Below are 70,888 nucleotides of genomic sequence, written 5' to 3' on the forward strand. Positions count from 1 at the left end.
AACTTCGTGTCTGTATTGATTTCAGGAATCTCAACAAAGCCACACCGATGGATGGCTATCCAATGCCGATTGCTGATTTGTTGATTGATGCTGCGGCTGGACATCAAATTATCAGCTTCATGGATGGTAATGCAGGTTACAATCAAATATTCATGGCTGAGGAAGATATTCCCAAGACTGCTTTCAGATGTCCAGGTCATGTGGGGTTGTTCGAGTGGATAGTCATGACGTTTGGTTTGAAAAATGCCGGTGCTACTTATCAAAGAGCTATGAACTTTATTTTTCATGAATACATCGGCACATTAGTGGAGATCTACATTGATGATGTAGTGATTAAGTCTGGAGATATCACAGCACATTTAGCCGATCTGCGAAAGATACTGGAGTGCACAAGGAAGCATGGATTGAAGATGAATCCTAATAAATGTGCATTTGGTGTATCGGCAGGACAATTCTTGGGTTTTATGGTGCATCAGCGGGGCATTGAAATCAGTAGGAAGTCTATTGATGCAATTAACAAGGTGATTGCTCCTGCCAATAAGACTGAATTGCAATCTTTGATCGGTAAGATTAATTTCATTAGAAGATTCATATCTAATCTGTCGGGTAAGATCAAGGCTTTCAGCCCACTACTTAAATTGAAAGCTGATCAGGAATTTGTATGGGGAGTTGAACAGCAATTAGCCCTTGATGAAATTAAGAAATATTTATCAAATCCTCCAGTGCTAGTTCCACCTCAACATGGGAAGCCTTTCAGGTTATATTTGTCAACTGATGATACAGTTATCGGTTCAGCTCTTATTCAAGAATTTGAAGGGAAAGAACGTGTTATTTATTATTTGAGCAGAAGATTAGTGGATGCTGAGACGAGGTATTCGGCCATCGAAAAATTGTGTCTGTGTTTATACTTTTCTTGTGTCAAATTAAGGCATTATTTGTTATCTGCCGAATGTACGGTCATATGCAAAGACGATGTGGTCAAGTATATGCTGTCGATGCCGATATTAAGTGGTAGAATCGGCAAATGGATTTTAGCATTATCAGAATTTGAACTACGTTACAAATCAACTAAGGCAGTTAAAGGGCAAGTGATGGCTGATTTTGTCACTCAGCATTGTAATACAGTGGACTCTCTGGGGATTGCTCCCTGGACACTTTTCTTCGATGGGTCCACATGTGGTGAAGGAGCAGGTATCGGCATTGTGTTAATTTCACCTCAAGGAAGGAAGTATGAGTTTTCATTGCCGATTGTTGCTACAGCGACAAACAATCAAGCTGAATACCAAGCCTTGATAAAAGGGTTAGAATTGCTGAAGGAGATACGTGCCGATGTTGTTGAAATCTTTGGTGATTCTATGCTAGTTATAAATCAATTGGCTGGAATTTATGAATGCCGAAGTGAAGCTTTGATTTCGTATTATGAAAGATGTTTGCAATTGTTGAAAGGATTTAGAGGTTTTCGTCTTGAACATATCTCTCGATTGCATAATGAGGAAGCTAATCGACTAGCTCAGCATGCTTCAGGGTATCAGCCTATTCAGGAAGTGCTAACATCGGCAGTTGATACCGATGACTGGAGGAAAGAGATTGTCGATTATTTAAAGGATCCATATAGAAAGGTTGAGAGACGTATAAGGTTCCAAGCTACCAAATATGTGCTCCTCGATGATGAATTATATTATCGAACTATAGATGGAGTTTTACTTAGATGTGTTAGCAATGATGAATCGAAAAGCTTGATGGGTGAAATTCATGAAGGAGTATGTGGGGCACACCAATCGGCTTTCAAGATGAAATGGATGATCAGAAGGAATGGGTACTATTGGCCGACTATTCTTGAAGATTGTTTTAAATATTTTAAAGGATGCCAGGGGTGTCAAAAGTTTGGTAATATTCAAAGAGCGCCTGCATCGGCTATGAACCCTATAATCAAACCGTGGCCGTTCCGGGGATGGGCTATTGATCTCATTGGTCAGATTTATCCGCCATCGAGTAAAGGACATAAATTTATTCTGGTTGCTACCGATTATTTCACAAAGTGGGTTGAGGCAATTCCTTTAAAAAAGGTGACATCGGTCAATATGATTGATTTTGTGAAAGAGCATATTGTTTACCGATTTGGTATTCCTCAGACTATCACTACCGATCAGGGCACTATGTTTACATCAGGAGAATTTGATGAGTTTGCTGTAGGTATGGGAATTAAAATTTTAAATTCTTCTCCATATTATGCTCAAGCTAATGGTCAAGCTGAGGCTTCTAACAAAGGGATCATCAAACTCATTAAGCGCAAAATTGAAGAAAATCCTAGGAGGTGGCATACAGTATTAAATGAAGCCTTGTGGTCATATCGGATGTCATGTCATGGTGCAACCAAAGTAACGCCTTATCAGTTAGTATATGGACACGATGCAGTATTGCCTTGGGAAATTAAGGTTGGCTCTAGACGAATACGTTCTCAAAATCAGCTGACAGCCGATGATTATAATACTCTTATGAAGGATGAGTTGGAAGATGTGGCGGGTCATCGGTTAAGGGCTTTAGTTAGTATCGAAGAAAATAAGAAAAGAGTAGCTAGATGGTATGACAAGAAGGTGAAAGTAAAAGAGTTTGCCGATGGAGATCTGGTCTGGAAATTGATTTTACCGATTGGGACTAAAAGTTCAAAGTTTGGAAAGTGGTCTCCTAATTGGGAAGGTCCATATCGGATAAATCAGTCTGTTCCTGGTAATGCATATATTTTAGAAACCCTCGAAGGGGTTGTGTTTCCCAGAGCGTTAAATGGAAAATATTTAAAGAAATATTACCCTAGTATCTGGATAGATGCATAAAAGTATAAGTGCCGATAACAGTACTATCGGCTAGAATTATGCAAGGATGTCAATGTCTCATAAAGTGCCGATACAATAAATAAGATTACAAGTTCAACAAGGATTGGATAGCTAATATCGCACGCAGGCGAATCTGGTCGGCTTCCTCCATTTCTTTGATATCGTCATCGGCAGCACCCTCCACAGGCTTGAGTTTTTTCTTCATGGCTAAAGCTTTGCGAGCCTGGATATCTCTTTCTTGCTGAAGGGCTTTGACGGCATTGGGTAGCTGGCTTTCTTCTTGTTGAGCATGAGTTAAGGCTGCATCGACTTCTTTCAATTCAGCCAATAGAGCTATCTTCCTTGCTGATAAATCCAAGATTTTCTGCTTAAGTGCAGCACCCGAAGTCTGCAAGTTGACGATGCCCTTGTGCTTCTCATCAGCAATTTGTTTCAGTTGTAGCATCTCTTCTTTGAGTTGAGCTTGAGCTGCTCTATCGGCAATGCGCTGAGCAGCCCGTTGATATTGCAGTTGGCGGCTTTCTAAATGAGCTGCTGGGAAGAGTACTTCTTCAACATCGGCAGGGACCTGGCCACGAATTGTTTTGAAAATTGCCTTTGCGGGGTCCGAGTCATCTACCAGTTGGGCGGTACCTTGCTGTAGCAAGTTCAGGAGGGTTTCCAACTTGGATTTAGTCTCTGCCGATATTGTTCCCAGTGCAAGGGAAGAACTTGTCTCCTCTCCATCGTCGTCAGAAATGTCAATGGCAAAGGAAAATAGGCTGTTCGGGGAATCTTGTTCCTGAGAGAGAGAAAAGGAGATCAGTTAAGGGTAAGTATGAGTATTGTAAATCAGCTAGGTTGATCGGTTTACCTGTTTCAAGGCAATTTCCTGTGCTTGACTGGAGGAAGCAACCTGGAGTATGTCGTGTGGGGGATCGGCTGAGCTTGCCGATGGGATATCCTCTGTGACTTCATCGGTGGTGGGCTCTTGAGGTATGATGACCAATGACATTGGGGCAGATGTAGGGATCGGCATAGACCTTTGTCGTTTTGGCTGTGCTTCAGTATCTGTTAAAGCTTTGCGCTTTGCTTGGGCATCGGCAACGATTGGCTGGGGGGCATCGACACTTGTTGGTTGTGAAGCTTGGACATCTGGTACGTTTGCCGATGTACCCAATTGTTGCTGCAAAACAAGTGTAAGATATGATATTTAACAGATAAAATGTAAAGTCAAGAAGCTACCTCTGAAGGTTCATCGAAAGAAGTGGTGCTTGATATCGGCGGAATTGCCGATGACGATCCAGTAGCAGCTCTTACCCCCTGATGATTAAGGTTAATACAGTTTGTGATCGGCATAAGTAAAAATAAACAAGGTTGTTACCTTGAATGCTTTGACCAAGGTTGTAGCAGCAGCCGATGGAGTAGCCCTGGATGTAGCCAATTTGGACTTGGAAGTGATGGTCTTGGTACGAATCTTCTGGTGGGTCAAAGCGGCTAAGGTGGGAGCGTTGTAGCCGATCGGCGATGTTGGGGAAACAGGCCGAAGATTGAAGGGTTTCCCACTTTTGCTCACCGATGGTGCTGGGTTGTTAACCTGTTACAAGAGAATCAGTTACTGATATATGAAGGGAAAAGCAGAAGGGAGTTAAAAGAAACTTACCGCGTCGTCAGGGATGGCATATTCAGGGTCGATCATGTGCCGATATGTGTGAGCAGAAGTTGCGAACAGTTGTTCTTTCCACTCTCGCCACCATTGCTTATATGACTCGGTGATGAAAGATATTGGTGTCCAGGTGGATATATCAACATCTGTAGTATCGGCATCGGGGGAGAGTTGTACTACCTTGTTCCAATCTGTTCCGCAGGTGATTGTTTCCCTGGGTTTGATCACATCGGCAAAGCAGAGTTTGATTGGCAGTTGCCCAAAAGCCAATTGGCGGGATACTGCCGATGGGTTGTAAAATTCATACGTAATGTTGGTGTTTTTCCCGCTGCCGAATGTGTTTACTGGAATTGCCCTGGGAGTGATGATAGCCATCATGAGCTCATTATCTTGATTCAGAGTGTCATCGGCAAAGTTGAAAAGAAGGGGGAATCTGTTTTCTTCGTCAATATAAGGCACCCAGGCCCTATGATCACGAGAAAGACCATTGTAGAAGCTTTGAAAGAATCTGCCGATTTGGTCTTCGTTGGCTTCTGTTCCAGGAAGGACAATTATGGCTTCACCAAAATTGAGGGGTGAGCGTGTTGCCGATTCATCATCCCCAAGCACATAGTCTTCAGCAATTTCTCGTGGGAATTGTTGAGCAAAAAAGTCCCATTGCAAACGTTTGTGCATATGGGCATTCAGCCACATGTTGATAAACCACCACGGGCCTCCCAGGTTGCCGATGGGTTCGCCAAGCAAAAGTTTCTGAGACACTTGATGAAGAAGATGATAAGTGGAGCTCAGAAGGTATCGGCCAAGAGGAAACCTTACGCCATTAGCCAAAAGTTCAGCTGCAGGGAGGAAGGCGTTGGTTGGTCCTACTGATCGACCACAGAAGATAAATTTTTCTAACCACATATTCAGGAATGTGGCATGTTCCCTCTGGTTAAGTGTCCCGGTCTTCTGGTATTCTTGAATGTATCCTGTCCAACCGCCGATGTTGCGGGTATTCACCCTATATTCAGACTTTCTACCATAGATGGAGCCTTCATCGGCAGTTGAGATGTCCAAGCCAGTAAGCATGTGGATATCGGCAAGGGTAGGAGTAGCTGGGCCATGTCCAAACATAAAAGTGTTGGTCGTGTCTGACCAGAAATAAGCAGCTGCAATTATCATTGATTCATTTTTCTGCATATCGGCAATAGATAGCCTAATGCATTGGTCTAACCTTCGTTCTGCCCTAGTATACTTGCATCGATCTATTAACCCTCAAGTACCAATCTTTCCACCCTTTGGTGGTTTTGGGCCAAGATCGGAATGTGTCTTTCCACAAATTCAGAGAGAAATTTTGGGCTCTAAAGGGGATTCTGTTAACCTCTGCATTGATCAGATCGGTTGGATCTGGGTTGCCCATTGGTCCAAGGCATTGGACGTGCGGCTGATCGGTTGGGATAACTAATTTGTTGCGCAGTTCCTAAGGTTATAGAATCCATAGAACAGAAGAAAGGAAAAATCACCAACTGAATGAATTTGCAAAAGAGATCAAAGTAAAAGGTAATGGAAGTGGAGCGAACCGCGGGGACGTCGAAGTTGATGGCCATTGTCTTGAGGAAGGTGGAGGTACGAGCCGGAAACTTGAAGTTAGCGCCGGAGAAGGGTTCTTGTTGGTTGAGGTCGCGCGGTTGTTCGTCGGAGTCGTCGCCGGAGAGAGAGAATGCCAAGGATTGGAGGCTGAAGGTAGAAAATGAGGGTTCCGGAGAAATCTATTTATAAGCCGCCCGGAATAAGGGTATTTTGGACTTATCTCTATGTCGCGCGCATATAGGTCAAGGCGGTTTCAGATGGATATGGTAACTGTTCGCGCGATAATCAGGGGATTGTACAGATGAGTTGATGACAAGTAATCATGACTTGGAAGGGATATCGATACAGGATATTTTAATTCTGAAAATGGCAGCATTATCATGTTAAGATCTTGCCGATGGGTTATTGTTTCGGTATCTTAACCATAATCAAGGCAAGAGTGGTTGGCGATTGTGCGATATTTACTGAAGTGCGTGAATCAAGATTAGATTTGATTGGATTTGATAACAAATCAAGTTTTGGCTTGGAGAATGAGTTACGGTAATCGGGCAAAGGCAAGCAGTTATCTGGAGTAAATTTCGGAGCATTAATGGTTTTATACTCCGAAATTGGGGGGCATGTGTTGACACCGTTTTTTTGTACGTGATAATGATCGGAGTGGACTAATCGGCGAGGGGAAGGTTACTGTGTACTTTGATAGCCGATGAAAGCCAGCTTGTAAAGATGGTTGCCGATAGCTGGTGATGGTCGATGGAAAGGTTGGTTTAGACTCGGGCGTTGCCGATGAGGTTGGAGGTGTTATTGTTCGATGCCGATGAAGGGAGGTTTGAAGACTACTGCCGATGCAACAGTGAGTATGACGATGAAGGAAGGCTTGAAGATTACTACCGATGCAGCAGTGAGTATGCCGATGAAGGAAGACTTGAAGACTACTACCGATGAAACAGGGGATATGCCGATGGGAAGGAAGATGGCGAGATTTTCATCGTAATTAAGGCGGACAGGGAAATAGATAGGAGTTGATTTCCTTTTCTATATTTGTTAGAGTATGGTTCATGTAAGAGTCACGTGTTTCCTTAGATATGGGCTTGGTGTCCTAGTTGTGTTCGGTTGTGTCTCTTTAGATCAGGGTATAAATATGGAGTGAGGGAGCAATGTAAAAGATCAATCAATCAATATCAAAAACCAATTTTTACTCCTATTTGCATCTACTTACTTTTCGGCGACTTCGTCAATTTGCATATTTTTCCTTTTTTACGAGTTCTCATTGATTCGGCGAGCTGCATCGTTTCAGTGCGACCTTCGGCGATTCTCGAGTTCCGCGTGAGCACCTCTTGGCCGTGACTTCCGGGCGTATCGCTGTTGTTAGGACCAAAGTGTTCGTATCTTCATCCTTGTCGATTAGCAGGTCAAATCGACTGGCACGCTTTGGATATCGATTCGGGTATTAGCCCTTTGTGTTTGCAGATCCACTTTTGCATCAACATGACCAAACCACCCACGCGTCCACCTTCTTCTTATTAACCGCGCACAGTAACATCCCATCCGCAGACGTCGTGTCGCATTCGACCATAGCAACAGTAGGCATCGTTCCATCTCCTCGAGGAACTGCCTCAAAAGGTGCACCCACCGTCATCTGCCGATGGGAAGGGAATATCCCCCACCCAATTCCTTTCAGACTAAGGAACTGGGCATCGAGCCCATTACGGTCCAGGGGTTCGAAGGCTGGGCCCCCGAGGGTCTCGACAACCGCCCTAGGACAAACAGAGTCAGGGATGACTATGGGTGAGCCCATATATGGCCGAGGCCCAAGCAAGCAATTGCTTGGGATGCCCTAAGTCGTGTCCAAGACCGGTAGGGAGGTCTCTGATTGGGATCCCACCGTAGAGAGGCACCGAGCCCCTAGGGCCAATCGAACGGCCCTAGGACCCACTAGAGAAGCCCTCTGGTACTTTTGGAGTGCGTCCCTAGACTGCTAGCCGACCCCTATCGAATGGGGCACGGGCCTCCACTCGGACTTACCCGGTAATAGCTCACCGAAGGTGTCATTGTTCACCCACCGTGGGTAGCCTGGCATACTCCACCCCTCCTTCTGAACAAAAAGGATGCATGAGGGCTACACAAAAAAGACAGGGAAACTCCTGATCGCCCTCTTGCTCTGAGCAGAGGCTCGGGGGCCCTTCCTGCAACCAAGCCGAGGCCCAACGACCCGAACTCGCACTCGGGGGCTCGGCAAACACGATAAACACCCCTCCTTCTGAACGAAAAGGATGCGCGAGGGCCACACAAAAAAGACAGGGAAACTCCTGATCGCCCTCTTGCTCCGAGCAGAGGCTTAGGGGCACTTCCTACAACCAAGCCGAGGTCCAGTGACCCAAACTCGCACTCGCGGGCTTGGCAAACGTGATAAAACCCCTCACTCAATATAAGAAAAGCCCCTAGAGGAATAAATCCACTCATCTAGGGCCTCGAGGGCTACACCCGACGGGTGCGCTCGCGCGCACCCACCGAAGCCTCAAGTACGAAACACCAATCCCGATGGGAGCTGCTGCGAGCCAAGTCTCGTCAAAACCTCAGGGAGAGTGCTCGCACTCCCCCCGAGGCTCAGGGGCTACTGTCGGATACCATAAAAAGGGGTACCCTAAGCAAGAACCAAAAAAATTGCTTAGACCTTATGAATAACGAAACCAAAAAATAACTGCAGGCAAACCCGCCACATCCGAGGCTCGGCTGGACCACCCGGCCCACCTCGAACAAATATCCGGGCTCGCTCGAAGCGGGCTTGGCCCAGAACCATATCACGAGGCCTCGGATGAGGTACCAATTCTCCGACTCACCCGAGGCCCTACACCGCAAGGCCTCAGACGAGGTACCGATTCTCTGACTTGCCCAAGGCCCCACACCGCAAGGCCTCGGACGAGGTATCGATTCTCCGACTTGCCCGAGGCCCCGCGCCACGAGACCTCGGATGAGGTACCAATTCTTCGACTCACCCGAGGCCCCGCGCCATGAGACCTCGGATGAGGTATCAATTCTCCGACTTGCCTAAGGCCCCGCGCCACGAGGCCTCAGACAAGGTACCGATTCTCCGAGTCGCTCGAGGCCCCACACCACGAGGCCTCAGATGAGCACCTAGTTACCGACTCACATGAGGCCGGTTCGGCATCAACCCCATCACTGCCACCTCGACCGACTTCTCTGATGGGACGTCACATCCAACTAATGCGTCCAACCACTCCCGCGACGTCAGACAAACGACGGCACGATACGGCGGAGTGGCCGACAAGACGGGAGTCACATCGACGCCATGCCATCCGGGACAGGACGGGGCAGGGGTTACCGGCTACTGTGCTCGGCACTGTGCCCATGGTTGACACCAGCGCTGCACTGTGCTGCCTAACCCCCTGCTCCAAGGACAGCGCGGCATGGAAAGTCAAGTCCGGGTCCCTGTAGCGTCGGAATCGATGTACAAGACCAACTGCTCGCTCCGAGCCTTGGCTATCCGCTTCCGGGCTCCTGTAGCCTCGGGACTCATGCCCGCCGAGCCCCCCACAATGGTCCAGTCTCTGCATCGACTGGGCCTCGGCTCTCTATGTTGTCAGTGCTCTAGGACCGGCACGTCGCCTGCACTACGCGCCATGCCCTGCGTCGGGCTACAGGTGCTCCCACATCGTGCACAGGGCCTAGCTCCTGTAGCCTCAGAATCAGCATACCCACGCCATCGCATCAACCCAGCCTCAGCACTCCATGCTGGTCAAACATACAGTAACCAGCACGCCTCCAACAGAAGAAGGCGCACATGCCACCATAGGAGCTCCCACGTCGCACAGGATCAGGCGTGATCGGTGCGTCGCTCCAGTGCACCGAGGACAAGGCCGCTCCACCGACCATGCCACCACAGTGACGAGCTACAGGGCTCGGACATACTGCCTCTGCTCACAAAACGCCACGTAGCAAATACATGTACCACCCCTATGCCTCCCTTCAACTATAAAAGGGAGTGACCAGGGCCACTTCTAGAGGGGAGACACACACGTGCAAGCAACGCACAACGCTCTGTAACACGCACGCTTCCTCACCGCAAGAGACCAACATCTCAAGCAACCCACGCCACTCTATGCAGAGACCTAGGACTAGTTCCCTCTCTCGCTCAGCTTGTAAGCCCCTACTACAAGCACCTCGGTGCAAGGAATACAAGATCGCTCTCTCGGACTGGACATAGGGCACCTATTGCCCGAACCAGTATAAACCTTGTGTCTCTTTGCATCACCATCCGGGATTAGGGGCACACAGTACACTTTCACTAGTCAGTTGAGGACCCGTCGGACCAAAACACCGACAGTATCCGAAAGAGATCTTGTCAAAAAGCCCAAAGCTTGGTCGAATTCACTCTCAAATTAGGATTTTATTAATTTTCCTTAACTGAATGATTTGAAGATGTTCGTGGGAAATCTATCAGAAGCAAAGCCTAGCCATATTTCCAAGACCTCATGAAACCTAAGAACCAACAAAGAGCACCTCAAAAACCTCACTCCAAAGATCTTTAAGAAATTCACACAAAGAGGCTTGAAAAGAGGAGTTTTGGAGATAGGTGCTAAGCTTCAAGCTACAATTTGAGCAAGCTCCAATACCAAAACACTACGAAAACAAGCCTACAATCCAGAAAAAAAAGTAGAACAAAAATCACAAAAAATTAGCTCCAAAAAAACCAAAAAAAGAGAAATTTCAGCTTTGGAGAGGAAGGAGAAACTTGAACACGAATTTCAGCAAACCAACTTTAGTTAAACCATGATGAATTCATATATACAAAGACTGCTAGCCGTCAACCTTCATCCTCCATCGAAAGATGAAAAATTAAAGCTAGAGGATCCCACTCACCCTACGTATAATCACCGTCTCTCTAAGCACATGGTCAACCTAGAGCAAATGAAACTAGTATTGCAAGTATACTCTCTAACACGAGCAGTCTACCATATTTATAGGCGGTTGGACATACCCAAAACTATCCTTAAGCTTATACTAAGTCTACTAACTCACTTTGGGACTATGGTCTTTTTTTTGCGACTACTTTGGGACTATGGTCCATACTACATAAAAGTACATCTGATACACATCTAGTGGCCACGATTCCTCCTCTCTTTCGCTTAGCCTTGATGCTAACTCAGATATGTCACTAGGTGCCACCTTGAATCCTCCCTCGAGTTTTGAGGTCCAAATCTAGTAAATATGTTGCCCGTGGTTTTGACGCCAAAATCGCCAAACCAACTGGAGTCGCGTAGCCGCTACTCTTCCACGATATCAATGTGTGTACCACTCATCCTTGATCGGCCGATCATCGGTGCTTGCACACCCGCCTTGACTTGGTCTAATTATCGTCTTGACTTTGATCAACATTATATCCATCACCATCCTCATATGTCCAGTTGCTTGTTGATGTGTCTAATTGCTAGCCGTCCACGGTCCATCCTCCGGCACTCTGTCCAAACCTTTATGTCCACCTTTCACTACTTCTAGTCTAACGCATACCCATTGTCGTTGACCGCCACGACACACATAACACCTACATATCAACAAGCCAAGAGACATGTTGCACACACTAACTCACGCTTTGGTTAGTTGCACACACACTTAACTAAAGCTCTTATTATCTTTTGTAGGAGCAACTCGATCAGCGCATACAAACAACTCAGTGGCAGTGAACTACATAGAAAAAAATAGACCTAATCAAATGTCAAGTCAAACAAGAAAAATGATATGTTCCGTGAGTGCTCCTATCTGTTGAGGAAGATGTCTGCCCTATCTGCCAGAGTGCCCCTGAGAATGAAGATGATATGTTCCACGACTGCTCCTTTGCTGCTATCTTTTGGAAAGGGATTGTCGAGGAAGATGTCTACCCTATCTGCCAGAGTGCCCCTGAGAATGAAGATGATATGTTCCGCGACTGCTCCTTTACTATTGTCTTTTGGATGAAGCTAGGTGTCGATGTTGCCTCCATCCTTGACACAACCTGGCTCTAGGAGATCAGCAGACCGGACACTGTCCCCCATCAGCTCTTCCCCACCCTCATCCTACTATGCTGTTGGCAACTCTGGAAGCACCGCCATGGTGTGGTATTCTATATTCTGAAGCGAAGTCCCAAACTTGGAACGTGTGCTCATCGCCTACAAAGAGGACTGCAGACTCTGGAGTCACCGCTGCCCACGTCGGCTGACCCACATCTCGAATAGCTGGTGTAATTTGTTCTCGATGAATTAAGCTCACTCCCCCTCTATATTATTTGCTACTCAGGCCACTGGCCATGTACTAAACTTTCTGGTGCCCCAGCACCGTCCATCACCAGCTAGCCGGAATCAATGGAGAAAAAATTCCTGTTGACGATAGTTACCATCCATCATAAATCGTCAACATAACATGAATAAATGCATAAACAAGATCACCAACATAGACTTAGGGGTTTTAACTGACAATTTCCATGAGTTTTGGTGAATCTATGTTTTCAGCAGGGTTATTTCAGAAAACCATCAAGGAGGATCAAATCATCAAATAAAATCACGTTTATCCACGACGAAACGGACACCAGAAGGTTCTAGAAGACTCGAGATGACTCCACACCGAAGCGGGAGCCAAGCCTCTGCTAGGTGGGGCCGACCGGCCCCACCTAGAGGCCACCCGACCCTTGGGGGACCCACCTGTCAGCCACCTTTGTACGTCGGTTCCCCACCGCCTCCTAGGATGCATCTACGTTGGTCTTTAAGTCGGTTTGATCCAAGGGCTCATGTTGGATGCTCTGGCCTATATAACCAGCCCCTACCCACCCCTCCAGAGCATGCTGCCATAAGTTCAGAGTAGACCAGAAATTACAGTTTCCAGAGAGAAGAGAATAGAGCTCCAATTCTTTAAGTTTCTAGTATAGGCTAGCTAGCAAGGTTTAAGTAGAGTTTGGGCTATCGCTCAGGATTCTAGATCTACCGTCTGGAGACTTGTATAATCATTGTATCTCTTTATTTATGACTTTGTGCTACTTCAATATTATGTTTCTAGTTTGGTCTAGCCATTGTATCTCTGGAATGCCATTATTACCTTACACTTGTCATTTATTTATCACTTGACTTACCCCTACCATAGCATGAGAGTGGTTTTATCATAAGTATACATATTTGTTAATATCTCTATGCCAACATAGCCCCATAGCTCCTCCCTATGGATAAAATAAAAATAACGATACTCGGTATACTCCCGGGTGAAATGCTACAATGGAATATTATCTGTGCACTTGCGGATACCTTATATATAGTTTACAAGTATTCTCATAATTACCAACAACGCATTTCTGGCATCATGCTAGGGATGACAACTTAGTTAAGAGTGATGCTAAGAAATGTCAACAAGTATTTCTGGCGTCGTTGCCGGGGAGGGGCACATGGCTAAGAGAATTGACCAAATAAATACTTATTGATAAAATCATAACCTTTGCTTTAGCAGGCTTACCCTTGTTTGTCTTTGTCCATATCTTATCTAGGGTATTGCAGGATTGGTTGCGATTTACCAATAATTTCCATCAATCAGAATCAACCAAATCAAGAGGAAGCTCAACACAAGTTTCTAAAGCTATGGCTGGCAAGACTCTGCGTGAGTTCTCTACCCCAAGCACTGAGGACGTTCGCACTAGACCAACACTCAAAATCGATAATCTTGAGTTTGAGCTCAAGCCAAGCCTCATCAACATGGTGCAAGCTACCCCATTCAACGGAAAGGCATATGAAGATGTTAGTGCTCATCTTCAGAATTTTCTGGAGATAAGTAGCATGGTCGTCATCAAGGACGTTGTTCAAGACATCATTCTGCTTCATTTGTTCCCATTCTCACTTATGGGAAGAGCGAAGCAGTGGTTCTACACCAACAAAGATCACATCAATACATGGGCAAAGTGTTCAAAGGCCTTCCTAGAAAAGTTTTTCCCTATAGGCAGATCAATGCCTGTAGAGGAAAGATTTCAAACTTCCAACAGCAGAAAGGAGAGACCATTACAGAAGCATGAGAACATTTTCAAGAATATGTTTCAGATTGCCCTCATCATGGAATGGAAGATTGGTTGTTCATGCAAAGTTTCTACCATGGATTAACTCAGAAAGCCCATGAACAACTCGATGCCACTGCTGGAGGCTCATTTATGTCACTCACCCTTGGAAAAGCTGAAACTCTTATGGAAAAGATAGCCTCTAATCAAGGCTAATCATCATGCAATATTCAATCATACAATAAGAGTGAAGAAGTACCAGAAGAGGTGTGTGCATTGTCAACCAAGATGGAAGTACTATTGAATTGACTCGAACAGCGAGACAATTACAAGAAAGATCATTAGGCCACTCAAGATGCATTCAATGCTCAAAATTTATGTGGGGAATTTTTGGGGATTGAATTCCCTGAATCGCAAGAGGATGAAAACATCATTGGCAACAATTTAAGTTCACAACAACAGAGACAAGGATGGAAACAACAACAACGGTCAACTTACCAAGGTAAGTACCTAGGTAATTATTATAATTCTTCCAATCCTAAGCAACCATCCTTAAGAGACATAATCTTATAACAAGCTAGGATTAATGAGAATATTTCTAAAAACCTTGCTTTTAATGATAAGGTCCTAGAAAATATAAATACTAAAATGGATAGTTTTTCTTCTGCCATACAAGACCAACTTAACTATAATAAAAAGATAGAATCTCAATTAGCCCAGTTAGCCGCTGCTCTGCCTTTTGCCACTAACCTTGAGAAGGTCAATGCCATAACCACAAGAGGTGGCAAGTCTACTCGTGATCTGCCATATCCGATAAGGACATTTAAGACACCAGTGGAGTGTAGGAAGAGGAGAAGGAGAATGACAAAGAAGTTGGGCCACAAGAGCAAGAGTTACAATGAGATTTTCATGACATGACCTTCCTACCATTTCCACGTAGAAATAGAAAAGCCAAAATGGATGAGCAGTTTGGTAAGTTTGTAGAGGTAATTCAAAAGTTATATATCAATATTCCGTTGCTAGATGCCATACACGTACCTACCTATGCGAAGTATCTCTAAGATATCCTCAACAATAAGAGGCCACTGCCCTCCACTGAGGTAATTAAGTTAATAGAGAAGTGTAGTGCGGCCATCCTAAATACTTCACCAGTCAAGAAGAAGGATCCAGGATGCCCCACTATCGACTGTTTGATCGGGAGCCAAAACTTTGAGAATGCGTTATGCGATCTTGGAGCAAGTGTCAGTGTCATGCCCAAGAAGGTCTTTGACAAGCTTAACCATTCAACATTCATCCTAAACACTTCACCAGTCAAGAAGAAGGATCCAGGATGCCCCACTATCGACTGTTTGATCGGGAGCCAAAACTTTGAGAATGCGTTATGCGATCTTAGAGCAAGTGTCAGTATCATGCCCAAGAAGGTCTTCGACAAGCTTAACCATTCAACACTCACACCAACATCAATGTGTTTGCAACTAGCCGACCAATCGGTCCGCTACCCTGTAGGAATCGCTGAGAATATTTGGGTAAAAATACAAAATTTCTTTATTCTTGTAGGTTTTGTAGTACTTGACATGCAGGAGGACATGAAGACACCACTTATTCTTGGGAGACACTTCCTGAGCACTACAAATGCGCACATTGATGTCAGAGCTGGAGAGATCAAATTCCATATTAACAGAAAGGAAGAGCGGTTCACTTTTAAGCCAAGACCAGAACAATGCTCCAATTTATTGTCTTGAATAGAGAAGTGTTGGAGTAAGAAAGAGTGTGGGAAAGTTTGAGTGTGAGAGTTGTGTTAAAATCTTGAGAAAGAGAGAAAGAGGTGCTATTGAAATTTGAGCAAGAAAAATAGAGTTTAAGAGTGGTAGTGCTGTCTAAATCAAGAGAGGAAATTAAAAAGAATTAGGGTGGAAGACATGCCAAAATCTTGATTAGAATATTCACTAGGCAATCTTAAAGACTAACCTCTGGACGATTGACGTTTGGACGGCTAACCACTAAAATTTTTTATTTTCCTAATCCCATTCCACGAGTTGTGTTATTTTTGTCTATTTTGCAGGAAAATGAGCAAGATCGCTGGCAAGCTCAAGCGGGCGATATCGTTCTGTTCAACAAGAAGTTCTTCGTCCCAAGCAAGCATCGACATGGAGGTTGATCCTCCGTCTCCCGCTGTTGGAGCACCCTCCCGATCAGCCCCTGTGGAGAGGAACATTCTTCTACAAGAAAAGCAGCTCAAGCTCTGAGATGATAGGAGAAGAACATCTACAAGAAGCTGAAGGATCGGGATTTCTTCCTCACCCCTACCTTTGATCTAGCCCTACTTCAGTCCACAAGTATGGACTTTGAATTTGAACTCATTTTCAAGGCCGTAGGATGGGAGGATGCATGGGAAATAGATGAGTCAGGGTGCAAGCTTTTGACTATTGAATTTTTATGCACTTTACAAACCACCGACTCAGAAGTCTCATTTAGATTCTTTGGGAAAGAATTTTCTTTTCCTTGGAAGAACTTTAGTGAGCTTCTAGGATTCCCTGCTCAGTGCACAATTGATGTAGACTCAGCTATACAAGACTTTGATAGGAATAAGTTTTAGAGGGAGATATCAAAAGAAATTGTTTGCTACCGCCCTCGCACCAATGACATTCACCACCCTACTTTGTGGTTCATGCACAAATGGCTAGGATTTTCTCTTTTTCCTAGAAATGATTTCTGCATAGTAAGGAATGATGAACTTAAACTGCTCTATGCTATGGCTAAAATAAAGAAGGTTTCACCTATAAAATTCATGATGGCACAATGGGTAGAAATTTCTGAACATAAGGGAGATGTTGGGTGCACTTCTTTGGTCAGCTGCATAGCTAGAAATTTGGGTTTACTAGCAAATGCTTCTATTACATACATTGACAGTCCCTGATGGATTATTGATTATGGCTATTTTAATAATGCCATATGTTAAAAAAGGGCAAGGATGGAAAAATAGGCATGATGTATATGGACTACATAAATGAGTTTTTGTTACCAGACCAAAACCTCAGTCTATATGTGGTAGATTCATTTGTTTTTTATTTGCAAAAAATAGAGCAAGCACCTCGCAGGAGTGCCTCTGCAAGGATCACTCGCAACCCGTAGCCTCAGTACCGTGGAGACGACCCCATTCCAGAAGGACCTACTGTTTGCACCAAAATTTGGGAAGAGAAACACGGGAACTCGAAGCTTCTAGGATTGTGTCATCAAGGAATCGATTAGATGTGAATCGGTATTAGCTGATTTAGATGTGATATCAGAATCGGCTATTTCATGGATGACGTCAGCAGACGACGTCAATGGGCTATGCTTGAGTGGCGCTAGGAAGATGCGTTGGACTTTATAAATAAGGAAAATTGGGGTCCAGATTATTATTAAGTTAGGAAGTTTTCTTTTATTTCAAGAATTGTAATGAGTCGTATTTGAGTAGGATTCATGTTTAGGTTCCCGTATAAATATTAGACCCTGGTTATTGTAAAGAAAATGAATATTCAATCAATACAATTTTTCTAGCTTTCGCCATCGCTTTAGGAGTAGGAGTACTATAGATCTCGACGAGTTCTTCAGCAAACAGGGCTGCATCGACTGATCGACCTCTAGCTTGCTTGTGAGTACCGTCATGACTTGTATTGTGCTTATAAAGCTGCATCAGCTGATTGATCTTTTATGAGCCATAATATAAGTTAGTTATCGATCTGTATCATAGTTTGTAAGGCTACATCAGCTGATTGATCTCTTACGAATCATAATATTGATAAAGTTATCGATCTTGTGTTAAATAACTTATTGTTTAATACAATATCACCAATTATCGAATCTACTAAGATTAGTAAGATTTTCTTTGTTATTTTTTGTTGATTCACCAGTTATCGATCTTGCTATAATTAATGTTTTATTAATTATAACAAAAGCATCCGATTGAGATAGAGATAGATCGACATCATATCATTTTAATTGGTCGTCCTTTGATCTGGTCATGCTTTAAATCTTATAATTAATGGCTTAATTCCACTAGATTGGCTGTTTTATCTCTATTCCAGTCAAATATAGTATGCATCCAAAGACATGTCTCAATCTTGAATAAACTCACTAGTTAATGAGATCTAATCTAATGACACTACCATAGTTGTATCGATCCGGTCGAACCTCACTAGTAAGACTTCAGATTAGAAATTATCGATTAGTGGTCTTGTTCATAATCAAGATATATACTATATTTGTTTGCTATGACTGCATCAGCTATTTTAGCCGATTTGCCTATACTCTCACGCATATAGCATATTTTCATGAATCTGTCAACATATAGATGGTTTTATAGATTCTTTGGTTTTAGTTTATTATTATTATCATAGCTGCATCGATCCGATCGAACCTCACTATTGATGATAATATATTAGACTCAAAACTGTTTGTAGAATCATTTATATTAGATAGTCGATTTGTTCACATGTTATACTCTTTTCATCAAACTTATCGGCTCGACGCTTTATATCAATCATGTTACATTTAGCCGATGATGCTTTCTGATGTTCCATGAGCATCGGTTATTTTGATTCGTATCATTATCATTTAATATTAGCCAATAATCCTTGATTTAAAGATCTTTGTTTCATAGATACGTTAGATATCGACTATTTAGTCGATAGCCTCATTGAATCGGCTATCTAGCCGTACATTTGGAACTGTTTGGTGCAACACCGATATGTTCCACCTTAAATTATTGATAAGATTTTCTCTCTTTGTCAAATACAGGTCAAATTGACTGGTACATCGTTGGGTTTTTAGAATTGACTGGTCCTGTATTGAAGCCAAGTAGATCTCTGGTTTTGTTTCACTCAGATCTTCTGGCTTGCTGTGTGTTGATCACATCGTCACATTTTTGTGTCAACACCTGCCCTCACCAGCTATGTAGGATTTGATCAAGTAGGACCTTCCCAGGTGCACCTTCCTTAGCATGTAGGCTGGGACCAACCGAGATGCTCCCACATGCACCAACCCGAGCATGCTGGTTGGGAGCAACCCACTCCTCAGCATGCTGAGAGATCTTGGCATCAAGGCTCAAGTGCACAATATGACTACTACCAGTAGCAGTATGAGGAAGTCTCCAGTGGCCACCAGGGAGGACGCATGTCCTTCTCTGCCCATGGCTACCACGACCACCCCATAGGTTATCATGAGCAGCAAATGGAGTATGCTCGTTTCAACACCAGGCTCACCACCATCGAGGAGAACTAGCAGGAGATCCGGAACACTCTTCACCAACATTCCCAATGGCAAGAAAAAGCAGGACAACGCCTCCTCGCCATCCAGCAACAGGAGAATGATAATTGGAACTACTTGTTTGTCCATCTCCACATTGACCACCCGCCTCGATGAAGGACCATAGCAACACTCAGCTTGGGCGAGGAGCCCCCATTTACCTAAGGTAAGTTTTCTTTCCCGTATTTTTTTTATTTTCTTTAGTTTATTTAATTTTCGAATTTCTAACCAAGAAAATAAAATAAAAAATTGCCTTTGTCTTTTATATATATATATATATTACTATGGTATGATCTAAAAAGAGAAAACCAAATAAAAAGAGTACGTATATAGTTTGCTTAAGGTGTGCTTTAGTTTGTTTTTAAGAGTCAATAAATAAATAGAACTTGAAGATGATCTCACATGATGGAAATGATGAATAGTTGCTCTGTTATAATTTCTTTCAAGTACCTAGTTTTGAGCCTTGAATTCTCCCGAGTTTTGGATGAGATTGATTTGACATAAGAATTTGCTCTTAACTTGAAACTCGTGGGTAGCATATGCTTAATCTAAGTCTAGGTAATTGACGGATATGATATGAAAAGGTCTAAGCTGCTATTTATCTTGTTCCAAGTGATACTAAATTCTGGAGATTTCTTTTGAAATACATAAAAATATCACATGATGAGATTCTGTATGACAAAGCTTGAATTCCTACCAGAGCCAAACATGTTTATCTAGGCTAGAAAAACTTCCACTTATATGCTACTTGTTTTTGCATTGAGTTTATTCAAGCTTTGTTGATGCCTTATGAGAGGTTTGTCATACTCTTAAAATCAAGATCACGTACACACCACCCACATATGCACTACTCCTACACTAGGGGTAGGCGTAAAAACATACCTTCCATCTAGATCCACCCAGAAATGTTTTACTCCTACATTAGGAGAAAACACCAAAAATATGCTTCATAGGTTTCCACCAAATAAATGCTTCAAGTTCTTATTGCTATCTCTCAAAAGTTTGTTGCAGAAAAGAGGCATGGGCTATGCAAAAGATATTTATAAAAAAAAGAAGAGAAGAAGAAAGAAGAATTGAAAAAAATGGACAAGTGTCCAAAGTATTAAAACAATGGGTACTTAGATGCCCGCCTGAAAAAAAAAGATGAATAAGATTGCCCATGTTTTCTTGCAATTGTTTCCAAGTTTAAAATGAGGGATATGTTTTCAAGGAGCATAGTAGAATTAGGCTAGCCACCATATATATCCACCATATTCCATACACATGCACATCTTGATTTGATTGTATGACTTAACTTTCTTTGGATCCGAGGTTTGACTTTACAATATATGTATTGCAAGTATGCTCCCTTCGTGCAATTACCACTACTATGAGCTACACATAATCATTAGTTATAGGAGAAGAAAAGGTATAACATCATTCATTACCTTGGTGAGGATCCATAAATGCCACATATATGAGAGACTTGAGAGTGTCATACAAAGGAATCTCTGAGTTTTTATTTTGAAAACTTATAAAACTCCAGAATAATGGTTGAACAAAAGAACCTGAGACATAGTGCTTGACTTAATCATTCTGTCTTTCAATTGCTCAAGAACCAAGTGAAAGCTAGAAAGCCCCATTGTTGAAGGTAATATGGGTAAGTTTGAAAGTTAGATGGATGAATTTTAATCCGTAGGAGAATTCTTGTTTGAACGCATGTGTACTTTTGAGGAGTTGTAAAAATTCTAAACTCATGATCCATTGCTAAGTTTGGCATTGCTCAGGGACGAGCAAAGGTTAAGCTTGGGGGAGTTTGTTGACGGTAGTTACCATCCATCATAAACCGTCAACATACCATGAATAAATGCATAAACAGGATCACCAACATAGACTTAGGGGTTTTAACTAACAATTTCCATGAGTTTTGGTGAATCTGTGTTTTCAGCAGGGTTATTTCATAAAATCGTCATGGAGGATCAAATCGTCAAATAAAATCACGTTTATCCACGGTGAAACGGACACCAGAAGGTTCCAGAAGACTCGAGAGGACTCCACACCAAACGGAGGCCAAGCCACTACCAGGTAGGGCTAGTCGGCCCCACCTAGAGGCTGCTCGACCCTTGGGGGACCCACCTATCAGCCTCCTTCGTATGTTGGTTTCCCACTGCCTCCTAGGATGCATCTACGCTGGCCTTTAAGTCAGTTTAATCCAAGGGCTCACGTTGGACGCTCCGGTCTATATAACCAGCCCCTGACCCCCCTCTAGAGCACGCTGCCACAATGAAAGGATCAAGATGCCCAAGAGGGGGCTGAATTTGGCTAATTCTAAATTTCTTTGCAATAATTAAGTCCTATGGTTAGCCCAATTAACCCCTTGTGTCTAGAAAGTGTTTCTATTGATCTACCGCACAAAAGTTTAGCAACCTATGTTCCAATCCTACTCTAGTATGGCAATTCTATGAATATAAATGACAAGAATTGAATTGCTCAAAGTAAAGATAGAAGGAGGAATGCGGCGATGTTTTGCTGAGGTATCGGAGAGTCGCCATTCCCCACTAGTCCTCATTGGAGCACCCGTGCAAGGGTGTAGCTCCCCCTTGTCCACGCAAGGATCAAGTGCTCTTTACGGGTTGATTCTTTGACACTCTGTCGCGGTGAATCACCCACAACCGCTCACAATTTGAGTTGGGTCATCCACAAGCTCTGTCGGATGATCACCAAGCTCTCAATCACCACCAAGCCATCTAGGTGATGGCGATCACCAAGAGTAACAAGCACAGACTCTCACTTGACCACGACAAGCCTAATGAGAAGGGTGAATGCACGCTTTGCTACTCTTGCTTTCACTAATAAGGGCTCTCTTTGGGATTCTCATATCTCAATCACCTCACTAGGACCTTGCTCTTCTTGGCACTCTCAAATATGTTTCTCAGCTGTTGGAATGAGCAAAAGTACCCCCACACATGAATGGAGAAAGTATTTATAACCATGGCTGAAAAACGAACCATTATGTGCCTCTGCGGGGTGACCGGATGCTCTGGTCATGTTGACCGGATGCTCTGGTCAATTCTCCCCGAACTCTAGTGTTTCAACACTGACCGGACACGTCCTGTCATGATTTTCCCTCTTTGGAACCTTACTGGAGTCGACCAGACACTGGGACTCAGTGTCCGGTCACTTCACCTCTCAGTGTCTGGTCGCACCAGACGATTTTACCTTAATCAAATGAACTGACCGGACTCTACGATAGCGTCTGGTCACTCTGGAGCCAATGTCCAGTCAGTATTTGACCCTCCAATCACTTCCAACTCTCGACCATATGTGAATGAAGTTTGCTCCAATGGATCTATGGGCTTTTTAGGAGCTACCTAGTGCTAGATTTAGCAAGTGTGCACCACACCTAACTCATTAGACTCACCTAGGTCAAGCTACCCGTCCATACCCCCTTAATAGTATGGCCAAAGGAAAAACAAAGTCCTAAACTACTCTAAGTGTCTCTTCCACTCCAATCGACACTTAGAATTAGTCCATCCTTAACCTTGTCGTCCATCCTTTGAAAACTGAAATGATTTTCATCATAGGGGCATGACCACAACGATAGCCCAATCGATCTCCATTACCATGACCTAACTTAATTGCCTCTGCAAAACATACGTTAGTCATAGTAATCATGTATTGTCATTAATCATTAAAACCCAACTAGGGGCCTAGATGCTTTCACATAAGTCAAGAGTAGACCAGAAATTAGGGTTTCTAGAGAGAAGAGAATAGAGCTCCAATTCTTCAAGTTTCTAGTATAGGCTAGCTAGCAAGGTTTAATTAGAGTTTGGACTATCGCTCAGGATCCCGGATCTATCGTCTGGAGACTTGTATAGCCATTGTATCTCTTTATTTATGACTTTATGCTACTTCAATATTATGTTTCTACTTTGCTCTAGTAATATGCTTGATATAGTTATGATTAATGATGAATATATGCATATGTTCACAGAGCTCTTAGCTTAGTTCTCGAGAGAGTTAAGTGGTCGGCATTATGTAAGCATGGTGCTTAGATATTGTTTGCCTACGGATGCCTTCCACACTCTAGGTCATGTGGTAGATCATAGATGTGACACTCCCATTGAGTCCTTTATAGTCCACTCCATGTTTGTAGAGCACATAGAACGTGATTGCGAAGGAAGGCAAGCTCTGTTCTTAATCTTCCTTAGTAATGTTCCTTATGCGTAGATCCAAAGTTAGTTATACTATAGATGAGAGTGTATATACTCGGGTGTACAAAAGACTTAGTAGATAAGTAACGACTTAGGAATCTTTTGCTCTTAACAAATCTCCTGCTTAGCCTTACTATATTTTATGAGTATCTATTTCTATCTCTGGAATACCATTATTATCTTACACTTATCATTTATTTATCACTTGACTTACCCCTGCCATAGCATGAGAGTGGTTTTATCATAAGTATACATATTTGTCAATATCTCTATGCCAACACAACCCCATAGCTCCTCCCTGTGGATAAAATATAAATAACGATACTCGGTATACTCCCGGGTGAAATGTGAAGGGACCATGACGCCTAAGAGGGGGGTGAATTAGGCAACTTAAAATTCTAACTCTAAACTATGGCCTCTTTTTCTAACCTTAGCAAAACCTATGCAAAAGATAAACTATCTAAATGTGCAACTACGGTTTTGCTAGTGTGTTGTTATCTCTACCGCAAAAGGAGTAATTCAATAAATGCAAATGCGGAAGCTAAAGAGCAAGGTAGAGATATGCAAACTCCCACCGACGACTCCGGTATTTTTACTGAGGTATCGAGAAGCGCGCAAGCTTCCCCCTAGTCCTCGTTGGAGCCCCTCGCAAGGGCCAAGCTCCCAGTCGGGTCACTCTGTGGATAGCCTCGGGCCTTCCCCACGCGCAAGTGGGTCTCCAATGTGCCTTCCGGCAAGCCTCTCCCGGATGCTCTCCGCCGTATTCACTATCAAGCTTCCGGCCAAAACGCCGCGGGCCTTGTTCCCTCTGGTACACGGTGGTGGCCACACCATAAATGTGGTTGGTGTGATCTCGCAAGACTAAAAGCCCCTACAATATACAATAATGGTGCTCACAGGCATCGAGTGGTAAGAGGTATGCAAACCTCACTAAACACTAGGCCTAAACCTAGAGCAAGCGCATAAGCAGTGGTCTAATCAACCTAAGCACTTTGCAAAGCACCTACGCTAATCACCTAATGAATCACTAAGCACTATGCAAGTGGAGATCACTAAAATGGTATATCAACACCCTTGGTATGTTTCCTCAGCTCCACACTACTCAAATGGCTGGTTGGGGGGTCTATTTATAAGCCCCACTGAGAAAGTAGCCATTGGGGACGAAATTCCGCTTTTCTGCTACTGACCGGACTCTGACTAGCGTCCGTTCAACACTGACCGGACACGTCCGATCATGAAAACGGCTCTCTAGAATCTTACTGATGTTGACCAGACTCTGGCACTCAGCGTCCTGTGTAGCGTCCGGTGCAATGTCCTGTGCATCGGAGCATCCGGTGCAGCATCCTGTGCAGCTTCCGGTCGCTGCTGTTGACTCTGTTGTTGCCGAGCCTCTTGATCAAAGCATCCGGTGCAACGTCCTGTGCATCAGAGCGTCTAGTGCAGCGTCCTATGTAGCGTCCTGTCACCTCTGTGAGCTCGTTTCTTCGCGATCTTGCGTCCGGCTTGGTTCCTATCTTCGTGCTTGGACTTTGCTTGATATCTTGGGTCTTCTCTTATGCTTCTAAGGTCTTGCTTATGGTGTTGATCATCGGATCATCATGTCACCTTTGTCCAAGTCACGTCTTGCATCCTATTGAACTACAAAATAATCACTTACAAATTCATTAGTCCAATTTGGTTGTGTTGGTCATCAAACACCAAAATCCAAAGTAAATGAGCCTAGGGTCCATTTTCCTTACAATCTCCCCCTTTTTGGTGATTGATGACAACACAACCAAAGCAAGCAAATAATAGAATTTTGAAATTTAAAAACTACCTACTTGCTAGGATGCAATGCAAGGGGCAAGATTATATGATGCTAAAAGATACTTCTTGTAAAACTAAGGAATAACACATAAAAACTTATCTTGCCCTTGCAAATGTCCCCATGTGGCATTATGGATTTAAGCCTTGCTTTCTATAAATTCTCCCCATTCCATAGGCAATCCATAATCCACTCTCCTCCCTTTCTCGGACCATTGCCACTTGTAGACCATTATAGTCTAGCTTTTGGTCCTACAAATTAATGCTTGCTTTTGGTTCTAAAAATTCTTCCCCTTTGGAATCAAACACCGAAAAGGAAGACATTAGTAGCACAAGGGAGGGTCAAACTTTATGATCATTTGTGTGTAGAGTGGAATAGGTCACAAAATTTGACTCTCACATTATATAGATTAAGCTCCCCCTAAATATATGCATACATATGGTAGAAGGCAAAGCATATGCATAATTGGCAAATTATTGCTCAAGGAAATTTAATCTATATAATGCATGGAGAAAGCATATAAATATCAAAATGAAATCAATATGATGATATTGGTTTAGAAATACCACATGTGGAACCTAATTTGATTTCTACCACTTGCAATAGGTGGTGGATATTTGAAGTATGATGCTTAACTCCAAGGACTCTATTTTCCTTGCAATGAGACTACTACACATATGATAAGCTTGAAAAGGTGTTAGTCTCAAGGCATCCAACTTGTAGAGTAACCTCCCCCTAAATTTGTGCACACAAGTGTGGAATACTTGTAAGAATCATGCACATTGATTTTAGAATCAAAATACCACTTGAAAGATGATATCACATGAATGTGAGAGTCATTTTCAAAGATGATATTCGGGAGAGATTATCTACAATTTGGACTTTAGCACATATTAGATGAACAATTGTAAGACAAGCTATGTGTCGTGCTCCTAAATAATTTAAAACCATGTAGGTTTGCTCCAAGGGTTAAGAATGAAACCGAACAAGCCTACCATAAGATATACCTAGTATATGCATGACAAAAGATATAAGCATGCAAATGCAAACCTAGGCATGAAAAACAACTAGATGCTTAAGGATACCAATTTGTAAGAAATACTACTTAAAGGAAGTACCAATTGAGAGTAATGACATCTAGTTACCTAACATGGGAAGGGGAATATGGGTCCATAGTATTCACTAACCCACTTGGCAATGATTTTGTCCATCATGATGCACACCATGAAATGCACCCATACTTTCCCAAGTCTCCAAATTTCCCGAAGTCCATTGGACTTCTCACTTCTCTTTCGGGATCCAAACCTTCTTGGTGCTCCTCATGTTGGAAATGATCTCCTTTGGCACCCAAAAGCGTTTGACCCCATTGTTGGCTTGCTTGTTCACCTTGATGGCCACCACCTTGTCATTTTTCTTCTTCTTCAAGAGATAAGGTGTGGAGGCCTTCTTGTCCACCTTGTTTGTGTAGGTGTTGGAGAGCTTGCTTGTTTGCTTCTTCTCTTTCTTCTTTGCTCCTCCCCCGTTCTTCACCTTGCACTCATAGGACTTGCGACCTTCCTTGTGGCACACGTAACAAACCACGGTTTGTCCTTCATCAAGCTTCTTCACTCCCTTTATGGTGTTATCTTGATGAAGTTGGGTTTGCTTCGCCTTGCCTTTCACTTGAGTCAAATCCTTGGCGAGGCGAGCTACTTCTTGCTTGAGTTGCTCATTCTCCCTTGCAACCTCTTGTGTGCATGTATCTACAACAACTTTCTCAACACAAAATTGGTTGCACAAAGGTGAGTCTAAACATAAATCATTACAAGAAGTAGAGGCATCCTTTTTAGACATGTTAAAGATAGAACTTTTCTTTTTAGATGCCTTGGTGGGGGTTGTACTAATGGCTTCAATATTAGCAACTTTATTAGTTAGCTCATCACAATGTTTGCACATGGTTTCCATTTTTGCAAGCAAACTTTTATAAGCATCTTGTGAGCTAGCTAACTTTTCTTTTAATTTTTTATTTTTCTTTACAAGTTGCTCATCATTGATTGTGCATTCATTTGTTGTTGCACTAGCCTTAAGTTGCTCAATTTTAATAGATAGTTCAACATTGAGATTTGCAAAGTTCTCATATTGTTCAAGCAAAGTTTTGTATGCTTCTTGTGAACTATCTAGCTTTTCTTTTAAACTTTTGAGCTTCTTTTGTTAACTAGTGCAAACTTTAGCATAATTAAGATTTTGTTGCACAATTTCATCATAAGAAGGCATATCATCATCACTATCACTCTCACTAGAGGATGAGCTTTCGTTACCTCGTGCCATAAGGCACACACGAGAAGAGCTTGAAGATGAGTGCTTGTGGTCATGTCTCTTGTGATGGTGTTCTTCTTCACTTGAAGAATCATCCCATGATCTTATTGATGTGAGGGCTTGGTTCTTGCATGCCTTCTTCTTTGTCTTGGGTGTGGGCTTGTTTGGACAAACTTCCACAAAGTGCCCCAATTCGCCGCATCCATAGCATCCTCTCTTTCTTTGCTCATTTCTTTGATTGGTGAAAATGATATCTTGAATTTAGATGGGCACACCCTTGACATTGAGCCTTTGGATCATCTTCTCCACCTTGTTGATTAATTTGATTGATTCTTCATCAAGGTCGGAGGTGGAGGAGGAAGATTGATCATCATCACTTGAATCTTCATCATCATCATCGTCCTCATCTTCTTCTTCTTCTTCATTTGAGGAGCCTGAGCTTGAGCTTGTCTCAACTTGCTTGCCCTTTATCTTCTTTTTCTCGCTACATGCGAGAGCTTTGCCTTTGCTTGATGAAGAAGCTTCTTCTTGACCCATCTTCCATGACATTTCAAATGCCACTATCTTGCCAATGACTATGCCCAGGGTCATGGTGCTCAAGTCCTCCATATTGTGAAGGATGGTGATGATGCTTGCATATTTCTTTTGTGGTAGCACGGAGATGATCTTCCTCATGATGTCCGCATCATCTAGCTTTATTAATCCTATTGAATGGAGCTCATTGATAATTAGATTCAAACAAGAATACATATCACGAACAAGCTCATCATCATTCATTATAAAGGAATCATAATTTTGTTTAGGTAGACAATGTTTTTGCTCACGTTCATTACTTGTGCCATCATGGAGCTCTTGGAGTTTTAACCAAATTTCATGTGCCGTATTTAAAGTGAACACTTGGTTAAACACATCCATGCTAAATGATTCAAACAAGCAATTTTTAGCTCTAGCATTGAAATACATTTCTTTTTCATCACTCTTAGTGGGTTTTTCAGGATTCTTGATGGGTTTCATCCCATCATGAGTGACTCTCCATACACCCAAATCAACCGCCTCAAGGTGGCAAGCCATTCTAGCCTTATAGTAAGAGAAGTTAGTGCCGTCAAAGTGCGGAGGCCTAGAGATATCCATCCCAACCACTCTACATAGCGTCGGCTCAACAGCGGTTAAGCCAAAGGTCCAAATTGAGCCAACCGGCTCTGATACTAATTGAAGGGACCGTGACACATAAGAGGGGGGGTGAATTAGGCAACTTAAAATTCTAACTCTAAACTATGGCCTCTTTTTCTAACCTTAGCAAAACCTATGCAAAAGATAAACTATCTAAATGTGCAACTATGGTTTTGCTAGTGTGTTGCTATCTCTACCGCAAAAGGAGTAATTCAATAAATGTAAATGCGGAAGCTAAAGAGCAAGGTAGAGATATGCAAACTCCCATCGGCGACTCTGGTATTTTTACCGAGGTATCCAGAAGCACGCAAGCTTCCCCCTAGTCCTCGTTGGAGCCCCTCGCAAGGAATCCCTCGCAAGGGCCAAGCTCCCGGTCGGGTCACTCCGTGGATAGCCTCGGGCCTTCCCCACGTGCAAGTGGGTCTCTGATGTGCCTTCCGGCAAGCCTCTCCCGGATGCTCCTCGCCCCTCTCACTATCAAGCTTCCGGCTGAAACGCCACGGGCCTTGTTCCCTCCGGTACATGGTGGCGTCCACACCACAAACATGGTTGGTGTGATCTCGCAAGACTAAAAGCCCCTCCAATGTATAACAATGGTGCTCACAAGCACCAAGTGGTAAGAGGTATGAAAACCTCACTAAACACTAGGCCTAAACCTAGAGCAAGCGCATAAGCGGTGGTCTAATCAACCTAAGCACTTCGCAAAGCACCAACGCTAATCACCTAATGAATCACTAAGCACTCTGCAAGTGGAGATCACTAAAATGGTGTATCAACACCCTTGGTATGTTTCCTCAGCTCCACACTACTCAAATGGCTGGTTGGGGGTCTATTTATAAGCCCCACTGAGAAAGTAGCCGTTGGAGATGAAATCCCACTTTTCTGCTACTGACCGGACTCTGACCAGCGTCCGGTCAACACTGACCGGACGTGTCCGGTCATGAAAACGGCTCTCTAGAACCTTACTAATGTTGATCGGACTCTGGCACTCAGCGTCCTATACAGCGTCCGATGCAGCGTCCTGTGCATCGGAGCGTCCGGTGCAGCATTCTGTGCAGCATCCGATCACTGTTGTTGACTCTGCTGTTGCCGAGCCTCTTGATCTCAGCGTCCGGTGCAGCGTCCTATGCATCGGAGCATCTGGTGCAGCGTCCTATGCAGCGTCTGGTGCAGCGTCCTATCACCTCTGTGAGCTCGTTTCTTCACGATCTTGCGTCCGGCTTGGTTCATATCTTCGTGCTTGGATTTTGCTTGATATCTTGGGTCTTCTCTTGTGCTTCTAAGGTCTTGCTTATGGTGTTGATCATCGGATCATCACGTCGCCTTCGTCCAAGTCACGCCTTGCATCCTATTGAACTACAAAATAATCACTTGCAAATTCATTAGTCCAATTTGGTTGTGTTGGTCATCAAACACCAAAATCGAAAGTAAATGAGCCTAGGGTCCATTTTCCTTACAAAATGGTACAATGGTATATTATTTGTATGCTTGTGGATACCTTATATATAGTTTACAAGTGTTCTCATAATTACCAACAACGCATTCCTGGCATCATGCTAGGGATGACAAATTAGTTAAGAGTGATGCTAAGAAATGTCAACAGGTCCCTCAACCCCCCGGTGATTGCCTCAAAAAAAGACGTAAACACTCACATGATATTTGTAGTCTTTTTCGTTGGTACAAAAGGCTTGGTAATCGTGATGTATTTGGCTCCGCATTCATGCACCATGTCCCTGGCTAGAAGACCGCTAGACTAGCGGATCCATCGCTAGCCAAGTGACGACTAATAGAAAAATTGTTGCAATCTAGAATCATAGATGGATGCAACGTCCATGGAGCCTTAGGGTTGCACTAATATGTTGTGTGAATATTTCTTAAGGCTCTGTTTGGAATGACTTATATAACAATTTATTCTAATTTAATCATGATTATTGAGTACCTAATAGCGGGGTTACCTTAATCCCTAGATTAGCGTCGTAATAGCTTGATTAACCTCCCTGATTGACTCTCCTAATCTGCTAGGGGCTCACAGGTAGTGGATGCACTCGCCCTCTCCGCCCCCCACCGTTGGATAACAAGAAAGGCCCATTGGGCCCGAGATGACTCGAGCAACGGGGTGCCTCATCATTTTGGTAGGGTGCCTCTAGCCAGGACGAGGGTCAAGCCCCTCGCTCGTGAACTTGAGGTTTCTCGAGTGGCCTTACCCAGGCTTCGGTGCTGACGCCCACGACCGACTAAGGGTGGTTCAGGAGCATTAGCCCCATCTCCTATCGTCTTGGGTGACCTTCATGCAGTGATGTTGGGAATCTTTTGGTATGCTATGATGGGTGCCCATGGCCCTAGCAAAGCTCTGTCCCCTCGCCCCTCACGAGGCCTTGTTGGCTATTCTCGGCATAGGTTCACGCAAGGCATGAAACAACACGGCAGCGAGAACACGCGACCTCTCTATGTTGAGGAAGCCATGGGACCCATGTTAGATTCTCTTGGGAAAACTTCTCTCTCCTTGTCATATGATGGATGCTAAGGGAAGGAAGGACCTGTGAGAGACACAAGAGAAACTCTAGGCTCTAATGACTAGTTCGAGACATCTAAAGGTGATGTCAGGAAACATTCCAGGGCTGTCGGCCACAACCATGAAGGATGGAACATTGGACGCCTCCAATGACTCCAAGACTAGACGTGCAAAACCCTAGAGCTTCCTTGAGAGCCAAGGAAGCCATGAAACAATACGCCTTGTACTCCCCTTGGCCTTTGAGATATAAGGCTGGGCAGGGGCTCCCTTAGAGGGGGACGAATCCCAAAAAAACCCTAGATCAGAACTAGCTCAAGGCTCTCCTACCATCTTTGTCTCTTTCGTTGGAAGAACTCGCTTGAGCACTCTAACACGAAGAAGTGGCTTGATGGACTTAGGGCTTTGAGGACCAAACTAGGATAAACAATTTGTGTCTTGAGTGTTAACCATTGAAGTCCCACACATCGACCCAACAATCGTTCCACTAATCACTAGCCAGCATGGCTACAAACCCACGGCAATGATTTTCTTATAAGCCGCGTCTAAAAAATCTTTGGCATAAAGAATAAGGAATGTTTAACAATCCTGATTATTATGGTTATCTGGAGTGTAAAAGGCCAATATGTCATTCTTCTTTAGATCACCTGCGTTGCCCTTGACTTTCTTGGTCATCTCTCAACCATTTGAGACTCCCATGCCACTAAGGCCAGCGCCCTATATTGCCTTGTCCTTCCTCGCCCATCTCCTTCCTTCCTCAGCAATCTCCCCATCGTCGATAGATTCTGCTTCGAACTCGCCTTTTTCTGAGTGGGCGCATTGAGGGAGCAAAGAGCAGGGACCCTTCGATCGACGACTGAGGCTAGCGCAATAGCGGTGGGGAAGCGGGTTGCTGCCGACTAAGCTTAGTGCAGTGGTAGCGGGGAAGCGAATGAGGAGTAGAGGGTCGGGTGCGACGGAGCTGATTTTCATCTAGAACATGATTTTAAGTGGTCCCAAACACGCCCTAGAGCATCTCCAAGAGTTTTCAAAACCCACTCCTTATTTTCACTCCCAATCTTTCCACACATGAGAAAATTGATCTAATCCATGCGAAAATATAACACATGTATTGATCATCCAATCTAGAAGTGGAAGGACGTGGGAAGAATATAGAGTATGGACGAGGTTTCCAATACAAATGTACAATAGAAAAATCAAACATAAAAATGGTTAGGGTGATTCGAAAATAGTCTCGGACACTTCTTATGCAAAATTGTATTTTAATTTTTAGGAGCGAGATTTTAAAAATAGTTTGAGACTAACAAATGTGATCCCAACTTTTCTTAGTCAGTTGGAAAACTCATTGATTTACTAATTGTTTTTAAAACTCTTAGAGATAAATTGTTTGTTTAACTCTAGAGATGCTTTTATGACTACTAGAGTATTATTCTTGTTCCTTCGGAACTCGAGCCACATCGATGATACTAGTGACCATGCGAGTTTTAAGTTAGGTCAATATTCTTTACTTTTTTATGTGCCAATCATAGGTACTCCCTCTATCATAAAATAGAAGTCATTATGAGATGTGTGCAGATCAAACTTTCTTAACTTTAACTTGATTCGTAGAAAATACGTGCAACATTTATATCTCCAAATAAGTTTATTATGAAAATATATTCAACGATCTACCTAATAATATTATTTAAGTATTATAAATATTAATATTTTTTAATATATATTTGGTTAAAGTTAAAAGTGTTTGACTTCTCGGGAAGTGAGGATAACATATATTTTGCGAGGGAGGGGTATTTCTTATTTGAAGTCAACATGGATCTGAAGTCGTTGTGTAAATCTACAAGAAAATATCAGGCTGAAATTGACAGGAAAACGAAACTAAAGCACCGTGATGGTTCCTCGAAGCTAAACAAACTGTTGTGCACGAAAGCGCATTTCAAAGTCCAAACGGATTGGCTGAGTCGTGAGCATCATGCCATCATCCAATGATCGAGCTCTGGTTTTCCAGAGGGGCGGCGTTGGCCATCGCCGTTGAACCAAAGGAGGCGAACATTCTATTGACCTTATTTCGATTGGTCTTGGTCACAAAGTCACAATCCACTGCAACTTAAATGGCACGACAACGCACAGATTCTGGTGTACATATATCAAGCCCTGTGCCCCCCGAGAGCTCCAAGCCTCCAACCCGTAGACCGTAGTGACAGCCCACAGGCCACAGTGCACGCGCGCAAAGGCCTTTCGCGACGCCATGCACCACTCCGTCGCCACCGTCCCCTTGGCGGTCACCGCCGCCATGCTTTACGCGCGCTTCGCTGCTTCCTCCACCCGCCCTGGCCTTTGCCGCTTCTTTGCGCTCATCCCGGTGCTTGCCCTTCTTCTCGTGCTCCCCTTCCTCATTCCGCTGTACGGCGTCCGGGGACTCGTTGCCTTCTTCCTTGTCTGGCTCGGCGAGTTCAAGCTCCTCCTCCTTGCCTTGGGCCACGGCCCGCTTGACCCTCACATCCGTCCTCTCCCATTTGTGTTCACTGCCGCGCTTCCAGTCAAGCTCCGGCAGATCTCCAAGGATGCTGATGTCATAAAGACGAAGACGGTCCTCCTATCTTCTAGTATCAAGTTCGCTGTCACGGCGGTGATTGTCCACCACCTCCACCACTCTAAGGAACGGACACACCCTTATGCCGCTTTCGTCCTCTTCGGCGTCATCACCTATTGCATCCTCGATTCCGTGCTGCCGTGCCTCGCCGCGACGGGGAGGGCACTAGGCATGGAGCTGGAGCCGCAGTTCAACAAGCCATACCTCTCGGCCTCGCTTGAAGACTTTTGGGGCCGGCGGTGGAACCTCATGGTGTCAGCAGTGCTCCGACCATCTGTCTACAACCCCGTCCGTGCACGCCTCGGCGTCCCCGCTGGCGTGCTAGCCACCTTCCTCGTGTCAGGCCTTATGCACGAGGTGGTGGCATACTACCTCACGTTCCGGGCGCCAACGGGGCAGGTCACGGCGTTCTTCGTGCTGCACGGCGCGTCTATGTGCGCCGAGCGGTGGTGCGCTTGTAGGTGGAGCGCGAGGCCACCGCGTGTGGTGGCGACGCCGCTGGTCGTGGCGTTCGTGGTGAGCACAGCGTGCTGGCTGTTCTTGCCTGCTATCTTCGGCGGTGGGATGGATGATCTCTATCTCGCCGAGGCCGCTGCACTTGCGTCATCCTTCCGTGATGTCGGGGCAGGTTCCTAGGGCTCGGCAGCCTCGGTTCTTATTGTTTAATTACATGTGGTCGATTAATGGACGTCGTGGATTAGTCGTCCAGTCAGTACTACGTAGGGTCCAAGTCCAACATGCTGCCTCGACTCGATTTGATGGCTAGTCGATCAGCTTGAACGACTAAGCGCCCTCTAATCGTGATTAGTCTTTCCTGTTTTGGTTGTCAAGTCCACCACTGCACAGACCGAGCGGTATCTGGTTCTTCTCCTGGCTTCCCTGCCTTCCTCAAGTCTGCTCCGGTGGCCTCTATCTGCTGCTGGCGCCACGGCTCACTGCCAAGACGACGATCGTCTTCTCGCTAGTCGCTACCACCGCTATTTGCTGAAGTTTCGACGGAATCAAAAAGGTAGAATCGTAATCATAAAATACGATCCCTAATCGAATGCATACATTTGTCTCATACGTGATGGGTTGGAGAGAAGAGATATATTTTACATTCTAGAGGGGTTATAATTTTGGAGATGCTATTGTTTGTGATACAAAAGTTTCTATATCAATGAGAAATAAATGCCCTGCCTTAGAGTGCAGTTTGGATTTACATAATTGAAAGTAACCAATTAATTTTGCTTCCGTCCTGATGACGAACTGCAGATGTTCCCCCTCTAGAAGTCTACATCAAGAAATGTGTTGTGCTATTGTGCTTCTTCCCTCCTTTGCAAATTCATATGAACTAAAGCATCCGAAGATTGGAACTTGGAAGGCTAATAAAATCAAGATTATCAGTAAAGAGGTGCAATCACAATTAGCTTTTGACCGACTTATGAATAGGTACACCAAGCAAAGAGATGATTCGGTGCATCTCGGCTCATAAAAAAAGGTTTGGTCACCGTTGAAGCAAATTTATGTGCCTAAGAAAAAAAAAGAAGGTTCCTTTTGCTCCTATGGATGCCATAAAACAAACATCTGTTACAATCAGCTCCATGGAGGTGCCGGTCAATAAAATTGATTGGCCGATTTTCATTGAAAATCTGGCTAGATCCATTATGTAAAAAGTGGAGATAGGAGTTGCTGCAAATGATGATGATGCCAAGAGGAGCCTCTTACAACCAAGGTGGTGCCCTTTGTGTGTTCGTGGTAAGAAAATCAGGCAAGAAGTCTACAGCTGCTTGAATAACGAACAATATAGACATATCGCTCAGGAAAAAAAAAAACTTGATCCGCGGTGGCTAGACAGCCGCAAGGTATTTCGGTTTAAGAAGAGATCTTCTCACACAGATCGAGAAAAACCCTGAACTCTTGTCCCACCCTTACACAGCGGCACCGCAGCTCCGTGAGATGAGCCGGCCATAGACCTGTGCTTTGGACGTAGGACAGACGATGAGTTTTTTTTCCCATCCCCATATATATCGCCCTTAGAATAAAAATAGCCGATGAATTTGATGTTGTTGTTGTGGTTGTGTTGTGTGTTTAAACTCCAATATATGGTTCGCTTAGAAACAGGGGATATATGATAATAGACAAAAATATGGTTAGGAGAGTTGAAGATGAAATTAGAAAATTAAATGCATCTAAAAGGATTAAATTTGGCCAAATTTGCAAACCTCCTGAAAAAACTGGCCCAGGCCGTTTTGGACAACACTGTGGGGGTGGCTTTAAGAACCGGCCTGGGTCGGTTCCAAGCTGATTTTGGCAGTCCGAGACTAAATCGAGTTTCCTAGTCGGAAACTCTTTCGATCCTGCGAGAACACTTGTAGGTTGTGTGTTGAATATGTTTTCTACTAGAATAAAAAACTATCTCTATTTATATGAGATGATCACAATCGATTATGAAATCCATCTATCCAATCTAATTGATTAAAAACAAGTCTATTATCCTTTTTTTAATCTTTTTTTCACCACAAACTCTTCTAATCCACTTGTTGCCCAGCATGTCGCTCAATGAGATGTGCCAGTGTTTTAGGTGGCCTTGCTGATCTAAAACAGCCCCTATTATTCGTGGATCTTTTTGACCAATAACTAGCATCGATCTAGCCTTGTCACTAAGATCTATCTCTACTGAATATCTCGATCAGGTGTGATCCGGTCGATCTAGCCTTGCTAGCGTGTTGAGCGGGTTTAGCATTAACAAAAGGATTGTAGTCATAGCATTCATGGCTCTGCGTTCACGCACCGTGTCCCAAGACCCCAGCCAGAAGACCGCCGGGCTGGTGGCTCCCATGGCCAGTGAGTGACGACTGAAACAAAAACTTCTGTAATCTAGAATCGCGGATGCGTCGCCCGCAATCCGCACGTTACATCGACGTCTCGGCGGAGCATCAGGGTTGCACTGGCTGTGTGAATATTTGTTATGGGACAAAGATAGGACGCGTCCGATCACGCGCTCCTTCTTCCTCCCCATGCCACACACGCCCTTCTTCCTCCCTGACGCGCCCTTCCTTCCCTACCCTGTCGCCCCGGCCAACAGCAGCCACGACTCTGGCTGCACCACCCACCTGACCACCTCCCATCCCCGCCGCTCCGCCCCGCCCTCCCCTAACCCCACGGCAGCTCGCTGCGCCATCCACAACCCGCCCCCGCCCCTCGAACCCGCCCACCCTAACCTCCACAGCTCACCGACCACCACTGCCGCGACTACCCTGTTGCCAACCCCGCCCAACCAGTTGTCCCCCACTGCCCGCTCGGCGGCGGCGCCGCCTCGCTCGTCGTCCTTCAACCCGCCACCAACGCCGAGTCGAGGCTGTCTCCCCTAAACTCCCTTCTAGAGCCGTCAGGAACTCCCTAACCCTAACTCCGGCGAGATGCGGGCGTGGGCGCATGGAAGAGGGAGAGGGAGAGGGAGAGCGGGGTCGCATGGGAGAGGGAAAGCAGGGTCGCACCATCACCTAAGAGCGGGGCGGTCACATGTTTAACTTTGCGTTTGTTATGACATGCTGGAGTATTATTCCTTCAGATCTAGAGCCCGGATTGATGATATCAGTCACCATGCCAGTTTCAAGTCAGGTCAACTATTCTTTTCTTTCCCGAATCAACTATTCGAATTCAAGGTAGTAGTATTCCTTATTCAAAGTCAACTGCGATTTGAAGTGCTTGTGTAAAGCTACAAGAAAATATCGGGCTGAGAAAGTGCCACGAAAACGAAACTAGACAGCACCGTGATGGTTCCTCGAAGCTAAACAAACTGTTATGCACGGTAGCGCATTTTCAAAGTCCAAACGGATTGGCTGAGTCGTGAGCATCATCCGAGCCAGTAATTAATTTCTTTTCACCATATTTTGATTGGTCTTGGTCACAATCCTAGCAACATTCAGTCTGTTCACTTGTTGGTTTTATCCAGGGCTTATCAGTCAGCTAATAGTATTTTCCTCTCACAACAAATTAATACCAGCCAGCCTTATCAGCCCAGAAACCAACCAGCAAACAAGCCGATTATCCTAGGGCGGAGTACATTAAAATTGGTTAGTTGCTTGATCTTGATGTCTCGACTGCAATTAAAAGCCAGGACAACGAAAGAGATGCCGCTACCGGTGTGTATATCAAGAACATGCCCTGTGCCCCGAGAGCTCGAGAGGCAAATTCGGAGAGACCTGCCCTTTCTTTCTATCTTGATGAGAGACCTCCCTCCTTTCATGACACGTGGTATATATATGACAATCTTAAAGCAAAGCTTCAACCGTTTCCATCTTCATCCCGTGAACGGCAGGCGTTGGCTAATTGGCTTCCACAGAAAGCCACCGAAACGACGTTGTCACGGCGCCGGCCGCCGGCGCCCGGCGACATGCGATGCTCAGCCTGTTTACGACAATGTTCTAAGCTGCCGCAGGTGTGCGCTACCTCTCGCAGCTGTTGGCCCCCCGCAGCGCCGCTCCGCCGCTCGCCGCCACCAGATCCGTCGTAGCGGTGAACTGCTACTCGAGCTGCAACCCAACCGCTGCTCCACCCAGCACCACCTGCAGATGCCGGCCGCCTCGGCGTTCGAATGATCGAATCCGCCGCCGCCGAATGCCTACCACGGCATCGCGACTGCGTGCTGCTTTCGTGCTGCCCTCACTGTGAGACCCATTAGCTGCGTGGGCACTTAGGTGGTTCGCTACGCCCGCCAACCGTTCGATGGATTGGCTGAAGGTGACAAGCAAGGTGGTTCGTGCCCACTATTTTAGAGTTCAATATAGTTGAGCTTGAGTTGCATGGCAATAGCCATGAATGAAAGAGTTGAGAAATATTGGGAACAGTCTAGCATTGTCTTAGCTGTAGCATGTTTTCTTGATCCTAGGTATAAGAAAAAACTTATAGAATACTATATGAGGAAGTTCCGTGGTGATGGGTATCAAGTTGAACTTGATGAGTTTGTTAGTGTGATAAAGAAGTTGTATCAATTTCATGCTACTTCTGCTCCTCAATAATCAAATAGTAGTGCAGCAGCTGGACCTAGTGATACAGCAGATGTATTAATGGGAAATATAGATGACGACCTTGATCCGAGTCCGCTTTTTAGTGCTGCTGGTCGTGTTGTTGATCCTTACCGTAGTCAACTTGATCCCGAGAAGGTAGAGGCATTGATTTGCACCAAAGATTGGGTAGCAGCAGCAAGAAAAGGTGATGATTCAGTCATGTTTTTTATGTGTCAATTTAAAAATGCGGCAAGCAAAAAGGCATTGATTAGTTTCCTATGTTCATCCTTTTGTTTTCAGATTCTAAAATTGTTTGTTCAGTTATGGGTGTTCTTGAGGTGGATGCTTTATCTACAGCCATGGCTAATAAACTCAAATTTGAGGCATGCCACTAAACCTGATTTTCAGTCCATGGGATTCTTTATTTTTAGTTGCCAGTTGCTACATGGAAAAACTTATATAGAGATAACATGTAATGTGCAGTAAATTTGTGAATGATTTTTCTTCATCTTGCAAACTTGTAGGCAGGAAACAAAGATGTGGATGAGGATGCTAATGAGGAAGCAGAAGATCTGGGAAGTGATCCAGACTGATAAGCTGTAGTAGCTGGATGCCTGGATGACATGGTGGATCTCCAACTGTGTTTGAATTTTAATCGAGACTTCTGTCTTATCCCTTTTGGCATGTTGCCCGGCTGTTCCAGCTACTTTCCAGTGCTTGTGAATTGTGGTTACTGTACTACTGCAGCTGCAATACTCTAGATGGCTCATATACACTTTATTGTCACCCATGCTGCAGCACATTGTTACAACTGAAAATATGGGCCGTGTATACAAAAGACTGATTGCCATTTTCAGGTGCATGTAAAAAGCCGACGCGCTCTCCCTGCGGCGCACCTGTTCGTTGCCTTCGATGGGGTTTTCAACTTGCTGCGAAGACTGCCTAACCAGAGAGAAACTGAGAGGAGCAAGTTAAAGTAGGTAATAGAAAAAAGCTTGAGAAAGTATGCATTTCTGTGATGCAGCATTGATGTAATTGTTTAGCTCTTTAACTTGTGTCATATATATATATATATATATATATATATATATATATATATATATATATATATATATATATATATGCCAAAATAGGCAAAGCAGCAGAGGGCTGAGTATTTGAAGCAGCAAGGAAATCCCTCACAGTTTATGCACAGCAGTTCCGTAAATGGAGAATTTGTTTCAAGAAAACTGGCAAGGGGGTTAGTCACATAAAACTTGGGCACTCAAACACTCCTCATAATTTCCCTTCTCTTTTGGGCACCAACATACTTAATCACAATCTTGCCATCCTTGCCCCAACAATACATATAGTCACTAGCATAGCACCGTGGAAGTGGTGCTTGTGGCTTGAGGACATCGGATTGCTTTGTCTTGATTGTCTTGGTATTTGTAGGTTGGATCTTTGGAATGTAGACCTTGTTGTTGGCCTTGCAAATTAGCTCATCAAGAGCAACGCTTTTGTTGAACTTCACACAAGGCACACCATTTATCATGTTCCTTCCATTTGCTTTTCCATCATACTTATTGTAGCCAATGCCTTCCTTGATTGATGGGTGCCTTGATGACTTGTATATAGTCTTGTTGGATTGCTCTTGACACTTGCACCCATTCTTCACAATCATCTGCAACCTATGAATCTCCTTGTTTTTCTTCTCTAACTCAACAAGGTTAGTTATATATGCATTTACATCAATTTTATAGCATCTTTTACAACCATCACTAGTGGAGACATTAGAGACTTCGGTTGCCTTAGGAGAAGTTGAAGTGCTAGCCCAAAGAGTACTATAGTTTAGCTCAAGATTTTGATATTTTTCTTCCAAGCTTGTGAGGCTTTCTTGAGCTATACTCTTTTCATTCTTAAGGCTAGCTATTTGATCATTAACCGAGGAATGTTCCTTAGTCAATTTCCCAATTGAGTCATTGGCTAAAAACAATTCAACGGTTAACTTCTCAACCTTCATCTTTTCCTCGGCGATAGATGCTTCAAGTGCAAGGTTTTTCTCTCTCTCTTGAGTAATTATATCTCCTTGCAACTCTAAGCATCTATCCCTCTTATCTAATTTCTTCATTAGCATTTTTATTTTAGTGAATGCCTTTTTACCAAATTTTTTTATCATGGTTGCTTCAATTTCTTCTATGTTATCATCACAACTATCATACTCATCACTAGAGGAAACGGGTGTAGTATGTACCTTCTCCCCTTTTGCCATGAGACAAGTTGGGGTGTAGTAGTCGTTGTCGATGAGGTTGGAGAAGAGCCTCGGTGGTGAAGATAGGTTGGAGAAGAGCTTTGGTGGTGAAGTTGAGTCGGGAAAGATCATGGTCGGTGAAGAAGAGTGGTGGATGGTGATGTTTGCGGCTCCCTTCTTCTTCTCATCATCACTTGAGTTACTATCACTTGACTCCCATTCTTCCCCAAGATGAGCTTCACATCTCTTCTTGCCTTTGTTCTTCTTATCTTCATCCTTGTCATGCTTGTACTTCCTTTTCTCATTAGGACAATCGGCTATGAAGTGACTGACTTGACCACATCCATAGCAAAATCTCTTTTTGAACCTTCTCTTACCATCACCATAGGTCTTGCGGTTGCTTTTCTTCTTCATAAACTTTCTAAGATTTCTAATCACAAATGCAACATCCGCATCGGAATCTTCTTCTCCACTTGAGGAATCATCCTTCACTTTCTTCTTCTTTTCTTGACTTGAACCTTGACCTTCATGTTGTTGAGTTGCTTTAAGGGCGACACTCTTGTTGAATCCCATTGCATTAGGATTTTGATTGTGAGCATTGATTGCATCTTCATCTAGACACTCATGATGCTTGAGCTTTGAAAGAACTTCTTGAGGTATCATCTCATCATAACCGGGCCTTTCCATGATCACGGACGCTAGCATGTTGTTCTTGGCTCTATAGGTTCTCAACATCTTTCTAGCAACTTTGTTGTCATCCCATTCGTTGCTACCAAGAGCTCTTATGCGGTTGACCAATGCCATGAGCCTATCAAACATGGATTGTGTTGTTTCATTTTGTAAGAATACAAATCTTTCCAATTCACCATGAAGTAACTCTATGTTGCATTTTCTCACACTTTTATCTCCTTCAAATGATACTTTCAAAGTATCCCAAATTTGCTTTGCACTTTCTATTCCATTTACTTTTCTAAACTCATCCGGAGCTAAGCTTGATACAAGCAATGCCACGGCTTGTGCATTTTGATGGAGGTTGTGCACTTCTTTCAGAGTTATCTCTCTATCTTTATCAGTAGGAATCATCACACCAACATCCACAACTTCCCAAAGTCTTGCGGCTATTAGATGCATCTTCATCTTGTAAGACCAATCGGTGTATCTTGTTCCATCAAAGTGAGGTGGCTTGCCAATATTGACAGACGGAGTATGTAGTGTTGAACCTTTCATGATTTGTCCATAGTCAAAACTCATGTGTGAATATATTCCTTTTCCATGAACATGCTCACCGGCTCCAATATCACTAGCGGCATCTTTGTTTGCTTCATTCTTGTCACTAGTATCATTCTTGCCACTTATTGCATCATCAACCTTCTTGCTCAATTTGTCCTTCAACTTGCTCATCTCTTCTTGCATCTTTTTCATTTCATCTTGAAAGAGCTTGGCTTGAGCACTCATCAACTCTTCAGCTATTTTCTTGGCCATTTCGACGGCAACGGCTTGCATCTTGTCGGTCTCCGACATTGTTTCTTCTCACGTGGTGAAACGCAAAGAGAAGACCTTGCTCTGATACCAATTGAAAGGATCTAACAATGCCTAGAGGGGGGGGTGAATAGGCGTATCTAAAAATTTACTGCAAATGCTAAGTTCAAATCTGTCAGCCACTGTCGGAAGTCCCGACATTTGGGTCGGAACTCCCGACGTTGTCAGAACTTCCAACGCAAACGTCAGCAGTCCCGACGCCTAAGTGAACTACAAAAACAGTGCCAAATTTAACTTTGCGGATAAATAATCTTACAACCTCACTTCCTAGTGGTTTGGTGAAGATGTTGGGTCACTTCCTTGACGCCGTAATGCCTCCAAACCGTAGATCGAGTCCAAACCCTAAAATGGAGATTTTGGAGATAAAGAGACAAACACATACAAGTAATCTCAAGTAATCTCAAGCAATCACAACAACAACAAGCACATGGGACATAAGGATTTATCCCAAGGTTCGGCAACCCCACAAAGGAGCTCCTACGTCCTTGTTGTTGAGGTGACCACTAAGGTCGGAGTCTTTTCCACCTCCTTGCCTCTCTCAAAGCGATCACAAAGGTCACCTGAGCTTTCCACTAAGAAATCGAAGGGTGATACAAACTTCCCAAGGCTCTTCCACAAGATGGAAGCTCTTGGGCAATGCCTAGCCGGCTAGGGGCAAAGCCCCAAGAGTAATAGACGCAAAATCAACCGGCTTGACGAAGAAATCAAGTGCTCAAGCTTTCCAAAGTGATGCTCTCACTTAATCCACTCTCCTTTCACTCAAAACCCTTAGGGAATCGAAGATTGGAGCAAAGGAGGAAGGAGAGGGGTGCTTTAGTTGCTAGGGAGCTGTTCAGCACGAAGTGAGTCAACTGTGAAATGAGTCCGTAACGGTTAGAAGTGAAGAGAGGAGTATTTATACTCCAAGTGAAAACTCAACCGTTCAGATCTACGTCGGGAGTCCCGACGCAGATTCCGGGACTTCCGACGTTAGCAGAAAACATTGTTCACAATGGGTCAGAAGTCCACGGGGAAAGTCAGTGTCGGAACTCCCGGCAAACGTCGGGACTTCCGACGATCGGAACTCCCGATGTTCGTCGGGACTTCCGACGCGCACAGTTGAACAAGCAGTCAGCAGCACTGATGCCAGGACTCCCGGCATGGGTCAAGTCAGTGTCGGAACTCCCGACAAACGTCGGGACTTCCGACGATCGTCGGGACTCCCGACGAGCACAAACAGTCAGCTAGTCAGAAGCAAGGGTGCTGGGACTCCCGGCTTAGGTCGGGGCTTCCGACCGTCGGGAGTTCCGACATACGTCGGGACTTCCGACGTCCACAAACAGAGAAAAATATTCTATGTGTTCGTGAAGTGCTAGAGTGTCTCTCTTTTGATTTTATTTAAATGCTTGAGCACTCTATCTTCCTCATACTAACTAAATTTGCATCCCTCTTTATAGTGCAGCGGATCCTAAACTCAAAAACAAAATTAAAACCTTTGGAGATCGTTTTGAGTTCTTCTGCCCTTACAACTTTAAGAATTGAGGGATACCATTTCATCTTTATCAACTCTTTGATTCTTTCATGGGACTAATAGCTGCAACATATCTCATTTAGATCACATTAGTCCCTAATTTGGATGTCATCAATACACCAAAACCCACATAGGGGGCAAATGCACTTTCAATCTCCCCCTTTTTGGTAATTGATGACAACCAACTTAGGTTTTTATAAGAATGAAAGATTTTAAAACTTTTGAACCCCAAAATTTATGGAGAGCTCCCCCTTGATGTATGCATGAATTTGAATTTCAATTGGAATCATGTATACATGATTTGCATACACCAAGACAAAAGTTCCCCCTAAATTTTGCAATCCGTGGGGTGCAACAAGTGTGTGTGAACAAATAAGTATCGGTGAAAAGAGATGCAATATGACATGTTATTTCACACAACAAGGTGGTTCGTGCCCACTATTTCAGAGTTCAATATAGTTGAGCATGAGTTGCATGGCAATAGCCATGAATGAAAGAGTTGAGAAATATATGGGAACAGTCTAGCATTGTCCTAGCTGTAGCATGTTTTCTTGATCCTAGGTATAAGAAAAAACTTATAGAATACTATATGAGGAAGTTCCGTGGTGATGGGTATCAAGTTGAACTTGATGAGTTTGTTAGTGTGAAAAAGAAGTTGTATCAATTTCATGCTACTTCTGCTCCTCAATAATCAAATAGTAGTGCAGCAGCTGGACCTAGTGATACAGCAGATGTATTAATGGGAAGTATAGATGACGACCTTGATCCGAGTCCGCTTTTTAGTGCTGCTGGTCGTGTTGTTGATCCTTACCGTAGTCAACTTGATCCCGAGAAGGTAGAGGCATTGATTTGCACCAAAGATTGGGTAGCAGCAGCAAGAAAAGGTGATGATTCAGTCATGTTTTTTATGTGTCAATTTAAAAATGCGGCAAGCAAAAAGGCATTGATTAGTTTCCTATGTTCATCCTTTTGTTTTCAGATTCTAAAATTGTTTGTTCAGTTATGGGTGTTCTTGAGGTGGATGCTTTATCTACAGCCATGGCTAATAAACTCAAATTTGAGGCATGCCACTAAACCTGATTTTCAGTCCATGGGATTCTTTATTTTTAGTTGCCAGTTGCTACATGGAAAAACTTATATAGAGATAACATGTAATGTGCAGTAAATTTGTGAATGATTTTTCTTCATCTTGCAAACTTGTAGGCAGGAAACAAAGATGTGGATGAGGATGCTAATGAGGAAGCAGAAGATCTGGGAAGTGATCCAGACTGATAAGCTGTAGTAGCTGGATGCCTGGATGACATGGTGGATCTCCAACTGTGTTTGAATTTTAATCGAGACTTCTGTCTTATCCCTTTTGGCATGTTGCCCGGCTGTTCCAGCTACTTTCCAGTGCTTGTGAATTGTGGTTACTGTACTACTGCAGCTGCAATACTCTAGATGGCTCATATACACTTTATTGTCACCCATGCTGCAGCACATTGTTACAACTGAAAATATGGGCCGTGTATACAAAAGACTGATTGCCATTTTCAGGTGCATGTAAAAAGCCGACGCGCTCTGCCTGCGGCGCACCTGTTCGTTGCCTTCGATGGGGTTTTCAACTTGCTGCGAAGACTGCCTAACCAGAGAGAAACTGAGAGGAGCAAGTTAAAGTAGGTAATAGAAAAAAGCTTGAGAAGGTATGCATTTCTGTGATGCAGCATTGATGTAATTGTTTAGCTCTTTAACTTGTGTCATAGCCATATATATATATATATATATATATATATATATATATATATATATATATATATATATATATATATATATATATATATATATATATATATATATATATATATATGCCAAAATAGGCAAAGCAGCAGAGGGCTGAGTATTTGAAGCAGCCAGGAAATCCCTCACAGTTTATGCACAGCAGTTCCGTAAATGGAGAATTTGTTTCAAGAAAACTGGCAAGGTACGTCTCATAGCACATTCTGCAATTTCCAAATTAATTCTTTGGCTTCCATCTGCAACTTATGATTCATTTTATTATTTGGGACGATCATAAATTTCCAGCCAGAACAGTATTTTTCTCTCACACAAACCAGCCAACAGTATTTCTTTACGAACCAGCAACGATACAAACCAGCCAACCGAACAGGCTCATCTCCTTGGCTCCGATCCATCCCAGCTACGCGTAACAGGTGCCTGACGCTTGTTCCGCTGCCGCCGGAGTCCAGGAACAGGCCGGCCTTGGCGCCGTGGCCCAAGGCGGCCACCGCGGCGTGCGCGTGGCCGAGGCACGGGTTTGGCGGCGCGATGGATCAGTTGCTCACGAGGTCGGACAGGTTCGCCGTGAGCCGCTCTGGCGCGCTGGCCGCCGCGTAGTGGTGTGCGAACGCGCCGCCGTAGCCGGAGCTCCAAGCAAAGGAGCGACGCGTGTACTTCGAACTCTCGGGAGCACGTAGCCAGCGGCTGCTGGTACGATGGCTTCTGATGGAAGGATGAACTCTCGGGCGCGCGTAGCTGCTGGCTGCCGGTACGGTGCCTTCGGAGGCAAGGAAAGACTTAACGTGGGTAACGTGCCGTCAGATTGGAAGGAGCAAAGGGGATATATGTGCTTTGCGATTGTTGAGATACACGTGTCATTTGAGGAGCAAGGTCCTCCATGATGAAGGAAGGACCGGGTCCTTTGAAATTTGCCTCCCGAGCGGAGAGCTCCGCCAAAGCTATAGCGACAGTCTAGAGGCTTTTCGCCAATTGCACGACGCCATGCACCACTCCGTCACCACCGTCCCCATGGCGGCCCGCCATGCTTTACGCGCGCTTCGCCGCTTCCTCCACCCGCCCCGGCTTGCTCCGCCTCTTCACGCTCACCCCGGTGCTTGCCCTTCTCCTCATGCTCCCCTTCCAAATCCCGCTGTACAGTGCGCGGGGACTCACTGCCTTCTTCCTCGTATGGCTCAGTGAGTTCAAGCTGCTCCTCCTGGCCTTCGGCCATGGCCCGCTTGACCCTCGCATCCGTCCTCTCCCCTTCGTTTTCACTGCCGTGCTTCCGGTCAAGCTCCGGCAGGTCTCCAAGGATGCTGCTATCACAAAGACGAAGATGATCCTTCTATCTTCTGGTGTCAAGTTCGCTATCGCGGTGGCCATTTTCCACCACCTCCACTACTCCAAGGAACAGACACACCCTTATGTCACTTTCGTCCTCTACGGCGTCATCATCTACTGCATCATCGATTCCGTGCTGCCGTGCCTCGCCGCGACAGGGACGGCACTGGGCATGGAGCTGGAGCCACAGTTCAACAAGCCATACCTCTCAGCCTCGCTCCAGGACTTCTGGGGCTGGCGGTGGAACCTCATGGCATCGGCGGTGCTCCGGCCATCCATCTATACAACCTGATAGATTGATCTCTAATCCTAACTGGATCCAACGGTCCAGTTGGGCCTTTGATTCGTGCCCTGATTAGGGGCGCCCAACTCACCATGGCTGGAGGACCCCTGTCACACTGCGCTATAAAAAGAGGTGGGGACCGGCGGCTCTTATCACGAGGTTGACCTGAGCTGAGTTCCCCACCGACACCAAAACCCTAATCCGATCTAGAGGGCGCGCAGCCAGTGACGGGAAACTACCAGCCGCGCCGCCACCAGACTCCACTGCCTTCACCGCCGGTCGCCACCACGCATCACCGACGCCGTCTTCACCGACTGTCGCTGCCCTAGCGCAGACTACATCAACGAACATGATGGCGTCCACTGATCCCACCCCCTCTGCGGTGTCAGGTTCAACACCTTCTCCGTTCCATCTCTGTCTCTCTTGTTCTACATCTATTAGGATGAACTGCGTCCTTTATCCCGTATAGAATCACTCTACCTGCTAGATCTATGATCCTAGTGATCCTACAGTGTTAACAATGGTACCAGAGCCACCGGTTTCTAGGGTTTTAGATCTAGAACGGGTAAACCGATTAAAAAGGAAGTAGAAGGTTAGATCCAGTGCGGGTCTAACAAGAACAGAGGGTTCGTTTGAACCCTAACACTAACTGGGTTAAGGAAAGGTGAAAAAGAAGAGGCTTTCGGCCTTAAGAACGTAAGAGCCGAACCCTAAACCCGTAAAAGACTTCACGAGGAAGATAAACAGTGAAACCCTAACCCTAACCCTAATCCCCAATCGGATAAAATCCGAGAAGAAAATCCAAAAGCAGATGAACGAAAGGAGAAAGGGGGAAAGGGGCAGAGGTGGCCTACCTCGTCGCTGCGCAGCCCTACTGCTTCGTCGGCGCAGGAGGAAAAGAACGCCGAGCCGGGGGCGCTGCTCGCCGGGCTCTGGCCAAAGAGGCGTTGTGGCTAGGCCGCTCGACGGTGGCGCGCTCACCCGTTGGGGAGCGCGCACGCCGGCGAGGGGGCCGGCAACGGTGCTAGGGCTCGCTCTCGTCGCCGTTTCGTCCGCTCGACTCGCTCAGTTGCCGCTGACGCTGCACTGAGGAAAGTGGCGAAGAGAGAGAGCAAAGAAGAAAGTGATGTTAGGGTTCGGGAGGAGGCCGGCGTCGATGGTTTTTGTTCACCCGATCTCGACGCTCGTCCGTCGGATCAAAATGAATGGCTGAAAGGATCTAACAAAGCCTAGAGGGGGGTGAATAGGCGTATCTAAAAATTTACTGCAAATGCTAAGTTCAAATCTGTCAGCCACTGTCGGAAGTCCTGACGTTTGGGTCAGAACTCCCGACGTTGTCAGAAGTTCCAACGCAAACGTCAACAGTCCCGACGCCTAAGTGAACTACAAAAACAGTGCCAAATTTAACTTTGCGGATAAATAATCTTACAACCTCGCTTCCTAGTGGTTTGGTGAAGATGTTGGGTCACTCCCTTGACGTCGTAATGCCTCCAAACCGTAGATCGAGTCCAAACCCTAAAATGGAGATTTTGGAGACAAAGAGACAAACACATACAAGTAATCTTAAGTAATCTCAAGCAATCACAACAACAACAACAAGCACGCGGAACACAAGGATTTATCCCAAGGTTCGGCAACCCCACAAAGGAGCTCCTACGTCCTCGTTGTTGAGGTGACCACTAAGGTCGGAGTCTTTTTCACCTCCTTGCCTCTCTCAAAGCGACCACAAAGGTCACTTGAGCTTTCCACTAAGAAATCGAAGGGTGATACAAACTTCCCAAGGCTCTTCCACAAGATGGAAGCTCTTGGGCAACGCCTAGTCGGCTAGGGGCAAAGCCCCAAGAGTAATAGACGCAAAATCAACCGGCTTGACGAAGAAATTAAGTGCTCAAGCTTTCCAAAGTGATGCTCTCACTTAATCCACTCTCCTTTCATTCAAAACCCTAAGGGAATCGAATATTGGAGCAAAGGAGGAAGGAGAGGGGTGCTTTAGTTACTAGGGAGCTGTTCAGCACGAAGTGAGTCAACTGTGAAATGAGTCCGTAACGGTTAGAAGTGAAGAGAGGAGTATTTATACTCCAAGTGAAAACTCAACCGTTCAGATCTACGTCGGGAGTCCCGACGCAGATCCCGGGACTTCCGACGTTAGCAGAAAACATTGTTCACAACGGGTCAGAAGTCCACAAGGAAAGTCAGTGTCGGAACTCCTGGCAAACGTCGGGACTTCCGACGCGCACAGTTGAATAAGCAGTCAGCAGCACTGATGCTGGGACTCCCGGCATGGGTCAAGTCAGTGTCGGAACTCCCGACAAACGTCGAGACTTATGACGATCGGGACTTCCGACGATCGTCGGGACTCTCGACGAGCATAGACAGTCACCCAGTCAGAAGCAAGGGTGCCGGGACTCTCGGCTTAGGTCGGGGCTTCCGACTGTCGGGAGTTCCGACATACATCGGGACTTCCGACGTCCATAGACAAAGAAAAATATTCTATGTCTTCGTGAAGTGCTAGAGTGTCTCCCTTTTGATTTTATTTAAATGCTTGAGCACTCTATCTTTCTCAGACCAACTAAATTTGTATCCCTCTTTATAGTGCGGCGGATCCTAAACTCAAAAACAAAATTAAAACCTTTGGAGATCATTTTGAGTTCTTCGGCCCTTACAACTTCAAGAATTGAGGGATACCATTTCATTTTTATCAACTCTTTGATTCTTTCACGGGACTAATAGCTGCAACATATCTCATTTAGATCACATTAGTCCCTAATTTGGATGTCATCAATACACCAAAACCCACATAGGGGGCAAATGCACTTTCAACGGCGCTAGATGATCGGGCTAACTCGCGGCCCAGGCGGGCGAGGGTGTGAGGCCGAATTCCTAGCCCAGGCCCAGGTTGCGGCCTGGGCGTGGGGGAGCACGCGGGAGAGCGCGTGGACGGCAATGGGCCGGGCCGTTTTGCCGGCCAGGCCAAAGGAACAATACGAAATTGAATCAGTTTTTTTGTTTTTTTTCTTTTTCCAGTAAATGTTTATTTCCTGGAAAATGGATAAATGGCTTAAAGAAAATAGAAAAGAGAATTTCCACTGGGTAAAATTCACAAAATTGAGATTATTTTTCCGCTGCGTATTGAAAGATGTAATTTTCATTATCAAATTTGAACCAATGGGAGAATTGAATTTTGAAAATAGATATGTTTTAATTGATTATAGTACTGTTATTATTCTGACCAATGTTGATTAATGTCAATAATATGATGAGTTCTTTGTCATACATTAATTCTATTTCTGTCCAACGGTGATGTAGATTTAATATATGAACAATTATATGTTTTAATTTTGACCAACGTTGGAATCAAGGCATACAATTGTTGTCATTATTTATGTTCTCACACTATATGAATTGTGTTTTCAGGTGGATACAACTTGATGGGTTGTATCAAAGAGATCTCCACTCTCAAAGGTGATAACTACACGGAGTGGAAGAAAAATATTGACCTGGCCTTCATCTTGGCTGAGGTGGACTGGGTAGTCACCACACCGTGTCCCACAGAGCCTGTGGCACCGATGAGGGAGACAAACGAGGCTAATGCCGCTTGGGCTACCAAAGAGAGGGATTTTGCATCCCAAAGAATATCCTATGACCTTGAGCATAGGAAGTGGGTCACTGTCAACAAGAAATATTTAGCTGTGATAAAGAACACGATTGAGCCTATAATTGTGGGCTCAATCCCAGAGTGTGACATCGTCACTGAGTACCTCAAAAGAATAAAGAGTCAGTTCACTGGCTCTTCAAAGACATATGCTACCCGGCTAATAAAGCAGCTGGTGACAGAGAGATACTCAGGTAATGATGGCATAAGAGAGCACATACTAAGAATGAGCAATTTGACATCCAAACTAAAACCAATGGATCTGGCTATCAAGGAAGAGTTTCTTATCCATCTGATTTTTGCTTCCTTGTCAAAAGAGTTTGACACTTTTGTTGTCAACTACAACATACAGCCCGAGAAGTGGGACATGGAGAGACTCATGGCTATGTATATGCAAGAGGAGAGAATGAAAGCTGTCAATGGTGGCTCTATCAATTATTTGAAAAACAATAAGAAAAAGAATAATAATGCTAACTCCTCCTCAAAGTTAAAGGGAAAGGGTCCCATGCTGCATCAGCCTCAGCAGAATAAGTTCACAGTAGAGAAAGACCAGTGTCTCTATTATAAGAAGACGAGATATTATAAGAAAGATTGTCCCGATTACTTAAAGATGATCATGGCAAAGAAAGGTGAGAACATTATTACGTTCATAAATGAATCCCTGTATGTACAGTATTCAAAATCTACTCGGTGGATTGACTCAGGTGCAACTGTTCATGTTGCTAATTCTTTATAGGGATTCCGTTCGACGAGGACTACACAAAGAAGCGAAAGACACGTTAAAGTTGCAAATGGAGTCCGAGCAGAAGTTGAAGTTGTTGGCGATCTTTCTCTAGAGCTTGCCGATGGTTTCAAACTTATACTTAGAGATGCTCTTTATGTTCCCTCGTTACAGAGGAACTTGATTAGTGTTTCATGTTTGGACAATGATGGATATGATTGCCATTTTGGAAATGGTAAATATAAGATAACATTTAATAATGCATGTGTTGGTCTTGCTATCTTACAAAATGAGCTTTATTTGTTATCACTATGTGATGATGTGAATGTTGTCTGCGATGATGGGAACGTTGCGTGCGACAATGTGAATGTATCCTCGTCTATGGATGTAAACAGAAAACAAAAGAGAGCTCACGATGCATTGTCGAAATTATGGCACTGTCGTTTAGGCCATATTTCGAGGAGAATAGAAAGACTAGTTAAGAATGATATTCTTCCTCTATTAGAGCTCTCAAATTTAGAACAATGCTAAGAATGCATTAAAGGAAAGTATGTAAGAAAAATTAAGAAGGATGTCAAACGAAGCGCAGGAATTCTATAGATTATTCACACAGACATTTGTGGTCCATTTCCTATAAAGAGTGTGGATGGTTATGATTCATTCATAACATTCACAGATGATTACTCCCGTTATGGCTACATTTATCCAATCAAAGAAAGAACAGAAGCATTGGATAAATTTAAAATATTTAAGGCAGAAGTTGAAAACCAACACAATTTAAAGATTAAGATAGTCAGGTCCGACCGTGGGGGGAGTACTACGGTTGGCATACCCCATATGGCCAAGTTTCTGGACCTTTTGCAAGGTTCTTATAGGAGAATGACATAGTAGCCTAGTATTCTACACCGGGCGAACCTCAGCAAAATAGAGTAGCTGAAAGGCGCAATCATACCCTGATGGATATGGTGTGCAGTATGATAAGTTACTCCACCTTACCGATGAGCATTTGGATGGAGATGTTAAAAACTGCCATTCATATTCTCAATAGAGTACCAAGTAAGTCGGTGCCCAAAACACCGTATGAGTTGTGGATAGGAAGAGTATCCTCACTAAACCACTTACGTGTGTGGGAGAGTCATGCTGAGGCTAAAGTATTTAACCCAAACATTAGGAAGCTAGATCCCAAAATAGTGAGTTGCTATTTCATTGCTTACCCAGAAAAGTCAAAAGGTTTTTGTTTCTACTGTCCAGACAGACATACAAAGTTTATGAAAACAAGACACACAATCTTCCTAGAGGATGAAATGATGAAGGGGAGCATGGTAGCTAGAGAAATTGACCTTGAAGAGAAGTGAGTGTATGCTCCCACTCCGATGATTCATGAGCCATTTTTCTCATTACCTGTTGTCGTTGCACCAACAGTGCAAGACACAGTGGTGCCAGCACCTGTTGTTATTCCGTCTGTGACAACAATGAATGATGATGAGGAACCTGTTCTTTAGGACCCTGTAGAACCTATTGCCACAAATGAGGGAGGCAACAACAGCCTCAAACAGAAGATGTGCCAAATATGGAGGCCCCTAGAAGGTCTCAAAGAGTTAGAAAATCAGCTATTCCTGCTGATTATGAAGTGTACAACACTGAGGAATTTCAAATGGAGCATGATCCCATCTTATTTGAAGAAGCCATGAGAAGTGATCATTCATCAAAGTGGCTTGAGTCCATGGAAGATGAAATAAAATCTATGAATGCTAATAAAGTTTGGGGCTTAGAAATAATTCCTAAAGGAGCCAAAACAGTAGGCTACAAATGGGTCTACAAAACAAAACTTGACTCTCAATGGAATATAGAGAGATATAAATCATGACTTACGACAAAAGGCTTTACGCAAAGAGAAGGGATTGATTACAATGAGACCTTTTCTCCAGTCTCATGTAAGAATTTCTTTAGAATCATAATGGCATTAGTGGCACATTACGATTTAAAATTACATCAGATGGATGTAAAGATGACATTTCTCAACGGGGATTTGGAGAAAAATATTTATATGGCATAACCGAAAGGTTTTATCATGGAAGGAAAAGAACGAATGGGATGCTGCCTAAAGAAATCTATTTATGGATTAAAACAAGCTTCAAGACAGTAGTACTTGAAGTTTGATCAGACAATAAAGAATTTTGGGTTTAAAGAGAATATATAGGACAATTATGTCTATACAAAGTTTAAGAATAGGAAGTTTATCTTCCTTATCCTGTATGTGGATGATATCTTACTTATTAGTAGTGATGTCAGTCTACTACTGGAGACAAAAAAATTTTATCCTCAAAATTTGATATGAAAGATCTTGGTGAAGCTTCGTTCGTTCTAGGGATCGAGATTCACCGAGATAGAAGTAAAGGGGTATTAGGACTGTCACAAAAGGCATACGTAGAAAAGATCTTAAAGAAATTCAGTATGCACAAATGTAGTCCCTCACCTGCTCCTATAGTCAAGGGCGACAGATATGTGGATTTTTAATTCCTCAGGAACCAATATAAGATCGATCAAATGAAAACGGTTCCATATGCTTCAGCTGTCGAAAGCTTGCAATATGCTCAAGTATGCACGCGCCCTGACTTAACATTTGTTACCGGGTTACTTGGCAGATTTCAGAGCAATCCTGGAACAGAATACTGAAAATTAGTAAAGAAAGTTTTACGTTATTTGCAAGGAACAAAATGCCTCATGATGACGTATAGAAGATCTGATTCACTCTATATAGTGGAATATTCAGATTCTGATTATGCGAGAGATGATAGAAAATCCACGTCTAGATATATATTAACTCTCGCAGGGGGAGCTATTTTAATGAAAAAGCTCAAAGCAAACCGTCACTACATCGTCCACAATGTATGCCGAGTTTGTAGCGTGTTATGAGACAACGGGGCAGGTGAACTGGCTAAAGAAGTTCATACCCGGTTTGAAGGTGGTTGACGACATCTATAGACCACTTAAGTTATACTGCGATAATAATCCGGCAGTACAGTATGCTTATAATAATAAGTCAAGTGGTGCTCATAACAATACATAAAGTATTATATTGTGAAAGATAAAATCCAAGATAAGTTATAAATCTTAAGAGTATATAAATACTAAAAAGATGCTCGCGGATTCCCTTAAAAAACGTCGTCAATGGTGGTGCCGAATGATAGGTAGACAGTCCCATAATAAAAATCAGTAAAGCTTGGGAGGAAGGAGCAGTACAGAGCTTAGAAAGATGTGCTATGTGAGCAGAGCAGAGTGTGTGCGAGACCAAAGTGATCCTGTGTTTTGGTCGTGCAAAGCCACTGCATGGAGGCGAGCGGTGGTCTGCTTCTTGTCCTCGCTTCGCTGCGATCGTGAATTTTAGGAATTTGGCTAGGGTAGTATTTTTATTTTTATTTAATAATTAGTGTTCAATCATAGATTAATTAGATTCAAAATATTCGTCTCGTAATTTCGAACCAAACTATGTAATTAGTTTTTTTCGTCTATATTTAATGTTTCATAAACATATCGTAAGATTCGATGTAATGGCTACTGTAATACTTTTTTTGAAAACTTTTTAGGCAAGCACCGCCTCGAGTGTGTTCCGGTGGCCTTCACCCTGTACATCTCTGCCGGCAGCTGGCGCCATGTACTGCCCACTGCCAAGATCGTCTTAGCTACCACCGCTGTTTGCTCCCGTGCCTAAGACGACCTCCTGCTGATGCTCCCCGTCTATAAGTCTGGATCAAGAGATTCGTTGTCTACCTGTTCGGCTGATATTAAAATTGGCTGATAAACCGGCTAAAGCTAATTTGTTGTGAGAGAAAAACACTATAGATTCTAGTTGATAAGCCGGCTGATAAGTTCAAGCGAACATGCCCGCAATTGCAGATTCATATGAATATGGCCCCGTTCGTTTCGCTGAAAAAACAAACCGAAATACTGTTCCGGCTGATTTGTTGTAAGAGAAAAATGGACTGAAAAAGATAGATTATAAGAGAAGCGATCAGGCCCTATACTTAAACCGTCTGGTTGGTGCAGAAGAACTGAAGAAAAGTATCCATTTGAGCTACTTGATGTCTTGCTGTAACCTGCCACTTGATCAGCAGAGGCTTCGGGTTGGCTTGAAACATCGGTATAGCATCGACTATTCAACGACTATGGACTATTCGTACAAATGGATGGCTAGCAATTCGACTTGACATCAGTGACTACTGCCTACTAGTAGTGGCTAGTAATTCGGCGCGGGAGTTGAGGTTCAAATCAACTATAGTGACATGGTGAGTGGGCGGCGGCTGATGACTTTGGCTCTGGCCACCCACCGAGCCCTTCAGCCTAGGCCCAGTTTAGATGTCAAAAATTTTGACAAAACGATACTGTAGTATTTTTGTTGTTATTTGGCAATTAGTGTCCCATCAGAGTTTAATTAGGCTTAAAAGATTCGTCTCGTGGATTTCGTCTAAACTGTGTAATTAGTTTAATTTTTTATTTACATTTAATACTTCATGCATGCGTCCAAAGATTCGATGTGACGGAGAATCTTGAAAAATTTGATGTTTTGGGATGGAACTAAACAGGGCCCTAGCTTCCAAGATTAGCTGTACCATTAGTATAATATATGCTATTAAAAATTCGGTAGTACATGGTACAAACCTTTTTTGAGGTTCTAAATTATGAAGCAGAGAACGTTGATGGACCTGATGGCTCTGCTTTGAACCACATTTGTGGGGATTTAGCCGAGAGTTTGTGGGATGGTGATAGCATGGATCTAAATGATCTTATGGCTACATCCAGCCAAAAAAATTCAAGTTCGAAGAAAAAATACAAAGAAGGCGAGTAGCATGAAAAAGAAGAGGAATAAAAGCAATAGAAACAAAAGATGAAATGATTTTTTTTTGAATTGCAGTGGTTGGATTCAATGAAATTTTAAGGTTTTATTAAATTTAGTCTTAGAAAAGAACTTATATTTCGTAGGCCTTCCAGAACCGGGAGGAGAGATTGCTCGAAGACTTCCCTCATCAATAATCTTTGTGCTAGAAAATACCTTTATGGCATATTAAACCTCATTGAGGTAGATCGGGGGCATAATTTTAGGTGTTAGCCTGCTAATTTTTATATTGGAGAAATTGAGGGTGAATACTTTATTCAATTGAAAGTTAGAAATAAGGAGGACGGGTTTCAATTCAATGGTTACTAATTGTTGTCTATGAGTAGCACAGCGAAGATAGCCACACGCTTGGATTTTTTTTTTTTTGGACTTTTGATTCTCACCACCACCCGGGGAGGATATCCATATGGGGGAGTTTTTCTGTGGCTGTTTGGCAGCCAGATTGAGGACTCACCGGAGTTGTTGTTTGCGTGTTTACTTTCCCTGGTGCTGCTTATCACTATCGAAGAATTTAAAACAATGCCTCAAACAAATCATAAAAAACAAGAAAAACCAGCAAAAGTTAAATAATATAAGAAAGCTACCACAGATCAATGTTGGAACCACAAAACTGTGAAAATCTCATGAATAAGTCTCTCCATACAAAAACGATATTTCAAATATGAAATCATGTCTAACTATCATCTAAAATCTAGCGAAATCCAAGTAGCGATAGCATTGATACAGATGGTTTATCCTTTACATCCAATAGATAGACATAAACCCGGTTATAATGACCTAGTGCATGAACATTTACAAAAAAAATGTAAAATTCTTCTACTGGGAACCGGGAATGCTTGAGTTCTTCTTGGCACAATGGTTGAAATAATCTGTTCAACACACCAAATTCAGATAACCGTGCCGGTTTCTCGTAGTGCGGTTTTTCTTGGAGGGACTTTGCCCAGGCACCTTCATAGCTAAAGCTATATTGTTTTTCCTTAAAAACTTGATTGTTGTGCAAACATCAAATTGCGCAAATAATAAGATCTGAGCTCTTGGAAATGATCTAATCTAACAACCGTGCAAGGCGACGAAAGGGGAAAGCTATCTTTCCAAACGCATACATCACACGGTCACAAAAGTCACGAAGGGGGCTGAAAAACACGACCATTCCAGACTCTCGATAGTCGGTAGATGATCTCATCATCGTTCATCCATCGCTCAGCATCGCCAAACTTTGATCAGGGCCATCCATCATTGAAGCCATTTTGAGTGAGCCGCCAATCGTGCCGGAGAGAGCAGCACATCGTTGATGAGCCTGTCGAGGTTCGCGAGCGACCTCGCCGCCGACCCCGCGGCGGCCTCTTTCCACTCTGCCGCCCTGCGCGCCATCTCCTTGCCCTTTTCCCCACCCATCGCCTCCCGTATCCTCGCCTCCACGGCCTCCCGCCGCACGTCGTCGCCGACCTCCATCGCCACGCCCCACTCGACGCACTTGTACCGGCAGTTGGTCTGCTGCTCCGCGAAGAATGGCCAGCACAGCATCGGCACCCCGCCGCCGAGGCTCTCCAGCGTCGAGTTCCACCCGCTGTGCGTCAGGAACAGGCCCACCGCCTCGTGCCGCAGCACGGCCTCCTGGTCGCACCAACTCGCCAGGAGGCCCCTGCCCTTGGTCGCCTCCAGGAACCCCGGGGGCAGCGCCGCCGCCGAGGAGGTGTCGCCCTTAACGACGTCCGGCCGGACGATCCACAGGAAATCGTGGCCGCTGCTCGCCAGCGCCGACGCGAACTCCCCCAGCTCCTGCCCGCTCATGACCGTAATGCTCCCGAAGTTCACGTACACCACCGACCGCGGGCGGGGCTTCCTGGCGTCCAGCCACGCGAGGCAGGACTGGTCCTCCCGCCACAGGCTGCAGCTCACCGCGTCGAGGGGGCCCGGGCCCCTGCGGACGACGACCTGCTCCGTGACGGAAGCCAGCGGGCCGATGGTGTATACGGCCGGGATGATGGCGCGCATGGCGTCGAGCGCCGGCTGCTCCAGCTCGTCGAAGGTGTTGATGACGACGGCGGACGCGTACTCCGAGCGTTCCACCTCCTGTAGCTGGAAGTTCATCAGCACGTCGTTGGGGTCCGTGGTGCGGAGGAAGGTCGGGAAGTCCTTGAGCCGCATGTGCTTGCTCATGCCGGGCGCCCAGTCCACCGGCGTGTCCATGAACCCGTTCGTCAGCTGCTCTTCGTCTGCGCCACACACAAAAAAATTCACATCGCTTTCGACGGATTGGATAGGGATGCAGAGGACCAGAGGCAGCAGCCAGAGCATACCTTTGAAGGGGATGATGCCCCTGTCGATGAGGAGGCGGAAGTTGCGGTAGCCCATGTAGCCGCAGGCGCTGGCCGTCCAGAAGAGCGCGCACGGCACGCCCATCTCCCTGGCGGCGTCCACGCTGAAGCTCATCAGGTTGTCCGCCACGACGCACGTCACGCCGTCCAGCCCAGCGAGCAGGCTTCGCAGGTGAGGCGGGCAGTTGTGCTTGGTGGCGTAGCTGATGGTCGCCGGGTCCTGCGTGGCGTCGGCGTCGGACTCCGGCAGGCCGTCCGGGATGGTGGCGAAGCGGAACGCCGTGAGGCCCGCGACGGCGGCGGCGCCGCGGGAGCGGACGAGGCGGCGGTGGTTGTACTCGGTGTTGACGAAGGTGACGCGGAAGCCCCTGGCGTGGAGGATCTTGGCCAGCTTCAGCATCGGCGTGATGTGGCCCTGCGTCGGGAACGGCACGCACACTGCGTGCGGCTCCTGCCCGGTCGAGAGAGTAGCAGCGCTCATGTTTGCTTGCCTCCTGGCCGCAGGCCACCTGGGACAGTGGAAGGGATCGAATTGTTTCTTGTTTGTACAGTGGTAGGATAATGAGGCGCGCTTCGCCGCGCCGGTTAATTCATTGTGCGAGGGGAGGCACGTAATTTACATTGGAAATGCTCTCGTTAGGGCGTTCGACCCTCTGGACGTGTCCTTTCTGGACCTGCAGAGCTTGATACGAGCCGCTTCTCTATATAAAAAAATAAATGTCTATTTCTCGTTCCTCCTCGTCGTGGCCTTCTTTCACCGCGTGCATGCATCTTTCGTGGCCGACTCCACCGCGCCGCACGCCTGACGCTCACTTTCCTAGCACAGGAGACGCTCGTCACGGGCAGCACCGTCGCCGGGCGCTGTCTCCTCCACCGCGGGGGACCACAATTGCCCGCCCTATCGCCGGGAACCGCGCAGCAGTTCGTCGGTGGCCGCACAGCCACTCGCCGGGGCCGCGCAGCTGTCTGCCCGCTGGCATCGAGATCCAGATCGACAAGCCTCCATTCGTCCAAGCAGCAAGTAGATGCTACGCTAAAAGCGCATGTTGCAAGAGTATGTTTTAAGTGTTTCGAATGTTTCAGAGGTATGCTGTAAGTGTTGTTTTATCGATGTTGCAAAAAATAGATCGGGATGTTGCACATGTTGCAATGGCTATACACATATGTTTGAAGCGTATGTTCGAAATGTTTCATCTGTTTCGGACCTATGTTGCAAGTGTTTTATCTAGATGTTGCAAAAGTAGATCCGGATGTTGCATATACATGCATGTTGCAAGCATATGTTTCATATGTATGTTGCAAGTGTTTCATCTGTATGTTGTATATGTTTTCAAGTGTTTTCAGGCGTTTTTGCAAGTGTTTTAGACGCTTATTTCAATTGTTTCATTTGTCTTCTTTTATACGTTGTATGTTGATGTTTTAAAAGTAGATCGAGCGTTGTACATGGGATGCACGTAGAAAGCGGTTGGCGACGCAGGTGACGTTAGGGGCGCGTGCTGGCCCGCTGCCGGGCGCTCACTCACAAGCCCAACTTGGTCGGACGCTCGCTCGCTGTGTGGGCACTGTCCGAATGCTAGCGCCCCGATCGAACGTCCGAGCGCTAGCAAGTCCCAATTTTAATTGATTAGTTAAAGCCGTGCAATGCAGCCACGCGTCACATGGCCATTGGTAGGTAGCAGCAGAGGCGTTCAATGAGCGCCAATACTCCCACGAATATAGATTTTTATATATGTTTAATCACCGTTTAATTTGTCTTTGCCCTCAATTTTTATTCTTTTTTTAATGGCTCAATTTTTATTCTTTAGAGTAGAAGACTTGAGACTCTTCTGAATTTTTGACTTGGGATTTGGGAATCCGATAGAGTGCAGCTAGGGCGCGGTGTGGCATGTGACTATTTAGTGAATAATCATTAGCTTAAGTTCTCGTAATTTACTAACTCTTTTGATTTTAATGTTGAATCTAGTAACTTGTATTTTGGTAAATTACTTACCAATTGTTTTCTAAAATTTCAGTGGCCTCATGTTGCCCAAGAAGCACGAATATGGCATTCAGAAGAAATTATTAGACGAGATTAATAATGATGCTGACATTAATGCCTTTGTATCTGCAAATGTTAGAAGAAATTTTTAAGGTAATAATTATAATTTGTTTGGTGACAACGTTTTTTGGATGCTTGTTAGAAACATCACCATCATTATTGTTATATTAAGGCTTTACGTGGCATGGCTCCAAATGGCTTTGGTCCTTGTTACATTGTGCAGAGCAGCTAGTGCCATTAAATCAAGAGCAGTGGTTTCACATATTCCTAGTTCATTTTTAGAGGAGAGAGAAAAATGTTTCCTCATTCCAACGCACGAAATAGTTAGACCCGGAGCCGCCAAGAGCTCTATCATATAGAGCTTGTTATTAGTTACATGTTATTGACTTTTCATACACACTTTATCTAAAACACTGATATATATATAAAAGCCCAATTGGTTCATAGCCAAATTTTGATTATCAAAACTTAGGCAACCAAAATTTTAGAAGTCATTTGGTTTGCTACCAAAATTTGCCAACATCTCACAATTAACATGCCTAATCTATGGCAAAAAAAATCTAGTTTCGGCAACTTTTTCTTAACAAATCTTTGACATTGCAACTTTTGGTAGACAACCAAGCAGGCCCATATATACTGTAAGGTTAATTAATATAGAGTAAAATACATGTAGGGTCCTTAAACTTTTGATGCATTCTCATCTAGATCTTTCAACTAAAAAAGTGACGATCTAGGTCCTCGATCTACTGCTCTCGCACACCAACCATCCAAATCATGCCACGCAAGCACCAGCATCTGACGTGGCAGTGCCACCGTGGAAGCTAGACGATGTGCCCATGCCAAGGTTTTAAAAAACACCCTGCCTCCTTCCTCTTTATCACTCCCAACTGCTACCTCTATTTCCCACGATGGCGCGTCAGAATGCCGAAGCAGAAACTCGCGAGTAGCATGGCTTCAACCATTAAGCCTACCCGACGCAGGTGCGGGAGCCGATGCGAACGGCAGGAACCGCCCCGCCCACGGCCACGCGCGCCCGGGCGCGAACCGGTCCGGCATGAACTCGTGTCGTCGCGTGCGTCCGCTCCCCCAACGGCCTCGTCGTGGTGGATGGCCAGCACGGGGATCCACAGTGACGTGCCCTTGGGCACGTGCAGCTCGTTGGTGCCGGAGCCGAGCGTGATGTCCAAGAGGTTGCCGTCGGCGATCAGCTTGTCGTCGTAGTCGCACAGCGATCGGTAGCACAGCTCCAGAGGCTCCAAGAACTGCAACGCCAAGCAGCATCACCAACTTAGCAAGACATGAACTGCTCATCACCACTAGTTTATGATTATTATCAAACACACTGCAGCACCTGCGCACCTTCAGTTTCTCACTCGCCAAGACTGACGAAGATACAAAAGTCAGTAGTCACCCATGCCATGGCGCGTGCGCGCTGCCACGGTGCCTGACCCCGACGGTGCTCGAGGACCCACACTCGCTGCTGGGGACCGACGAGACCGTCCGCTACATTCGCGGGACGGCGCGCCACCGGGCAGGCCCAGCGACACCATGCACCGCGCGCTGCCCCCTCCCGGCCTCCCCCACCCCGGCTCAGCGGGCACTCGCAGCACGACGGGGACAGCGAGGCCGCGGCCGCCAGCGCCTTCTCGGTCGCCGACGACTCCGTCTTGGCCATGTAGCTCGGGAAGAACGGCGGGTCCGCGCGCCACGTGCTCGCCTTGCGCCGGCTCGGCATCAACTCGGACGCGGAGGTGAAGGACGCGTCGTCGAACCGGCGTGCGGCTCAGCGTCGTGGTTTCCTGGACCGTGTGTGCTGAAGCGAGCGCCGGCTCGGCGACGGCCGAAGCGTGGTGGTGGACTGGTGGCCTGCCGCACGGCGCATCAGGTTGGCCTGCCGCTGCATCAGCTGGCCCCTCACCACCACCTGCAGCTTCACCATCGAAAATCGCGAGTAGAAACGCCGGAACCGGGAACTACATGCGGCCGGTCCAAGAACGTACCAGGTACGATCGGAAGGCCGACTAGATCTTGACCGCCGCCGCGGCCTCCCCGTCACGACCGCCACCGGCGCCGCTCCTCCTCTTGGACGCCAGAAGCTGGATGGCCGTGCCCGCAATGGACGTAGCCTCAGGGAGACAGGGACGACGGTGGCGACAACCTGCTGTGGGTCCTGCACCACCATGACATGCACCTCCGCCTCCATGAACAGGGGAGAAAGGAGGAACGAAGCATGTGCGCGATGATGTCGCCGGCGAGCCTCGCCATGTGCACGCCCACCTCCACCTCGTTCCCGCCCGGCGCCACCGCCTCCCGCGGCGCGCGCACTGTCTGCCGGGGGTGCACTGCACCATATGGCCCACCCTGCCCCTGAGCCTGTCGACCATGAAGGCATGAGCGCTGGCGCGACCACGTGGCGCTGGTGCGATCAGGAGGCGCCGTTGGCCATGATCGGGCCGCGGCCGATGAAGTGCTCGGCGCGCTGCCGCTGCAGCCACGACTTGGCGGTTGGAGTTGGGAGCGAGCGAGAGAAAGGAGGTGGGGTGTTTTTTGAAAACTTGGCACGTGCATAGCATCTAGCTTCCACAGTGGCACGGCCACGTTGGATGCCGGTGCCCGCGTGGCATGATTTGGATTGTTAGGTCCCGTTCACTGGTCTGAATCTTGGCTGAAAAACACTGTTCTGGCTAAATTGTCGTGAGAGAAAAACACTGTTCCAACTGAAAAAACAAGCCGAACAAGTCAAATATAAGGTAAACCGAACGGGGCCTAATTAGTGTGCGGGAGTAGTAGATCGAACACTGTTCTAGCTAATTAGTGCGAGGGAGTAGTAGATCGAGGAGCTAGATAGTCGCTTTTTTATTCGAGGACTTTGATAGATAGGAATACACCAAAAGTTGAAGGTCCCGGCGTGCATTTTACTCATTAATATACTGTGACACACCTCTTCCTCTTGCAAGAGTTTGTTGGAGTGAGTGCTGTACATCTAACCAAGCATAAATATGATGATGTAATTTACATCGTGTTATTATACTTACTTATATATGGTTTGACTATGCGTGGAAAGGTCAGTGGATGTGTCCAACTCTCTCTTTCCTTGCTTATATTCTCAGCAAGTGACTAGGTCCCGCACATCCCCTACTCCATGGAGCAGAAACAAAGCTTGATAGCAACAGAAAATAACATGAAGAACAGCAGCAGGGAAGTGCGGGTGTGCGTGACCGGAGGCGCCGGGTTCATCGGCTCCTGGCTCGTCAAGAAGCTCCTCGAGAAAGGCTACACCGTCCACGCCACGCTGCGGAACACCGGTGCGCGAGCTCCTTCTTTCCTTTCCTAGTTTTGGTCGGCGTCCCTCACTCTGATCCGATTGATTTGGTGACCGCACGCAGAGGACGAAGAGAAGACCGGGCTGCTGCGGCGGTTGGTCCCCGGCGCGGCGGATCGGCTGCGGTTGTTCGAAGCCGACCTCTTCGACGCCGCCACCTTCGCGCCGGCCATCGCTGGGTGCCAGTTCGTCTTCCTCGTCGCCACGCCATACGGGCTCGAAGTCGCCGCCGGCTCCAAGGTGAAGTATACCACATCGCACTTCGTTAGATCCCCTTCGTTCCAAACAAAATTTTCGACTTGGATCTGCAAAGGAATCAAAGGATCTTGATTTATCGTGGGTGCTGTGCGGCGGCTGGTAGTACAAGAGCACGGCGGAAGCTGCAGTGGCCGCGGTGCGCGTGATCCTCCGGCAGTGCGAGGAATCCAAGACGGTGAAGCGCGTCATCCACACCGCCTCCATATCGGCCGCTTCGCCGCTCAAGGACAAGGACGACGGCGCCGGCGGCGCTGGGTACAAAGATTTCATCAGCGAATCTTGTTGGACGCCGCTCGACGTTGACTACCATCTTCGCAGTCCACACTTCGATGTGAGCAACTACCGACTGAGTCTGATACCGATGATTTCTTTAATTTTTAGCTAATCCTTTTTAGCGAAATCTGCAATTAAACGGGCAAATTAAAAGTGACAACTGACAACCATTTGCAGAAGTACATACTGGCAAAGCTGCAGTCGGAGCAGGAGCTCCTGCGCTACAACGACGGCGAGAGCCCGGCGTTCGAGGTGGTGACGCTGCCCCTGGTTCTGGTCGCGGGCGACACGGTCCTCGGCCACGCGCCGAAGACGCTGGAGCACGCCGTGTCGCCGGTGTCCCGGAAGGAGCTCTCCTTCATGTTCCTCCGGCTGGTGCAGGGCCTGCTCGGCTCCGTGCCGCTGGTGCACGTCGACGACGCCTGCGACGCGCTTCTCTTCTGCATGGAGCAGCCCTCCATCGCCGGGCGCTTCCTCTGTGCCGCCGCGTACCCGAGCATCCACGACATCACGGACCACTACGCCAACAAGTTCCCTCACCTCGACGTCCTCAGAGCGTAAGCCTTTGCACCATTTACATGCACGCATGAGATCTCTGGCAAGATCGTTCTCTTATGTGTGCCATCGATTCAATCTGTCTGTGTCAGGACGGAGGCGGTGGTGGGGAGGGTGCAACCTGAGGGGGACAAGTTGGGAGAGCTGGGGTTCAGGTACAGGTACGGGATGGAGGGGATCCTTGATAGCAGCGTTGCCTGTGCAGCAAGATTGGGTTCTCTTGACGCAGCCAAGCTCAGCGTGTAGAAAGGATGGATGTCGACGAAGGCTAAGCGTAGGAGCACACGGCACTGTTGTCTTGTTCGTTGGGCGTGCTGCACGCTCCAAATTGCCACTTAATGTAGCAGTAGCAAATAAACTTCAATGTAATAAATCTGTCGGTGCGAAAAGTAAGCGACGAGTAAATATGTGTAGTTTTGTCGTACGTTGAGATCGGATATGGCCTAGCACTCAATGACACAGGGTTTATACTGGTTCAGGCAACGTGTCCTACGTCTTGTTTCGATTGGTCGGTGACTTTATTCCTGAGCCCAGGTGCTCGAAGTTTGCTGTGGAGATACAGACGAGTGGGAATAAGAAGAGGACGTCGAAGGTCCGGTCAGACTCTGAACCGAAGGGCCAAGAGTGACGGGAGCTCCAACATGCGCTAAGTATTGAAACGTATGCTCTGTATGGTTTTAGAGCTTTAGAGTTCTAAAGCCTAGCAGAGAGAGAGAGAGTTGGAATGAATCGTCGTTGTCGTCCCTTGTTAGGAGAGAGCGTATCCTTTTTTATAGGTGAAGGAGATGACCTTACAAGAGAGAGAGAGAGTGTGAGGGAAAGAGTGTGTGCGCTACCTAGTCTTGTTGCCCATGCCGTCGGGTACAAGACGGTTTGTCAGCGCCTACAATACTGTTGACGCCCAGATACATGTGGTAGACTCCATCGTGTTCTTCTGGTATGACAAATGTCGGCGCCTACCATACTGTAGGACAAATATCGGCGTCCACAACACTGTTCGTGTTCTGACATGTCTAGAAGGTTGCAGAGCACCCTTCTGACATGGTCTGGCGGTACTGTCTTGCAGGTGTGCAGGGTACGGTTCTCGGTATTGCGGTTGACTGCGCCTTATCTTATCTGCTCTGCCTGATTTCTTGGGTCTTCACCGAGTGGGCGTCCCTAGCCGGTTGTTCCCAGTCGGTTCCGACCGCGCCGGTCAGAGAAGAGCCGTAAGCAGAGGTTCGGTGTATTCCCGGTCGAAAAAGCGGGTCGGAGTCGGAAGCGAGCGTCGTCCCCTCCTTGGCCAGGCTTTCCGATCGGAGAAGCGGGTCGGAGTCGGAGGCAGGCATCGTCCCCTCCTTAGCCAGGCTTTCCGGTCGGAGAAACGGGTCGGAGTCGGAAACGAGCGTCGTCCCCTCCTTGGGCAAGCCTTCCGGTCGAAGACTGGATCGCTCTTTCGTCCTGTCGTTAGGTATCTGGGCGGTCCAGGAGTCATGGCTTGCCGCAACGTCATCTGTTGGGCCAAGTTTTTTGCTGAGAAGCGGGCCCATTGAGAACCCCGGGTTTATGAACCCGACAGGAGCCCCCGAGCCCCCGGGTGATTCGGGTAGAATCGCCTGGGGGATTTTTCGTTTTGCCAGCGGGTGCGCGCGAGCGCACCCGATGGGTGTAGCCCCCCGAGCCCCCAAACAATTTAGGTAGAATCGTCTGGGGAATTTTTTGACTTGCCAGCGGGTGCGCACGAGCGCACGTTGGTGGGCGTAGCTTCTGAGTGAGATTCGACCCCTTATCGTGGCTCCTTTCTAGTTTCTAGGCCATCGTTTCTAGGAGCGCGGACCCAGGCATTTGGGCGCGACCGAGGGATTGGGCGAGTTGGAGTTACCAACCAAGGCGCCGAGCGCACCAAGGGATCAGGCGAGTCGAAGTCGCCAACCAAGACGCCATGCACGCCGAGGGATCAGGCGAGCCGGAGTCACCCAACCCCTCGATCTAGTTTCATGCCTTACCCCATCCGTGGTTTCCGCAACCGGAGGGGCTGAGGTAACGTCGCTTGCCTCGATGGCTCGAGTGACGCGCTCGGTGAGCTCTATAACGGGTATGTTCGAGTGGAATCCGGGTTTGTTGTTCGTAACAGGATCGGCATAGCCCTCATGTGGCATTCTACTGCTCCTTAACCCGTCTCCCGGCAGATGCCGGAGCCGTTCCGAAGACTGACTCAGGTGGCCCGCTGGCCTCCCCTCGATGGAGATTTTGTGGGCATGGCTCGAGGCTAGGATCGAACGAGAAGGTCGAGATGACCCTGTCTGCTTCTGAGTAGATCGGGCGAGGGCTGCTGGGGCTCATCTACGTTTTCTTCCCTGGCTCTGTTTGATGTGAGGCGGCCTTGAGCCCTTTGCGGGCCGGCCTTCAAAACCTATCGGTCATCGCTCATGTCGAATGAGGCGACTACCGCTTCGTGATGCAACACGAAGTATTGTGATGCATCAATTGCATATGCAATGCTTTGGATGTATGGGATGAATGAATGATTGTATGGATGAATGCGTGAATGCATGTATGAGAATGTGTGAATGCGTGTATGAGAAAAGATAAATGAATGATCATGCATCAGAAAATAAAATAAAGTAAGAAGGTTTGGTAAAGTTACCTTGATGACTCGAGTGATGGGTTTAAGGAGCTCCTATCGGATATGTTCAAATGGGCTCCATGTCCGTCATTCATGATGGAGCCGGCATAGGCCACATGGGGCATCTCTTTGCTCCTTACCTGTCTCTCGGTAGTCGCCTAAGCCTTCCGATCGACTCAGGTAGCCCATCGGTCTCTCCTTGACGGAGATCCCGTTGTTGGGCCCTTCTAAGCCCTGCCCGGGAAGGCAAAGGGCCATTTGCATGTGGTTGAGCCTTGTTTCCTACGCCGGGTTGGCGTAGTGGTGGGCCATGTCCATGCCACGTCCTGTTTAACCAGGCGTCATTTTGTTGGGCAGGGCATGTCCCATCAGTCAGGACGCGTCCCATCGCATGCCTATCCGCATTTTAAATAGGGGAAGAGAGAGGGTTTTCGTCCCATTCCTTCGCCTTTCTCCACCTGCCGCCTCTCTTCCTTCTTCCTTCTCGCCAAGCCCGTTTGTGCGCCGCGACAGTTTCTAGGAGAGAGAGGGTAAAGCAAGGGAGAGGAGAACTCATAGATCTGTTCATGAATCTGGAGCGCGATGTCGAACTAGAGGCTGTCCAACGTAGACGAGGCGGTGCTGGACGCATTTGCCGAGAAGGGGTTGCTCCCGCCGAAGGAGGTGGCGCATTGGAGGGATCCTGCACCAGGGGAAGCCATTCTGCAACCTCGGTCTGATGAGGTTGTCTCCTTCCTCGCCTTCCATGAGTGTGGGCTAGTATATCCTGCGCACTGGTTCTTGCGTGGGCTCCTCAACGAGTACAGCCTGGAGCTGCAGCACCTCAATCCGACTAGGGTGCTGCATGTTGCCGGTTTCATCACCATTTGTGAGGCCTTCCTCGGGATGGAGCCACACGTGGACCTCTTCCGGTAGATCTTCACCGGACGAGCCTTGTCGGATGGGAAGCCACCTAGGACCACGTCGGTAGGGGGCTTCGCCTTGTAGAAGAAGCCAAGGCCGTCGGGCTCCTACCCCACATACTCCCCCTACGACTCCAATTAGGGATTGCATGGGGAGTGGTTCTACATTAGGAACCCAACGGAGGCGCTATTCCCGCCATTCACCGGAAGAAGGCTAGAGAGGCGGGAGAGCTGGTCATAGGGCCCCTCTAGTCGGTAGAATGAACTGGAGGTCATCGAGGTGGAGCTCTAGAATCTAGTGCAGCACAGCCACGATGGGTTGCGGGTGTTCCACACCTTCTTCCACCATCGAGTCACCCCGCTGGCGTAGAGGAGGCGACCGATGTGGGAGTACTCTGGCCCAACGGATCCTGACCGCGCATCGTCGGAGGAGTTGGCAAAGGATGAGGTCTGGAGTCGACTCAACCAGGTGCTACAACTGAGGGATAAGGAGTCCCATGAAGGAAAGCCTGGACCTCTTCATGCCATGAAGCTATCCAATCTGGTATGCACCGCTCTTCTTATTCCATGACCTTTTTTCTCTTGCTCTCTTTTGTTTTGACTCTGAGTCATCCGTTTCATAGGGACTCGCTGGTTACAAATCCTGGCCGCATCTTCCAAGGGGGCCGAAGGGCATGGCCCAACAAGCTGCCTTGAAGGAGGCAGTGGTCACCAAGAAGAAGAAGAGAGCTGAGAAGGCTCGGAGGAGGCACAAGAAGGAGAAGGAGATTGCCCGGCGAGTGCAGGCTGTTGAAAGCTAGAGTGACATGGAGGCAGAGCTCGAGTCGAAGGAGCCCATGGAGATGGGTGGCGATGCGAGCTCCTCCAAGGGTGAAGGAGACTGGGGCGTCATCGCAACCTCGGTGGAGCGTCGTGAGCCTACGATCACGTCCGTCAGCGGTGAGCGGGACGCGGAGAGGCACGACGACATTCCCGCGTCAAGGAAGCGCGCTGCGAGCTCGGACGCTACCATCGAACGAGAGGCAAAGCGGGCATGGTCGCCGCACAATTCAAAGGTGTCATTGGCTCTACACCCTCCTGCTCCGAGTGTGGCAGGGCACGCCAGCCGGTCAGAGGAGCATGCCCATACCCCCACATCTTTAGGGTCGGCGTGTGCGCGTGAGCCACAACGGGGGGATGCCCTGTTAGTTGCTCCAATGGGTGCACCGCGAGCTGGCGGTCGTGGCCATTCACGGGCCAATCGAGAACTGGCCTGATCGAGTCCTCCCTCGATCGATACAAGGGGGCGCGGGTTTTGACCCATGAGCGGTCCTTGTCCAGCAGGTCGGGGATTTAGGGCCCTACCTTTTTTGTCTAGGTATGTACCTATGTTACTTTTGATCTCATAGTTGAGTTTTTTGAGCGCGGCTGACCTGCACTTATTTGGCAACGGCTAGGGAGTGACGGGACTGGGCATCTCCCCACCTCCCATGCGGGAGGGGTGGAGATCTAGCCTATAGCGAGTCACGACGAGCAGCGGGAAAAGTAGACTAGCGGTGGTGCGACCTTCCCTTCTGGGGGTTGCGCCCTCCCGGCTGATCGTGAGTATGGTGGCAGCGGTGGTGACGGTGATGGTGGCGATCCCCATGGTGGTGATGGAGGTTGGGTCAGAGGTGACCCTTGCAATCCCTCCCCCAACAACCATGGTGGAAGAGAAGAGGGAGACCGGGCTCGCTGCCTCGCCCGGTGGAGTAACACATGGCTCGCCCTCCTGGTCGGAGCTAGAGGGGTTAGGAGGAGACATGGCCAGGCT

General features: G+C 46.1%; 4 protein-coding genes, 1 non-coding gene and 1 pseudogene across 5 annotated transcripts; 3 read left to right on the plus strand and 3 right to left on the minus strand.

The window, feature by feature from the left end:
* Positions 1 to 2,943: 2,943 nt before the first annotated feature.
* Positions 2,944 to 4,991, minus strand: LOC136524852 (uncharacterized). Its single transcript, XM_066518095.1, has 4 exons — positions 4,474 to 4,991; positions 4,195 to 4,407; positions 4,056 to 4,133; positions 2,944 to 3,996 (listed from the first exon to the last, which is right to left on the minus strand). The coding sequence occupies exons 1-4, from the start codon at positions 4,852 to 4,854 to the stop codon at positions 3,667 to 3,669; spliced, it is 1,002 nt and encodes a 333-aa protein (XP_066374192.1). The 5' UTR covers positions 4,855 to 4,991; the 3' UTR covers positions 2,944 to 3,666.
* Positions 4,992 to 14,019: 9,028 nt separating this feature from the next.
* LOC136525104 (small nucleolar RNA R71) lies at positions 14,020 to 14,126 on the minus strand. The gene has a single exon (XR_010776428.1). It is a non-coding gene; the product is annotated as a small nucleolar RNA R71 (small nucleolar RNA).
* A 19,393-nt stretch (positions 14,127 to 33,519) lies between these two features.
* Positions 33,520 to 35,024, plus strand: LOC136522879 (probable long-chain-alcohol O-fatty-acyltransferase 4). Its single transcript, XM_066516675.1, has one exon. The coding sequence runs from the start codon at positions 33,565 to 33,567 to the stop codon at positions 34,543 to 34,545; it is 981 nt and encodes a 326-aa protein (XP_066372772.1). The 5' UTR covers positions 33,520 to 33,564; the 3' UTR covers positions 34,546 to 35,024.
* An 11,912-nt stretch (positions 35,025 to 46,936) lies between these two features.
* LOC136521140 (acyl-CoA--sterol O-acyltransferase 1-like) lies at positions 46,937 to 47,567 on the plus strand (annotated as a pseudogene).
* Positions 47,568 to 57,666: 10,099 nt separating this feature from the next.
* Positions 57,667 to 59,855, minus strand: LOC136519990 (7-deoxyloganetin glucosyltransferase-like). Its single transcript, XM_066513391.1, has 2 exons — positions 59,126 to 59,855; positions 57,667 to 59,041 (listed from the first exon to the last, which is right to left on the minus strand). The coding sequence occupies exons 1-2, from the start codon at positions 59,622 to 59,624 to the stop codon at positions 58,059 to 58,061; spliced, it is 1,482 nt and encodes a 493-aa protein (XP_066369488.1). The 5' UTR covers positions 59,625 to 59,855; the 3' UTR covers positions 57,667 to 58,058.
* Positions 59,856 to 64,249: 4,394 nt separating this feature from the next.
* Positions 64,250 to 66,013, plus strand: LOC136519991 (NADPH HC-toxin reductase 2-like). Its single transcript, XM_066513392.1, has 5 exons — positions 64,250 to 64,486; positions 64,568 to 64,743; positions 64,865 to 65,092; positions 65,212 to 65,591; positions 65,682 to 66,013. Exons 1-5 carry the CDS (start codon positions 64,324 to 64,326, stop codon positions 65,833 to 65,835), a joined length of 1,101 nt encoding a protein of 366 aa, XP_066369489.1. The 5' UTR covers positions 64,250 to 64,323; the 3' UTR covers positions 65,836 to 66,013.
* Positions 66,014 to 70,888: the final 4,875 nt, after the last annotated feature.

The sequence above is a fragment of the Miscanthus floridulus genome, chromosome 18, assembly GCF_019320115.1.
Source record: "Miscanthus floridulus cultivar M001 chromosome 18, ASM1932011v1, whole genome shotgun sequence".
Classification (NCBI taxonomy): Eukaryota; Viridiplantae; Streptophyta; class Magnoliopsida; order Poales; family Poaceae; genus Miscanthus; species Miscanthus floridulus.

What these genes read in the sequence shown, in the direction of transcription:
- LOC136524852 (XM_066518095.1), bottom strand. Translation starts at nt 4,854, where the DNA reads ATGATGGCTATCATCACTCCCAGGGCAATTCCAGTAAACACATTCGGC. An exon ending in ATGCCATCCCTGACGACGCG is followed by an intron (nt 4,408 to 4,473) that starts GTAAGTTTCTTT and finishes CTCTTGTAACAG; the next exon opens with GTTAACAACCCAGCACCATC. An exon ending in CCTTGGTCAAAGCATTCAAG is followed by an intron (nt 4,134 to 4,194) that starts GTAACAACCTTG and finishes CTTAATCATCAG; the next exon opens with GGGGTAAGAGCTGCTACTGG.
- LOC136522879 (XM_066516675.1), top strand. Translation starts at nt 33,565, where the DNA reads ATGCACCACTCCGTCGCCACCGTCCCCTTGGCGGTCACCGCCGCCATG.
- LOC136519990 (XM_066513391.1), bottom strand. Translation starts at nt 59,624, where the DNA reads ATGAGCGCTGCTACTCTCTCGACCGGGCAGGAGCCGCACGCAGTGTGC. An exon ending in GGGCATCATCCCCTTCAAAG is followed by an intron (nt 59,042 to 59,125) that starts GTATGCTCTGGC and finishes TGTGTGGCGCAG; the next exon opens with ACGAAGAGCAGCTGACGAAC.
- LOC136519991 (XM_066513392.1), top strand. Translation starts at nt 64,324, where the DNA reads ATGGAGCAGAAACAAAGCTTGATAGCAACAGAAAATAACATGAAGAAC. An exon ending in AAGTCGCCGCCGGCTCCAAG is followed by an intron (nt 64,744 to 64,864) that starts GTGAAGTATACC and finishes GGCGGCTGGTAG; the next exon opens with TACAAGAGCACGGCGGAAGC. An exon ending in TTCGCAGTCCACACTTCGAT is followed by an intron (nt 65,093 to 65,211) that starts GTGAGCAACTAC and finishes AACCATTTGCAG; the next exon opens with AAGTACATACTGGCAAAGCT.